The sequence below is a fragment of the Zalophus californianus genome, chromosome 17, assembly GCF_009762305.2.
Source record: "Zalophus californianus isolate mZalCal1 chromosome 17, mZalCal1.pri.v2, whole genome shotgun sequence".
Classification (NCBI taxonomy): Eukaryota; Metazoa; Chordata; class Mammalia; order Carnivora; family Otariidae; genus Zalophus; species Zalophus californianus.
Genome location: NC_045611.1, coordinates 58,002,183 through 58,074,271, shown reverse-complemented (window position 1 = coordinate 58,074,271; position 72,089 = coordinate 58,002,183). Strand labels below are relative to the sequence as shown.

The 72,089-nt window shown below is 42.0% G+C and overlaps 2 protein-coding genes and 1 pseudogene across 8 annotated transcripts in view; 2 read left to right on the top strand and 1 right to left on the bottom strand.

The window, feature by feature from the left end:
- Positions 1 to 37,284: 37,284 nt before the first annotated feature.
- ZNF582 (zinc finger protein 582) lies at positions 37,285 to 53,188 on the bottom strand. Of its 3 annotated transcripts, none has more exons than XM_027617523.2 (5): positions 52,894 to 53,188; positions 51,455 to 51,543; positions 49,909 to 50,035; positions 49,576 to 49,671; positions 37,285 to 39,832 (listed from the first exon to the last, which is right to left on the bottom strand). In XM_027617523.2, the coding sequence occupies exons 2-5, from the start codon at positions 51,461 to 51,463 to the stop codon at positions 38,511 to 38,513; spliced, it is 1,554 nt and encodes a 517-aa protein (XP_027473324.1). In that variant the 5' UTR covers positions 51,464 to 51,543; positions 52,894 to 53,188; the 3' UTR covers positions 37,285 to 38,510. The 3 variants fall into 3 exon arrangements, with proteins under 3 accessions (XP_027473324.1, XP_027473323.1, XP_035580827.1); XM_027617522.2 differs by having other exon boundaries at positions 52,911 to 53,188; XM_035724934.1 differs by having other exon boundaries at positions 53,089 to 53,184.
- On the top strand, positions 40,464 to 42,514 carry LOC118356452 (annotated as a pseudogene).
- A 6,576-nt stretch (positions 53,189 to 59,764) lies between the features above and the next one.
- ZNF583 (zinc finger protein 583) overlaps positions 59,765 to 72,089 on the top strand; it is a 19,713-nt gene continuing 7,388 nt past the window's right edge. The window contains exons 1-4 of one of the 5 annotated variants that reach the window (XM_027617504.2): positions 59,765 to 60,065; positions 61,385 to 61,481; positions 68,033 to 68,159; positions 68,449 to 68,547. In XM_027617504.2, coding sequence (XP_027473305.2) covers positions 61,473 to 61,481; positions 68,033 to 68,159; positions 68,449 to 68,547 — 235 coding nt within the window. In that variant the 5' untranslated portion in view covers positions 59,765 to 60,065; positions 61,385 to 61,472. The other 4 variants (XM_027617506.2, XM_027617508.2, XM_027617507.2 and 1 more) reach the window with 4 other exon arrangements.

The window sequence follows — 72,089 nt, the reverse complement described above, 5'->3', positions numbered from 1 at the left end:
TTTTACAATTTAAGGTAGTACATTCATTCATACTGAAGAGTTCTTAAATATGTGAGATTCAGCCTCATGACCAAGTGTGAGAAATGGGAAATCTCTACTGTTTTTGCCCTGGAAAAGAGAAAGGAGCTTCCATGTCCCAATTTCAATTCTATTTATAAAACGCCATATACTGGTGCGCTCTCTCTCTAATAAATAAAGTCTTTTTTAAAATGTTCACAAGAGGGGCGCCTGGGTGGCTCAGTCTGTTAAGCATCTGCCTTCAGCTCAGGTCATGATCTCAGGGGTCCTGGGATCGAGCTCCGCATCGGGCTCCTTGCTCAGCGGGGAGTGGGCTTCTCCCTCTCCCTCTGCCCCTCCCCCTTCTCATGCTCCCTCTTTCTCAAATCAATAAATAAAATCTTAAAAATAAAATATTCACAAGAACTTTATAATTAAAACATCCAGAAACAATTCAAATGTCTACCAATAGGAGATGGATAAACAAATTATACTATTTTGACAGAATACGACTCAGCGAAGAATAAACACTGAAAGGCACAACATCAATGCCTCTCAAAATGTTGAGTGAGGGAAGCCAGACAAACGAACCAAAAAACTCAAGGTGCTTGATTCCATGTAGAAGAAAAAAACAACAAAGTGGTCTTCCCTGAAGGTGGAGGTACGAGAGTGATGGGATTATATTTGTTACATGGGTGAAATCAATTGCCAACATGCATCAAACCCGTGTAGTGAACTTACCCTCCCCAAGGAGTTCCTGGGATCAGAGATCCCTCAAGAACAGTGCCTTTCTCCACGAAAATGCTTTTAAAGATTCCACTAGTGTTGGCTCATGCAAAGGCCCACAGAAATCTTACTGGATCGTCTGCTCCAGCACTGTAATCCATTGAACCCTTTCAACTCCTGTCAGGATAGTAGATGGAGGTGGATTTGTCACATCATTCAATATCCCATATATTACCTAGTGTATGTCTACACCAGTCACTCCAGAAACTGTAATGACCTCTCTTTTAATCCATGTCAATATATTTTGATAAGCCAAAAGTTTGATCTACTGTCTTTGGATGAGCACCTCCAAATCTATGTCCACAAACATTTCCTTGCTTGCTTAGGATGAGAAATCCTAGTGAATGCTTTTAATGAGTCTTGAGTGTCACTCATATCTTCCCTATTATCCTTCCGCAATTCAAAGTCTGGGCAGTGTTATAACTATATAACTATATTCTGGATACTAGCCAGGCAAACAAAGATGGACTAAGAGAGGTGGGGCTCCTCCATGAGGACCAGATACACATTGTGGCTTAAAGCTCTCTAGGCCCTCTGAATCTTGACAGATGTACTTATTCCGGTAACAATGATCTCAGTCTTTTTCACTGAATGCTCTAAACATGACACAAGCTACCAAGCATAAGTAATCTGAATTATTAGTGCAGACGGGACCACTGTCTGAATTTGGTTGACAGCAATTACAGTCCTAAGGCTTACAGCAATAGGAGATTCTTTCAACAGATCTGCATAAAACCTGGAGATCAAGTCAATGAATCAAGGCCTTCCATTCGTTTATTCATCTACTTGATAAATATCTATTAATGACCTACAACACCTAAAGCACCTTTCTCGTCCTCATGGAGATTACATTCTGGCACTGGTAGATACACAAATATTAAATGGTTTAATGAGTAAAGTAAGGGTTAGAGAGAAAAATCATGTAGGATGGGAAGCAGAGCCCACTGCTTGACAGGTTTGAACATAACACCTAATTTTTACTGGGAGAGTAAAACTCAGGTCTTGACTTTCACAAGCCCAGTGAGTTTGCAGGCCTTTCCCCTCTGACTTGAATGTATTTACTCAACTTGTCTTTGAAAACACTATGTAGCATTTCTCTGAGAACCCTTCAGGATCACAAAACCATTCAATATTGAGCTCATTCCCTTCTTGATGTTAACTCTAAAGTGTTCATTTTCTTGTACCACTTTGCACACTATCCTGTAGAATTGTACATTCAATTTGAACTCTGTAAAATCTAATTCTCTGTCCTTTGTACAAAATTTAGACTACCACTCGATATTTGCATTTTTGGTTTTTTAAAAAAGATTTTATTTGGGGCACCTGGGTGGCTGTCATTGGGCATCTGCCTTCGGCTCGGGTCATGGTCCCAGGGTCCTGGGATCGAGTCCCACGTCGGGCTCCCTGCTCGGCGGGGAGCCTGCTTCTCCCTCTCCCACTCCCCCTGCTTGTGTTCCCTCTCGCTCTCTGTCAAATAAATAAAATCTTAAAAAAAAAATAAAAAAAGATTTTATTTGAGAGAGAGAGAGCATGGAGAGGGGCAGAGGGAGGAGAGAGAAACCCAAGCAGACTCCACACTGAACTCAGAGCCTGATGCAGGACTCCATCTCACGACCCTGATATCAAACCTGAGCCAAAACCAAGAGTCAGATCAACCGACTGCTCCACCCAGGTGCCCCCCGACTTGGTATATTTCAGAGTCCTGTCATTAAGAAAAAGTAAGGGGGTGTCATGATACTGAAATCATGAGGCTGAGGGTGTTATGTAGTAACTCGCTTGTCTATTTTCATGGCACCTGAGGCAACGTCTGAGAAAGATCTGAGGAGGAAAGCTAGCACAAGACCAAAAAATGTGTTGGGTTTCACCTAGGTCTCACTTATAGTCACCTGAGGCCACACGGATTTAGAACGTACCCATCTCTGAGTACTCTTTCCACTGCAGAAATATTGCTATGAACACAGCATATAGTAGCACAAGGACCTGGAAAATTTCTTTTTTAAAGATTTTATTTATTCATTCGACAGACAGAGAGAGAGCACAAGTAGGCAGAGTGGCAGGCAGAGGGAGAGGGAGAAGCAGGCTCTCTGCCGAGCAGGGAGCCGGACGTGGGGCTCGATCCCAGGACTCCAGGATCATGACCTGAGCCGAACAGACATTTAACCGACTGAGCCACCCAGGCGTCCCAGGACCTGGAAAAATTCTTAATGAATGTGTGCATAATCCAGAAGTCCACTTTTAAAACTCCACTCTGGAGACAGTCTTGTAAATGGGCCCAGAAGATATGGAGAAGATTATCAGTGGATTTTTTTGGAACAGGAGAAACTGAGAAACCACCGCCCCAGGTGTCCAGCAACAGAGGGATGGGGACAACTGCTGGTGCATTTGTACAGGGGGTGGCTATGCTGTGGAAAAGGGCAACCTCACCTGATGCCCATGTAAATCGCACAATCCGTTAAAGATGCAAGTCATAGAAGAATGCAGAGTGTGATCCCCTTTCAAGTTCAAAACCAGAAATTTCATTTAGGATTACATCAACATGTAATAAAACAATAATGAAAAGACAGAGAACTGTAACCTACCTTTGTAAATTAGCTACCTGAGGTACTGAGGATAAACAAGAAATGGCTTTCCAAGGACACTCAGTGGATTCTGAGGTACTGGCAATATTCTTGTTAGCTTGGTTGGTGAGTTCATGAGTATTTACTCTTCTCTAAACTGGCACATGTAATTTACAAATGTTTTTATATATGCAGTTAAGAGAAATTCAAGGAAAAAAAAAACCCCATGTGTGTTCAGTTTAGGAATATTTATCCCTAACATCTATCTGTGACACCTCTTACAGCTAGCCCTGGGGATGCTCCTGTGTCAGTCTCCGCCTCTCTCTTTTCTTGTTCATGGGCAATAAAAACAGTGACAAGATCTTTAAAATTCAGCAATTGTAGGAAGTGCGGGAGAAAATTCAGGTGACACCATGGTCAGGTAATCCAAACGTACATTTGGAACCATATTTGGAAGCCATTTTTAGGATGCAAAGCCTCAAGTAGTAGCTGCTTGTTCTTTCATGCTGGGTGATGTCTAATGTTCTCCCATTTGAGGGGACCTCCCCACTTCATCTGAAGGTAATACAGTGTCTTTCTTGTTAGGATAGAAGCAAAAGCCAAGAAATGATCTCCTTGCCTACTCTTTGGGAGTTAGGACACAAGCATTTGTAGAGAACTACTGCTCTTTCCTGATGGCACGGTGCAGGCCTTTGTGGGGGAGCAGGAGGCCAGAGCTGCCCAGGCCATGGGGTAGTGGTTTCACTTTCTGCTCTTCAATCAGATTTCCTTTGTTCCTCTCCATTTTCAGAAGTGGGTTCATTGCTATTCCATCCGTACAATGAGAACTTGAGACACTGAATAAACTGCTTTTTAAGAGAATCAGCATCATTTATGCTACTTGTTACCAAGATCTTGACTGATTGTTAAATAACTAGAATATTCACATTTCCAAGTCCAGTTAGCTTTCGTTAATATTCCTTGATATGAATTTGCTGATGTCGAGTAAGCTGTGATCTGCATCTAAAGGACGGCCCACATTCAGGGCAATCAGAGGGCTTCACTCCACCATGTGTCCTATCGTGCGTGACAAGTGAAGAGTGGCTACTAGTTTTCCCGCACATGTGACATTCGTCAGGTCTTTCCCCTCTATGACTCCTCCTCTGAATGACGAAATGGGATGGACAGGTAAAGGCTCTTCCACGTTCCTTACATTCATAGGGCTTCTCCCCAGGGTGGATTCTCCTGTGGAGGGTAAGTTGCATGATACGGCAAAAGGTCTTTTTGCAGTCCGTACACTGATACAGTTTTTCCCCAGTGTGAACTGTCTGATGCTCAATCAGGGAAGACAGACGTATGAAGGCCTTCTTACACTGACTACATCCGTAGGGTTTTTCTCTGGAGTGAATTTCCTGATGTCTAATGAGCTGCGCACTTTGAGTGAAGGCCCGGCCACAGTCCTTGTATTTGTAGGGTTCTTCCCCACCAGGAATTCTCTGGTGACCCATCAGAGCGGAGGAGCAGTTAAAGGCCTTTCCACATTCGCTGCACTCGTGGGACTTTTCTCGAGTGTATGTACTGTGATGCTGAGATGAGTCATCTGGCTGAAGGTTTTCCTACATTCCTTACATTCATACGGTCTCTCTCCTGTGTGGATTCTCTCATGCCGGTTAAGATGTGCCCTCCGATTGAAAGTTTTACAACATTCATTACATTTATAGGGTCTCGCTCCTGTGCGGATTCTCTGACGTTGAACAAGAGTTGATCGACGGCTAAAGGATTTCCCACACTCATGGCGCCGGCAGCACACTCCTTCGTAAGAATCTTCTGATGGATGAAAAGGTGCGTTATTGCTGCAGGAAGTTTTTGCATATTCTTTACATATGTTGCTTGCTCTTTTCATCACTACTTCATGTTGGAATGTTTCCTCTTTTATACTCTTCCTTAGAGATAATTCCTTGCTCTCCCATATTGCCTCACTCTCTGAAAATGAAATATATAAATATATTAACATGAAAAGGCATACATGCTACTACTGCTGACATTCTCGACTTAAAGACTCTAGTACTTAAAGATATATACGTACAAGGGCATTGTCATACTATTTGGCAAAAAAGCTGGAAACAGCCATCAAAAGTGTCTATTTGAGTTGATGACATTATGTCCAACAGTCTGGCTCATTTACGAAACTATTAAAAATAAATGAGTTTCAGCTCTATGGACTGGAAGAGATAAAGCTGACTGAAAAGACCAAGTTGAAGAGTAACAACTACAGAAAGATATCTATTCTGTAAGAGCAAAAAATAATAAGATGCTCCCTATGTGTGTGTGTTGTGTATTAGCATGGATGAAAGTGTGAATGTACACCTACTATATTATTACCATTGGTCCTCTAGAGTGGTGAGAATGAAAACACGTGCAAGGAGTCCACAATAGCCAAACTGTGGAAAGAGCCAAGATATCCATCGACAGATGAATGGATAAAGAAGATGTGGTACATATACACAATGGAATATTATGCCGCCATCAAAAGGAATGAGATCTTGCCATTTGCAATGACGTGGATGGAACTGCAGGGTGTTATGCTGAGTGAAATAAGTCAATCAGAGACAGACATGTATCACATGACCTCACTGATATGAGGAATCCTTAATCTCAGGAAACAAACTGAGGGTTGCTGGAGTGGTGGGGGGTGGGAGGGATGGGGTGGCTGGGTGATAGACATTGGGGAGGGTATGTGCTATGGTGAGCGCTGTGAATTGTGCAAGACTGTTGAATCACAGATCGGTACTTCTGAAACAAATAATGCAATATATGTTAAAAAAAAAAAAAGAAGAAGATAACAGGAGGGGAAGAATGAAGGGGGGTAAATCGGAGGGGGAGACGAACCAGGAGAGACAATAGACTCTGAAAAACAAACTGAGGGTTCTAGAGGGGAGGGGGGTTGGGGGATGGGTTAGCCTGGTGATGGGTATTAAAGAGGGCACATTCTGCGTCGAGCGCTGGGTGTTATGCCCAAACAATGTTTCATGGAACACTACATCACAAACTAATGATGTAATGTATGGTGATTAACATAACAATAAAAAAATTAAAAGAAACAGCATGAGTGAAGGCTTGGAAGCCTGCTTGAATACTATAAATTCTGTAAGGGGCAGATCCAGACTAAGAGGGACCAGGAGATTACATATTTAGGAAATCCTCCTTAATAAAAATAATAAAACTCATGAACATGAAATAAAATATTAAAATGAAAAAAAAAAAGAAAACACGTGTAAGGAGATAATGAATTTTTTCCCTTCAGAGCATGTCACTGAATACTTAATAAAATAAACCCATCTTATTTTTATAAGTTTAGAAGATTTTTATTACTGCATGTTTTAACTAGCCATCACTCACCCAATCCAATCATTTCAACAATGAAACACTGATGCCACAAGAAAGTACATATCGAATTGGTATGGATAATGAGTGATAGAAAATTTCAGAGATGGGCAGATATTTGGAGATAGGACTTTTTTTTAAGGTTTTTTATTTATTTAATTGAGAGAGTGAGAGAGAGAGAGCAGGAGCAGGGGGAGGGGCAGAGGGAGAGGGAGAAGCAGACTCCCCGCTGAGCAAGGAGCTCGATGCAGGACTTGATCCAGGGACCCTGGGATCATGACCTGAGCCAAAGGCATATGCTTAACCAACTGAGCCATCCAGGCACCTGAGATAGGACCTTTAAAAGAGATAAAATCAAGTCAGTAGGATGGGCCCTAATCCAGTATGACTGGTATTCTTTTAAGAAGAGATTACAACACTGACACACATAGAGGGAAGACCATGGGAAGACACAAGAAGGCGATGGCCATCTACAAACCAAGAGAGGCCTCAGGAGAATCCAACCCTGCTGACACCTTGATCTCAGTACTTATACCGTCTAGTCTAGGGAGCTTTATTATGGCAGCCCAAGAAGACTGATCCAAGGGTCTTGGCCCGGCAATGAAGTCAATTCTCCTGCTCTCTATCACAGCATAATCTGAAGACTCTGGACTATCTGATCATTCTGTAGAACACTGCATTGGTCCACTATGTTGATGACATCATGTTCATGAGAACTGAACAACACAAAGAGGCAAGTAGTCCAGATGACCTGCTAAGACACATGTGCTCCAGAAGGTGGTAGACAAACACTATGAAGACTCAGGGATCTGGCGCACAGGGAAGATTTTAGGGTTCCTGTGCAGATGGACAAGGAAAAGCAGACTCCCCGCTGAGCAGGGAGCCTGACTCAGGCATAGATCCCAGGATCCTGGGATCATGACCTGAGGCAAAGGCAGACACTTAACTGACTCAGCCACCCAGGCGCCCCTCCCTCACAAATTCTTACGTTGAAATCCTCTCAATGGGGGACAGTATTTGGAGGTGGGCCTTTTGGAGGTGATCAGGTCATCAGGGCGGATCCCTCATAAATGAGATTAGTGCCCTTGTAAGAGACCCCAGAGAATCCCCTCTCTTTTTCCTTCACGTGAGGACACAGTCAGAAGATGGATGTCTGAACTAGGAGGTGGGTCCTCACCAGACAATGAATCTACCAGTGCCTTGCACTTCCCAGCCTCCAGAAACATGAGAAGTAAATGCTTGTTGAGGCGCCTGGGTGGCACAGTCAGTTAAGCATCAGAATCTTGGTTTTGGCTCAGGTCGTGATCTCAGGTCATGAAATAGAGCCCCGCATTGGGCTCCGGCTTAGTAGAGAGTCTACTTAAGATTCTCTCCCTCCCAGGGCGCCTGAGTGGCTCATTCGTTAAATGTCTGCCTTCAGCTCAGGTCATGACCCCAGGGTCCTGGGATCGAGCCCCACATCAGGCTCCCTGCTCAGCGGGAAGCCTGCTTCTCCCTCTCCCTGTGCCGCTCCCCCTGCTTGTGCTCTCTCCCTCTCTCTGTCAAATAAATAAACAAAATCTTAAAAAAAAAAAAAAAGATTCTCTCTCCCTCTCCCACTGCCCCTACCCACTGCGCAACTGCACGCACTCTCTCTCAAATAAATAAATCTTTGAAAAAAGAGAGAGAAGTAAATGCTTGCAGTTTAAGCCACCTAATCTGTGGCATTTCTACTATAGCAGCTCAAACAGACTGAGGCAGACATCAAATGCTTATGTGTATGTGGCCAAGGCTGCCAAGATGAACTGGGTAGTGTCCACACCACCAGCTCTCAGGTGGGGAGACCAGCAGCAATCTCTCATGAGGTGTTAGAGGTGCATCCAGGATTGGGCGAGAACAGGTCTAGAGGGTACAGGCAAGCAGCACATGTTAAGTGGCCAGACCTCCAGACCATCTACCACTGATGAGCAAACCCTTGGCCCCTCCAAAGCCTATAGAGTCATCACCCTGTTTAACATTCTGTAACCTTGGCTCCTACTTTGCCAAGGTGTTTAAGAACATCTCGTAATTCCCTTTATTAAACAGTAAATTCCTTGATTGGGCTATCCTCTCTAATAAAACCCCCACTTGTGGCCAGAATTAAAGATCAAATATGTTTGTTCATGGAATAGCTCTTGGATAGATACATTTATTCAGTTACTCAGAGTAGGGGCGCCTGGGTGGCTCAGTCGTTAAGCGTCTACCTTCGGCTCAGGTCATGGTCCCAGGGTCCTGGGATCGAGCCCCGCATTGGGCTCCCTGCTCCGCGGGAAGCCTGCTTCTCCCTCTCCTACTCCCCCTGCTTGTGTTCCCTCTCTCGCTGTGTCTCTGTCGAATCAATCAATCAATCAATCAATCAATCTCAATTACTCAGAGGACAGCATGAGTATTTTTTGGATAATGAAAACAGAAGCATTGAGGAATGTTTTTGAAAGAACAGCTGTAGGAATGAATGAAAGAAAGAAGGAAGGTGAGCTGGTGAAAAACCACCTGGAAAGTAAAGGTAGGAAGTTGATCATAAATTGAGGGAGGGAGGGGAAACACACTTCATCTGGAGGCTGGAAGGAATTATTTTAGAAGATAGAGGAGCACAGGGGGATCAAGGAGGATGAAAGCCAGACCCACTATGGAGCTGAACTCAAGGGCCCTCTGAAGGGCGGTGTCCAAACACCCCAAAGCTGCTGTCAGAGCAGCTGGTCTTGTGTACGTGTCACCTCCCCTCTGCTTGGTTCCTGACGCATCTGCTCATGGAGGTCTTGCCTCCCCGCTTCTCATCCCCCAGAGCTGTCTCCCTTGCTCCAGCAGGAAAGCTACATCAGGCTTAGAGACAGAAATGCCTGAGCAAAGAAAAAGAGACAGCAAGAGGCCATGCCATTATCACCCAAGAATTGAGCCGCGCGACCAGAGCAATCAGGAAGAAAAGCCCTTATGAATATGGCCGAGCAAAGTTTAAAGGTTTTCTGAAGGATGAGAATGAGAGAGTTGCCCACTTCTAACTGCTCTTTATGGGACATGGAACAAAAATAATAAAGCAAAGGCCCAGAGAATTCCACCAGAAGGAGGAAGACACACCAGAGAACAGATGCTGAACTCAGGGCTCGATGCACTTACCTAGCCGGGCCAGGTTCTGATAATTTTCCGACATCACAGCTGTGGACAGTTTCCTCTGAGCAGGGTTCAGGAAACCCCATTCTTCTTGGGAGAAGTCGATGGCCACATCTTGGAATGTTCCTGATCACTGAAATGGCAAACACTTTTTTACCCCCAAGGCCTTGGGGAGATGGGCGAAGTCTTGGTTGAAAGAAAGCATGCGTGGTATGGGTGTTGTGGCCTGTAGTACAGGATCCAGACCTTTTTTGGACAAGTGTATGTACGTACGTCTGGATAGTGAAAACCAGCTCTTTGGATAGAAATAAATATACTATATTTTCCACCAAAATGTTAAAACTGTTGCAGGAGTATGGATTTCTCCTTCTGTAAGTGCATTTCACAAGTTTCTGGAATACTGGGAAACGGACTTCCCTAAACCTGTATGTGTGAAATGGAAGCTGTTCTCCAACTAGTAAGGAAAAAGAGAAAAATCTCACTTCTTTTTAAATTTGCCCTTGGACATGGAATTAAAGTTTGGGGCGCTTAAAAATCTGCACTGTTCATGAGGCTCTCCACTTCACTAGTGACTTTATTCTTCTCATTCCCCAGCATCTTTGCTAACTCTGCCATGGTGCGCAGCTGTGTTTCAGTCCTATCGACAAAGCCTGAGGTCAAGTCAGTTGGACTGTGGGTCACACATACTGGCAATGGTCTCACTGCAGGAAAGAAAAAACGAAACCCTAACTCACCAGTGACGTGCCTTCCAGAAGCCCAGCGGTCATCCTCCCCTTCGCGGAGCCCCTCTCTCGAAGAGCAGAGGCCTGTGGATGCAGAGCTGAGGACAAAAGAAGGGAACAAAACCAACCAACCAGCCAACAACAAAAAAGAAGCCTAAACTTATCCATTCCCTCCGTAAAACATCAAAACAGAGCAGTGTGTCCAGCCACACCTTTATATGAGCATTACTGGTTCTTAAAGGCGTGAGAGATTCTGTTGCAATGCCTCCAACATCCACTCCTCCAAATGCTCCCTGGTAATGATGATCGTAACAACACTCACTGTTCTGGGTGCTTTACATGTATTACCTTGATGCTCGGTCAGGGCTCAAGCAGCCATTCCTCTTTGTCTAAATGTTTCTCCCTGAAAAGGGCAGAATCCTGAGATGCCAGCTGGGGAGAGAGCCCAGGTCTACTTTGCAGCTTCTCGCATCACTAGTTTATAAGTTCCTCATTCCACAAAAACTTCGTGTTCAAAAGACTTCTCAGCATAATTAATAAGCACGGGAAGGGCCACCTGACATCACCTCTCACCAGGGAAATGGAATTGAATAGGACAATGAGAACTAATGAAAACAAAACAAAACTAAGCAAAACAAAAAAAGATCCCAGTGAAGTGGCAACATGAACAATTAATATAGAAAAATAAATATCCAAGGTAAACTCAAACAATAAAAAAAGGACATAATAGTAGGGAAAACCCCTAGTTCCTGGGTCAACAAAGATAAAATACTTAGAAGTTTAACAGAAACTGTATGACAAAACCTATATGACAATCTTTCAAATATGCCTGAAATACACAAAGTAGATTTAAACAAATAGAAAGATACCCCTTTTTCTTGGGCAGGAAGACCAATCCATCACAATGATAGTCAGCTATCTAAGATGATGTGAACTCTGTATTTGGCCTGTATATCCTCAGCTAAACACAAAGAGAAGGCTCCCGTACTCCCCAGATAAGCTGTGTGTTAGCAAACCTGATACTCCATGCAAATAAGCAATGCTGTGGCTAAGCAAATAAGTAATATATTGTGGTTACTGGGAGTCAGGTTTCCTCCCATCACAGAACAGAATTTTAAATATAGAAAAGTAGAAATATGGAAGGAACTCTGTGGTGATGTACTGCAATTGGAGTTACCTGTGAATGCACTGGTCTCAATCAATGTAATCAAGATATAAAAACAGATGTATGGGTGGCTGGCTGCTTCAGGATGAAGCTGAACACCTCTTTCCCAGCTACTGGCTGCCAGAATCTCATTGAGGTGGATGATGAACGCAAACTTCATACCTTTTATGAAAAGTATATAGTCACAGAAGTGGCTGCTAAGGCTCTGGGTAAAGAATAGAAGGGTTATGTGGTCCAAATCTGTGTTGGGAATGACAAACAAGCCTTGTTCATGAAGCAGGGTGTCTTGACCCATGGCCGTATCCACTGGCTATTTCAGTAAGGGGCATTCCTGTTAAAGACCAAGGAGGACTGGAGAAAGTACAAATCTGTTCAGTGTTGTGCTGTGGATGTCAATCTGGGTGTTCTCAACTTAGTCACTAGAAAAAAGAGATACTCCTGGACTCACTGACATTACCATGCCTCATTGCCTGAGGCCTCAAAGAGCTGGCAGAATCTGCAAACTTTCCACTCTCTCGAAAGAGGATGTTCACCAGTATGTTGAGAAAGCCCCTAAACAAGGAAGGTAAGAAACCTAGAATCAAAGCACCCAAGATTCATTGTCTTGTTACTCCATGTGTCCTGCAACACAAACATTGATGTGTGGCTCTGAAGATACAGCATACTAAGAAAAAAAGAAAGAGGCTGCAGAATATGCAAAACTTTTGGCCAAGAGAATGAAAGAGGCCAAAGAAAAACACCAGGAACAGATTGCCAAGAGACAGAGGCTTTCCTCTTGAGAGCTTCTACCTCTAAGTCCTATCAAAAATGAGATTTTCTAAGAGTAACAAATAAGATCAGACATCAAGGGGCACCTCAGTGGCTCAGATGATTAAGCATCTGACTTCAGCTCAGGTCATGATCCCAGGGCCCTGGGATCAAGTCCTACATCAGGCTCCCTGCTCAGCATGGAGTCTGCTTCTCCCTCTCCTTCTGCCTGCCACTCTCTCTCTCTCTCTGACAAATAAATAAATAAAATCTTTTAAAAAAAATCAGACATCAAATCTCAAAAAAAGAGATGTGCATATGAATGTATACATTAGGATATAATTTAGGATAGGATATCCCATCTGTTCCCTAATAGTGCCTAGAAACAAAAACATCCAAGCAGTAATCAGCACACTCAGCCCCACCCCTTGGTTTCTAAGTACCAGTCCCGAGGAATGAAGGAACGAAGGAATGAAGGAATGGAACAGAACGGAACAGAAGGGAAGGGAAGGGAGGGCAGGGAGGGAACGGAAGGAAGGAAGGGAGGAGGGATGGAGGGAGGGAGGGAGGGAAGGAGGGAAACAAAACAAACCCCAGGATGCCATGGAGCAATAGAGACTCCAGGGCTAGCTCAGGGAAAGTACAAAGTGTGCCTGTATCATCTCATGGTGCTTAGAAAGTAAGGAAGTACTCATAAAATAATGGGGTATGTCTAAAACACACAGAAACCAAATAGAGGGTGCTCCCAGTAGCAAAACCAGGGACAGTGTGAGCAAAACAAGCAATTAAGAGTAATTCCTCTCAAGATACTTGTTAATTACAGGGACTGAAATAATAACTTCACAATGGAGAAACCTGTCAGACATCCCCTCAGCCACGGTATCAAAGTAATCATTCCCAGTTGACATCACGTACTACCTGACAGATATGGTGTATTGGGAGGGCACAAGACTTCTGTGGTATTCATTTCCAAAATGAATACCCTCAATCTAATCATGAGAAAACATCAGACCTACCAATGTTGAAGGTCCTCCTATAAAATAACTGGCCTAGACTCCAAAAAGGGTCAAGGTCCTGAAAGACAAAGATCTAAGGCACTGTCATCAATTGGAATAGACTTGGGAGACATGCCAATTAAATGCAATGTGGACTGGATCCTGGAACAAAAATATAGGAGTGGGGAAACTGGCCAAATTAGAATAAGGTCAATAGATAAATTAATAGTATTTTATCAATGTTAATTTCATGGTTTTGTGATGATTATGTAAGACGTTAACCTCAGGTGCAGCTGAAAGAAGGGAATGTGGGAGTTTTGTACCATTTCTGCAACCTTTCTCTAAGTTCAAAATTATTTCATAATAACGTTTTATTTATTTGAGAGAGAAAGAAAGAGAATATGAGCAAGCAGGAGGAGGAGCAGAGGGAAAGGAAGAAGCAGACTCCACGCTGAGTACAGAGTCCTATGCGGGGCTTGATTCCACAACCCCAAGATCATGACTTGAGCCAAAATTAAGAGTTGGATGCCCAACCGAATGAGCCACCCAGGTGCCCCGTCATAATAACATTTCTGAAAGAGGGATGTCATGAAATACAAAACCTGAGGTAATGTCAGATTAAGGAGACTAAAGAGACATGACACTTCAATGCAATGTATGACACTCAATTTTTTCTTATTAAAGACATCACGAGGATAACCTACCCAGGATTAGATGACAGAATTACATCAGGGTGAATTTTTTTTAAAGATCTTATTTATTTGAGAGAGAGAGAGAGAGAGAGAGAGACCATGAGTGGGGGGGCAGGGGCGGGGAGAGGGAGAAGCAGACTCCCCGCGGAGCAGGGAGCCCGATGTGGGGCTCGATCCCAGGACCCTGGGATCATGACCTGAGCCGAAGGCAGACGCTTAACGACTGAGCCACCCAGGCGCCCCTACATCAATTTGAATTAACTGATTTTGATAACTTCACTGTAGTTATGTAAGAAATTCACACTGAAATACTTAGGTTAGGTAAAGGAGCATCAAGTCAGCAACTTACTTTCAAATGGTTAAGAAAATAACATATATAGGGAGATCCATATGGATAGAGTAAAGATAGTAAGAGGTTAGCGTTGGGGGAATTGGAATAAAAGGACAGGGGAATTCTTTCTACTTTTCTTTTTTACCATTTTTTAAAATTTGAAGATATGGCAAAACGCAAAGTAATCATCATAATAAACCATGTAATAACCTCATTGGGAAGCTTATTCAATTTTGTGATTGCCATCTGTAAAAGTACTTTAGTCAGCTATGAAAAGTACAGCACAGGCAATATAGTTAATAATAGTGTAAGACCTTTCCATGATGAACAGATGGTAACTATACTTACTGCAGTGAATGTCACAGATACAGAATTGTTTAATCACTGTGTTGTACACCTAAAACTAATATAACATTGTAAGTCAACGATACTTTGATTTAAAAATTTTAATTGCTTTTGCGGAGATAGAAAAGATGGCAGAGGAGTAGGGGACCCTATTCCAAACGGTCCCTGGGATTGAACTGGGTATCTACCAGACCACCCTAAACACCCATGAAATCAGCCTGAGATGTAGGAAGATAAATCCAGATCTCTACAAACAGAATATCGCAGGCGGTTGGCTTCAAGGTACGAAGCAGGAAGCCGTGATTCCACAGGCAGATATTGGAGGATAAACGGCAGCGGGAGGGAGCATGGCCGTGGGGATCCCACACCGGTGGTGAGCGACAGCCTCGCGCACTGGGGACGGGACACAGACTCGCAGACCGGTAGCGGTGGGAAAGGACTTTAGGGCAGCCCCCTGGAAGAAAAGTGGAGCGGCGGGGCCACACGTGCGAACTGGGGGCAGCTGGTGGTTTTAGAAGCACAAAGGACAGAAACATGCCCCAACCTGGAGGTGAGGACTGGGAGCACTGCGGAGGGGGGCACAACCCAAGACGCTGCAGTTTATAGCAGCACAGACAGAAACAGAGACACTGCAGCCTGGAGAGCTCACTGAAGAACAGACTGCGATCTCTCTGCTCTGGGGGAGAGGGTTGGAAACAGTCTCTTCTGCTCTCTCGGAAGAGACAGAGAAAGCCATCAGGGAAAGCCACCAGAGAACAAAAGCCCCCCAAAAAAACAGTTCCCACTGAGCCCATCCCCCACCACAGGGGGCAGGGCAACTCCGCCCAAACAGGGTTGCCTGAGTAACAGTGCTGCAGGCCCCTCCCTCAGAAGACAGGCTGAGAAAACAAGAGGCCAGCAACCCTAAGGTTCCTAGAAAACAGGTGCATCTTGCTTGGGTTACGGTCAATAATTTGGACTCTATACATTCCCTCAACCACCCATCAACAGAATGACTAGGAGGAGGAACCCCCAAAATAGGAAAGACTCAGATTATGACTTACGCCGCAGATTTACAAATGGATGCAGATATAACCAAGATGTCAGAGATGGAATTCAGGCTAGGAATTGTAAAGACAATAGGTAGAATGGAGAAATCAATTAATGGCAACATAGAGTCTCTAAGGGCAGAAATGAAAGCTGAATTGGCAGAATTTAAAAATGCTATCAATGAGATCCTCTAATCTAGATAATCTAACAGCTAGGATAAGTGAGGCAGAAGAACGAATTAGTGACCTGGAAGACCATTTAATAGATAAAAAGGGAAAAGAGGAGGCCAGGGAAAAACTCAGAATCCATGAAAATAGAATCAGAGAAATAAGTGACAGCATGAAGCGTTCCAAGGTCAGAATTATTAGAATCCTGGAGGGGGTGGAGAGAGAGAGAGGACTAGAAGATATATATGAGCAAATCGTAGCTGAGAACTTCCCTAATCTGGGGAATGAAACAAACAATCGTGTCCTAGAGGCAGAGAGGACCCCTCCCGAGATCAAGGAAAACACTCCGGCATGTAATAGTAAAACTTGCAAATCGTAGAACCAAGGAAACAATCTTAAGGGCAGTTAGCGGGAAGAGATTCCTTACGTACAGAGGGAGGAACATCAGAATAATGTCAGACCTATCCACAGAGACCTGGCAAGCCAGAAAGGCCAGGCAAGACATATTCAGGGTACTAAACGAGAAGAACATGCAGCCAAGAATACTTTATCCGGCAAGGCTGTCATTTAGAATGGATGGAGAGATGCAGAGCTTCCAAGACTGGCAGAAACTGAAAGAATATGTGACCACTAAGCCGGCCCTGCAAGAACTATCAAAGGGGGTTCTATAAAAGGAGAAAGACCCCAAGAGCGATATACAACAGAAATTTACAGGGACAATCTATAAAAACAACGTCTTCACAGGCAACATGATGACAATAAATTCATATCTTTCAATAATCACTCTCAATGTGAAGGGCATAAATGCTCCCATAAAATGGCGCGGGGTTGCAGATTGGATAAAAAGACAGGACCCATCCATATGCTGTCTAAAAGAGACTCATTTTGAAACTAAAGATACATCCACACTGAAAGTGAAGGGATGGGGATCCAACTTCCATGCCAGCGGACCTCAAAGGAAAGCTGAGGGAGCAAATCTTATATCAGACAAATTAGATTTTAAACTAAAGACCGTAGTTAGAGACACAATAGGACACTATATCATTCTTAAAGGGTCTATCCAACAAGAAGATCTAACAGTTGTAAATATCTATGCCCCCAACATGGGAGCAGCCATCTACATAAGCCAATTGTTAACCAAAATAAGGTGTCATATTGATAACAATATGTTAATTGTAGGAGACCTCAATACTCCACTCTCAGCAATAGACAGATCATCTAAGCAGAAAATCAACAAAGAAACAAGAGCTTCGAATGACACACTGGACCAGATGTACCTCATAGATATATACAGAACATTCCACCCTAAAACAACAGAATACTCATTCTTCTCAAACACACATGGAACTGTCTCCAGAATAGACCACATACTGGGTCACAAATTAGGTCTCAACCAATACCACAAGATGGAGATTATTCCCTGCATATTCTCAGACCATAATGCTTTAAAACTGGAACTCAATCACAAGAAGAAATTTGGCAGAAATTCAAACACTTGAAAGCTAAAGACCACTCTGCTCAAGAATGTTTGGGTCAACCAGGAAATCAAAGAAGAACTTAAACAATTCATGGAAACCAATGAGAACGAAAACACATCAGTCCGAAACCTATGGGATACTTCAAAGGAGGTCCTAAGGGGGAAATACATAACCATCCAAGCCTCACTCAAAAAAACAGAAAAATCCTGAATTCACCAACTAACTCTACACCTTAAAGAACTAGAGAAAAAGCAACAAATGATGCTTAAGCCACACATTAGAAGAGAAATAATTAAGATTAGAGCAGAGATCAATGAATTAGAAACCAGAAACACAGTAGATCAAATCAACGAAACTAGAGGCTGGTTCTTTGAAAGAATTAGTAAGATCGATAAACCACCGGCCAGACTTATCCAAAAGAAAAGAGAAAGGACCCAAATTAATAAAATTGTGAATGAAAGGGGAGAGATCACAACTAAAACCAAGGAAATAGAAACAATTATTAGAAATTATTATCACTGGGCGCCTGGGTGGCTCAGTTGGTTAAGTGACTGCCTTCGGCTCAGGTCATGATCCTGGAGCCCTGGGATCGAGTCCCACATTGGGCTCCCGGCTCAGCGGGGAGCCTGCCTCTCCCTCTGACCCTCTCCTCTCTCATGCTGTTTCTCTCTCTCAAATAAATAAATAAAATCTTAAAAAAAAAAGAAATTATTATCACCAACTATATGCTAATAAACTGAGCAATCTGGATGAAATGGATGCCTTCCTGGAAACTATTAAGCTGCCAAGACTGAAACAGGAAGAAACTGACAACCTGAACAGGCCAATAACGAGTAACGAGATTGAAGCAGTGATCAAAAGCCTTCCAAAAAACAAGAGCCCAGGGCCTGATGGATTCCCTGGGGAATTCTACCAAACATTCAAAGAAGAAATAAGACCTATTCTCCTGAAGCTGTTTCAAAAAATAGAAACGGAAAGGTTCCAGACTCATTCTATGAGGCCAGCATTACCTTAATCCCCAAACCAGGCAAACACCCCATCAAAAAGGAGAATTTCAGACTGATATCCCTGATGAATATGGATTCCAAAATCCTCAACAAAATCCTAGTTAATAAGATCCAACAATACATTAAAAGGGTCATCCACCACAACCAAGTGGGATTTATCCCCGGGATGCAAGGGTGGTTCAACATTCGCAAATCAATCAATGTGATAGAACACATTAATAAGAGGAGAGAGAAGAACCATATGGTCCTCTCAATTGATGCAGAAAAAGCATTTGACAAAATACAACATCCTTTCCTGATTAAAACTCTTCAGAGTATAGGGATAGAGGGTACATTCCTCAAGTTCATAAAATCAATCTATGAAAATGCCACAGCAAATATCGTCCTCAACGGGGAAAAGCTGAGAGCCTTTCCCTTAAGATTAGGAACATGTCAAGGATGCTCACTCTCGCCACTATTGTTCAACATAGTAACAGAAGTCCTAGCAACAGCAATCAGACAACAAAAAGAAATAAAAGGTATTCAAATTGGCAAAGAAGTCAAACTCTCTTTTTGCAGATGGCATGATACTTTATGTGGAAAACCCAAAAGACTCTACTCCCAAATTACTAGAACTCATACAGCAATTCAGTAATGTGGCAGGATACATAATCAATGCACAGAAATCCGTTGCTTTCTTATACACTAACAATGCAACTGTAGAAAGAGAAATTAGAAAAACAATTCCATTTACAATAGCACCAAAAACCGTAAGACACCTTGGAATAAACCTAACCAAAGAGGTAAAGGACCTATACTCTAAGAACTACAGAACACTCATGAAAGAAATTGAAGAAGACACAAAAAGATGGAAAAACATTCCATGCTCAGGGATAAGAATAAACATTGTTAAAATGTCTATGCTATCCAGAGCAATCAATACCTTCAACGCCATCCAGATCAAAATTCCAATGACATTTTTCAAAGTGCTGGAACAATCCTAAAATTTGTATGGAATCAGAAAAGACCCTGAATCACCAAGGAAATGTTGAAAAAGAAAAACAAAGCTGGGGGCATCATGTTGCCCAATTTCAAGCTATATTACAAAGCAGTGATTACCAAGACAGCATGGTACTAGCACAAAAACAGACACATAGATCAATGGAACAGAACAGAGAGCCCAGATATGGACCCTCATCTCTATGGTCAAATAATCTTCGACAAAGCAGGAAAATATATGCAATGGAAAAAAGACAGTCTCTTCAATAAATGGTGCTGGAAAAATTGGAGAGCCACATGCAGAAGAATGAAACTCGACCATTCTCTAACACCACACACAAAGCTAAACTCAAAAAGACCTCAATGTGAGACAGGAATCCATCAAAATCCTAGAGGAGAACATAGGCAATAACCTCTTTGACATCGGCCACAACAACTTCTTTCAAGATACATCTCCAAAAGCTAGTGAAACAAAAGCAAAAATGAACTTTTGGGACTTCATCAAGATAAAAAGCTTCTGCACAGCAAAGGAAACAGTCAACAAAACAAGGAGGCAACCCACAGAATGGGAGAAGATATTTGCAAATGACCTACAGATAAAGGGCTGGTATCCAAGATCTATAAAGAACTTCTCAAACTCAACACCCAAAAAACAAATAATCAAGTCAAAAAATGGTCAGAAGACATAAAGAGACACTTCTCTGAAGAAGACATACAAATGGCTAACAGACACATGAAAAAATGTTCATCATCATTAGACGTCAGGGAAATTCAAATGAAAACCACATTGAGATACCACCTTACACCAGTTAGAATGGCAAAAATTGGCCAGGCAAGAAATAACAAATGTTGGAGAGGTTGGGGAGAAAGGGAAACCCTCTTACACTATTGGTGGGAATGCAAGTTGGTACGGCCACTTTGGAAAACAGTGTGGAGGTGCCTCAAAGAATTAAAAGTAGAGCTACCCTATGACCCAGCAATTGCACTCCTGGGTATTTACCCCAAAGACACAGATGTAGTGAAAAGAAGGGCCATATGCACCCCAATGTTCATAGCAGCAATGTCCGCAATAGCCAAACTGTGGAAAGAGCCATTCAACAGATGAATGGATAAAGAAGATGTGGTCCATATATACAATGGAATATTACTCAGCCATCAGAAAGGATGAATACCCAACTTTTGCATCAACATGGATGGGACTGGAGGAGATGATGCTAAGTGAAATAAGTCAAGCGGAGAAAGTCAATTAGCATATGTTTTCACTTATTTGTGGAACATAAGGAATAGCGTGGAGGACATTAGGAGAAGGAAGGGAAAAATGAAGGGGGGGATATCGGAGGGAGAGATGAACCATGAGAGACTATGGACTCTAACAAACTGAGGGTTTTAGAGGGGAGGGGAGTGGGGGGATTGGTTAGCCCGGTGATGGGTATTAAGGAGGGCACGTACTGCATGGAGCACTGCATGGAGCACTGGCTGTTATACGAAAACAATGAATCATGGATCACCACATCAAAAACTAATGATGTATTGTATGGTGACTAACATAACATAATAATATAAAATTAAAAAAATTAAAAATTTTAATTACTTTTAAAAAGTATTTTATTTTTTTAAGATTTTATTTATTTATTTGAGAGAGTAAGCACGCAAGAGCACAAGCATGAGCAGCGGGAGGGGCAGAGGGAGAAGCTAACTTCCCGCTGAGCAGGGAGCCTGACTTGGGCCTTGATCCCAGGACCGAGATCATGACCTGAGGTGAAGGCAGACGATTAACCGACTGAGCCACCCAGGTGCCCCTAAAAAAGGTATTTTAGTCAGAATTTGTTACTCTATCATTTCTACCTCGTTCTAGTTCTAGAGTCCATAGAAGAAAACAGCAATTTAAATTCCTTTTTACCAGAGACATACTTCCACATAGCTCTGCAACTATCTCCTCTCCAGACAAACATACACAGATTTTTCCAACCCTTCTCATGAGACCATAATTTCCAGGCTCTCCATCATCCGGATCTCCCACCTTAGTATAGTTCCAGTTTATCAAAGTCCTTCATAAAATGCTGCTTCCAGTATCAAATTCATTCCTGTTGTGGTCTAGTCATTACAGGACACTGGAGGACTATGAACTTTCAACTAAACACCATGAGGTAATGGAAAAGGTAGAATCCCTAGAGTCTGCCAGATGTGGTGGGAACCCCAGCTGTGGTACCACTCCCACGTGGCCTCACTAGCTTACACTGCAAGGAAATGACTTCAAGTTCACTGGGATAAAGTCATTTTCATCTTGTCTTTCTTTTGACCATTTCAATTCTTTCCTACTTCTTGTCTTCACATCTTTTGCCATTTGCTTCTATCCTCTATTTTTAAGAGAAATGGACCCATCAAAGTAAAAAAAAGGTATGGATGAGAAAGTGATTCAGCCAGGTATAAAAAAATTTCTCACAGCAATTTTCCTTACAGAAATTAGGTACAAAGAGTATTTCCAATTAATAAGTAAGGTATCAACTTGATTTGCTGAACAAAGTTTTCTAAGAGTATAATGAATGCTCAAGAAGAAGGGCACTGGACACTTTAGGCATGAATGGAAACAGGCCTGCCTACCCAGAGTCTACCAGTAAAGCTACACATGACGTAAGAGTATGAACTGTTGGAGAGTTTCCGCGCTGGAAAAAAATCCCCAGGTAGGACAAGTAATATATTGAGGAGCGATAGGACCTGCAGGGTAATGGCACTTTTCTCAAGGTCGTTGTCTGTAGGAGGTTTTTTTACGATTTTTATTTATTTGACAGAGAGAGATACAGCAAGAGAGGGAACACAAGCAGGGGGAGTGAGAGAGGGAGAAGCAGGGGGAGTTTGAGAGGGAGAAGTAGGCTCCCCACTGAGCAGCAATCCCAATGCAGGGCTTGATCCCAGGACCCTGGGATCATGACCTGAGCTGAAGGCAGACGCTTAACTGACTAAGCCACCCAGGTGCCCCTTCTGCACGGTTTTTTGAACCAAGTGTAAGGAAGAGACAACTTAGCACGTGAACTTGTGATATTGCTAATGAAAGAATTTGAGAACTAAGTAAAATAGTTTTCAGCTATTTTAGTGTGAAAATTAATAAAAGGAAACCTCACTAACATGGAGGGAAGCCAGCAGGAGGAGCTCTCATGTCCCACCACCCCTGGTCAATTGCAGACCAAACAGGAAAAAAGGGACCCTGCACTTGGAGACTACTTTACTGTCCCAGCATGTGGAGGGAAGGTTTTCCTCCTCCCCCAGCAATAGCCCAGCCAATGGGAAGCCACTATACTCCTAACTTCAAGTTTATTCCCATGGCCTTTCTGTTAGTCCTCCCAACTCTCCCCTTTCCTGTATACAAGAGTGTTCCTCTCTTTTCCCTTCCTCACCTTTATTCTCTGGACTTGCCTGTGGTTTTGCCCGAGCTTGCATATCCCTAATTGCGAGTATTTGGTACTCCTGAAAAAAACAAACAAAAAACAAACAAAAAACCCGTTTTTGCCCGTAAAATAACTGAGTTTTATTTTGTTTTTTTTTTAAAGATTTTATTTATTTATTTGAGAGACAGAGGCAATGAGATATAGAAAGCACGAGAGGGAAGAGGGTCAGAGGGAGAAGCAGACTCCCTGCTGAGCAGGGAGCCCGATGCGGGACTCGATCCCGGGACTCCAGGATCATGACCTGAGCCGAAGGCAGTCGCCTAACCAACTGAGCCAGCCAGGCGCCCCTGAGTTTTATTTTGAAGGTTAACATCGGGCAAGTAATAAATCAAAATATTAAAATTAAATTTGCTTCATTAAAAAATGATATATTACAATATACACTTATGATTTGTACGTATTTTAATAAAGCATTTTTAAAAGATAAAAACATCTATCCTTGGGGACAGAACAGGCACAGCCACACATAATTACCCGCACACTAATGACTGAGGGGCTTTGGTACAGTCGGCCCATGAAAGAAAAAGAACCAGGATCAACCTAATTTGGGTCTAGGCCTGATATGAAATTCGGAAGAGCGCTCTGGGGCAGAATCTGAAGGAGCGGTGAACGCCAGCGGCTGCAAGTACAACTCCCTGCATGTTCCACAGCTGTTCAGGTGCACGCTTCATTCACTTCCCCACGCCTATGTCTATCCCACATTGAGCAACAGTAACAGCGGTACTATCATAACCGAAGTGAGCCCTCATCTTTCTTTAACCAGCACAACTGCTATAAAACAGAGATTGGGTTTTCCTCGTCTGACAGATTTAAGCGCCAGGGTTGATTCTGAAAACCCGGATCTGGCTGGAAAAAAAAAAAAAAAAAGAAAGAAAAATCATTCCACTCCAACCAGACCCCTGCTTCTTTGGGGCCAGGCACCACTTCGGGCATTTCCTCCTCACGACACTATTAGCTGTTCAAAGAAGCAGCGTCCCATTTTACACAGGAGCAGCGAGAAGTCACAGAGCCTCTCCGGAGCTCCAAGAGTGGTCCACGCAACACCCACACTGGCGCCTCCAGGGCCACACGAGAGACACCCACACCCCAACGCACACCCCGGTCCCACACCCGCAGCAACCACCAGTACCCGCCACCACGGACGCTCCCCCAGAGTCTCCGCCACACCGCGCGGAAGCCCCTATACCTGCGACTTCAGAACGCCTCTAGCACTCCAGAGCGCGGCGGCGGGGTACTCTGCGCCCGCGCAACAACCCCTCCACACACACCCCCTCCAGCCCCCACGAACGCACGCATGCGTGTTCCAACCCTCGCGACCGCGTTCCACACCGGAGACACAGTGAGCTGAGGCCCCGCCTCCGCTGTCGCCACTACGCATGCGCGTTCTCATCCACGACAACGTTCCCCCCACAACCCATGCCAGTCCCGAGACACGGGGAGAAGAGACCACCCTTTTTTGGATGAGCGCTTCTGGCTCGTTTACCAATTCAGGCACTCCCGGTTCTACATCCGCCCTTCGCTACTGAAGGTCGGCCTCTGGCTGGCCAGGACCCCGGGGTGTTCAGGACTCCGGGAACCACGGCGGTGGAGGCACGCATGCGCACAACACAGCTTAGCGGACTCCCAGAAGCCACCGCGGCAAGCTCAAGGTGACGGGCTGTGAAGCAGCGCTTCCGGTCGGCCCGGAAGCTGGGAGACCTTGGTCGGGTGCTTGGTCTCCTCTCGTTCTTTTGGTGGTGTTTTCACCACTCCGCGTGTTGCCAGGTCAGGTATGAGGCTTGGGCGGGGCGGCCGGGGCTCAGATCCGCTCATTCCATGTTCAATACCGTAAAATTTCCTAAGTGTTGGCTTTCTGTGATACTGGTACAAGCAGATGGTGCAGTGGAGGTGTATCTGGAGAGGACCGTGCAGGGCAGTTAGAGGTGACTGCAACCGTTGTGAATCAGCATCGTGTGAGGATTTAATGAAGCCTTGGACTATTGGAAAGGAAGACTAGCTATAAGCTAGGCATCCTCCGTCCTTCCCTGACTCGTTCTCCATAAGCAGCTGGAGATGTACCGAACTCCTTGCTCCTGTTGCAGGCTCGGATGGAGGCAGATGAGGGGACAAATCTGCTCCGGTTTCGGAGGCACTGTTAAAAAACAAAATCCAACTGAGTAAATTGAAGAGCTAATTGACTTTATTAAACGATTCATGAATCTGGCAGCAAACTAGCGAGTACAGGGAGTACTGAGGAGTGCTACAATATGGGAAGTTTATATTGGAAGGGGGGTGGGTTGAGAAAGTTATTAGCAAAAGAAAAGAAAGGGTTGTTCCAGACAAGGTCATCTTCCCTTGGGGGAATGGCAGGAGGTCTTAGGTGGATTATCTCTTCTTCCTTTGGGGGAGAGAGTACCCATGTGACAGATTACTGTTGTGGTGACCAGAAAGTTCCTGCCTGACAGGTTAAGACTACATTTCTGGGAGAGGATGAAAGTGCATTTAGGTTAGTTATTAAGCACCGATTTGGTGACACCATTTTGGTGACACCATTTTGGGCCAGAGGTTTTCTTTTTAAATGTCTTTAACGTTTGTTGCTACATAACAAACTCTACCTAAAATGTAGTAGCAGCTAGAGCAAGGACCATTTTATTATTTCCTATGTTTCTGGGGGTGAGGAATTCAAACTGGGCAGGATAGGAATGATTTACCTGTTTTGGGTAACTGCTGGCTTGGAATACCCAAGATGGCCTCTTCATTCAAAGTGTGATACCTAACTGGAAGTTCTATAGGTAGGTCCTGTGTCTAGGCCTCTATTTTTGCTGCCAGTTGGGTTCCTCAGCTTTATTCTTGTAGTCTCAGAACCTGTCCCTCTTCATTTGGCTTCTTAATGGCCTTTCCAGTGGGATGGCTGTACTCCTTCCCTGGCTTCCGTGAGGGTAAAACAGCCTTCTTAGTTTCTGACCTGGAACTGACACAGAGTCACTTCTGTCACATTCTGTCGATTAAAGCAAGTTGTAGGCCCAACCCAGTTTTAAGGAAAGGGGGACTGCATTTCATTTTGGCAAAAAGAGTGAATTAGCCTGATAGTCTTCCTAGAGATCCACTATACGTAATCTACTTTAGGTTGACTAAAGTAGAATTGATTACAAGTGGCTTTCAGCAGAGTCTGGGTGTGTTCCTGTTATGCATATGTAGGATTCTAGAAACAACTGTGATAGGTATTCAGTTCTTTTTAATCACTCTGTTTATCTTGAACTTTTCCCTTATCACTAAATATTTTTCTGCACCCAAATTTTAGTGAACAAATAGTATGTCACAGTATTGCCCTTTAGTGATTTAGCTAAGCTGCTCTTAAGAGACACAGATTTCTGATCAGCTCCTTTCCATGCCTCCCAACTTCCTATCATTTAATTAGGCTCTTTTAAGGCTCTGTTTTGTCATTTCAGGGATCAGTGACATTCAAAGATGTGGTCATTGGCTTCTCCAAGGAAGAATGGGGATTACTGAGCCCTCTCAAAGAGATTTGTACATTACAGTGATGTTGGAGAATTATCAGAATTTGGTTTGGGTGGGTAAGTGCATCCAACCCTTAATTTAGCATCTGATCTTGGATGTGTCTTCTTGTTCTACTGGGACTCTTTGGTAAGGCTCTGATTTTCCATGAAATGTGAGCAGCTTTCTTTATCCCATCTGCCAGATATTCACCAAGACTTTTCTTGTTTTTTTATGGCCTCTATCCTTATTACAATATGGCTGTGTCAGAACACTTAAGTAACAACAGCATGGCCAATTCTTTCTCCCTATTTTCACAGGTCTTTCATTTACAAGTCTGATGTAGTTTCACTATTAGAGCATGGGAAACTGCCCTGAATGATAGGGAAATAAGAGATGAGAGTCCCAGTGCCAAGTGGGTAAGAGGAACCAGGTAGGGGTAAGCCATGCATATCACAGACCAGCTGATTCTAGAGGGCAGCACCTTTAGGATATGAAAGATGCTCTCTTCAGATGTTTCAGGCATGTGCAGAAATTGAGGCTTCTTGAATTTGAGTTCCTACAGGAATACTAGTCATCTTCTGCAATCACCCAACATTTACATTGACCTTTATAAATGCCTACAGCCTCAGAAACTATAGGTGTGTCTTTCTTCATTATCTTTGGTAAGGTTCTTTTTAACTCCTGATCCTGTTCCTCACTAGCTCGTCCTTATTTCTTCGGTCTTGCGTAAGGCTCTATATTTTTATGAAACATATTCTTTGCTACTGCTGTTTCTTTATTTTAAAATGACCTGTATAGTTATCTGATTGTCCAGATGGATGTATTAATTGATCATTTACTCACTAACAAACACTTATTCTTTTTTAAAAACTGGCCCAAGTGTTACAGGTCCCCAAGATCACCTCCAGGTTTGATGACTCACTAGGAGTAGTCACAGGACTCAACCATAAAGTTGTACTCATGTCTGCAAAGTTAGAGAGTAGTCCCCAAGAGCACCCTCATTTCTGATACAAATTGCACATTCAGGGGTCCCCAAGATCACCCTTAGGTTTGATAATTCACTAGAAGGAGTCAAAACTTAATAAAAACTTCTACTCATGGTTTATGAAAGGATACATATTAAAATCAGCCAAGCGAAGAGATTGATGGGGCAGAGTACAGGAGGATTCTAGATGCAAAGCTTCCATTTGTCCTACAACAGTAGGTTACCTGACCTTAGGTGTCCACTCTTTATTGGGGCTCTGTCAAAAATCTGGTGGGTTGCTTATGTGGCTCACCTCAGTCTCTAGGCCCTGCGGAGGTCACACTGATAACCCCACCATAAATCACATTGTTTGACTGTCTGGTATGGTTCAAGTTTCTTACGTAAACAGAAATACTTTACTTTTATTAGGCATGACCTTTCAAAGAGTCAGATCACCTCCCAGGAGCCAAGAGCAAAGACTAGATCTCTTTGGGAAAGGTTAAACTCTTTACTGCACAATAGCTAAGATTCAGCAAAGAGAAAAGTCTCATGGGGCAAAGTCTGGAGGAAACTAGATACAAGAGTCACGTAGGATGTGCTTAATTCTAATAGCTGAAAGTTGTGACATATGTATGAGATGTTGGCTGGACAACAATAGAGATTCGCTACCTAACGGTTTTATTGGAAGCTGGTCACAAAGGTTCCCTCTGCCTATTTTAGCATATGCTAAAATTCCAGAGTCTTAGAAGATAGGTATTTTGCATAAGCTACATTCACACAAATAATTTAGGCACAGGGAGCCACTTTTATTCTAGGAATGGCAGGAATTCTCCCCAAAACCAAGTTGCTAGAGAACATCGAGGGCCAACTTTGTAAGCAACACTTTCTAAGGAGAGCATTCTCAGGCTTGCTATATTAATTCTTTCCTGAGTTTAAAAGTATAGAAACTTTTGGCCTGCCTGGGTGGCTGAATCATTAAGCATCTGCGTTTGGCTCAGGTCATGATCCCAGGGTCCTGGAATCTAGCCCCACGTCGGGGGCTGCTCATTATGGAGCCTGCGTCTCCCTCTCCCTCTGCCTCTCCCTGCTCATTATGGAGCCTGCATCTCCCTCTGCCTCTGCCTCTCCCCCTGCTTATGCTCTCTCGCATGCTCTATATCAAATAAATAAATCTTTTTGAAAAATAAAAGTGTAGAAACTTTTAGTTTTACTTTTGAGTGGAGGAACTAAGACTTGCTTCCATGGACCTGTGCAAACCAGAAACTTTCATTAGAAGGACCTAAATTGGTTGTTTTGATGTATAGGAGTGAATATAGTTTTAGTTTTGAATCTTGGTGATACTTAAGTTGATATAAAGTGAGGAAATGAAGCACATTTGTGATGCATTTATTAAGGAATCATTTAGAGTTGAGCTATAGCTTGAACCATAAGCTGAAAATGTGTAACAGGTTTTAGTAGATGAAACTCAGGACCCGAGATGAATGTGTATTTCATACACATATACACATATATACCACATACTTTGGTGATAGAGCCCTAGGAACAGAAGAAATGGATTGCCTATGGATAGCACAGAATCGAGAATTGACTAGTTGATAGCAGGAGAAACAAGAAAGTCCCATGTTACAGTTCCAAGGCCTACTCCAAGAAGAGATGGATTTAGACAGCAAAAGAGCTGTAGGACCTGGCTCGCCAGACACCACAACTGCCGGCACCTTGATCTTGGACTTACCGACTCCACAACTGTGAGAAATGTTTGTTGTTTAAGCCCCACTCAGGTGTTTTGTTATAGTCAGCTCAAGCTGACTAAGACAACCTATAACCAACATCATATTTATGAATGCTTATCTCCTAAGAATAAGAAAAAGACAAGGAAGTCTGTTCCCACTGCTTGTATTAAACATTGTCCCAGAGGTTTTAGCCAGTGATAAGGCAAGAAAAAAATAGAAGGAAGATTGGAAAGCAGTAAAACTATTTGCAGATGGCATGATTATGTAGAAAGTCCTATGTATTACACAGAAAGTTACTTTAGAGTTGAATGAGTTTAGCAAGGTTGCACATTATAAGATGAAAAAATAAAAACCAATCGCATTTCTATATATTAGCATCGAAAAATTAGGAACTGAAATTAAAACAATAATTTATAATAACTTTATTATATATCATATATATATAATGATTTATATGTCTTTATGGATATGTAACATATCCATAAATTATAATAATTTTCACTTATAGTAGCACCAAAAATATGAAATACTTAAATAATCTGTACACTAAGAGTTACAAAACACAGTTGAGAGAAATATTGAGGAAATACATATGTTACCTTCATGCATTGGAAATCTCAATATTATTAAGACATCACTTCTCACCAAAATTCATTTATATGTTCAGCACCATCTCAATCAAAATCCCTGTAGGCTTTTAAATAGAATTCAACATGCTGATTCCACAATTCACAGGGAAATGCAAAAGCTACAGTAATCAAGACAAGTATTGGCATAAAGACAGAAAAAGAGGTTAATGAGACAGATTAGAGTCCAGAAATAAACCAGTACATACATGGTCAGTTGATTTGGGGAAAAAAAGCAAAGGCAATTCAGTAGAGAATGAAAAATGTTTTTTCAATTGGTGCTGGAACAACTGGATATTTATATGAAAACAACAACTTTGATCCATCTCTTGCACCATATACAAAAATTAACTCCAAAATAGAGCTAAATGTAAAACCTAAAACTACAAAACTTTCAGGAGAAAGTATTTGTGACCTTAAGTTAAACAAAGATTTCTTTGCTATTTCACCATAAAATATAAAAATGATAAATATAACCTCATCAAAATTAAGAATGGCTGGGGTGCCTGAATGGTTCAGTTGGTTGAATGTCTGACTGTTGATCTCAGCTCTGGTCTTGATCTCAAGGTCATAGCTTCAGGCCCCATGTTGGGCTCCACACTGGATGTGGAGCGTACTTAAAAAAATTAAGAATTTCTACCCCTCAAAAAACACAACTAAGATAATGAAAAGACAACAGCCTAGAGAAAGTTATTTACATATCACATATGCAAATAGGTACTTGTATCTGGAATATATACAGAACACTCAAAATTCAAAAAAAGGCAAACAAACCAATTTATAAATGGGTAACAGATTTGAGCAGATACTTCACTAAAGATTAAGTAATGGCAAATAGGTGCATAAAAATGCTCAATATCATTAGTCATTAAGGAAATGCAGATTAAAACCACAATGAGATACCATGATACCCATTAGCATCTATAAAATTATGAGGAAGGACTATATACCAACATTATAATATTGAGTAAATGCTAAAGAATACTAAATTAGTATACTGTTTGTAAGCATGTCAAAGTGTATATTAATATAAAAATATGACACTGGGAAGGAATAATGTTAATGTATTAGAAATTTCTTTCCCACAAAATTATTCACAATTAGGGGCACCTGGGTGGCTCAGTTGGTTAAGCGTCTGCCTTTGGCCTGGGTCATGGTCCCAGGATCCTGGGATTGAGCCCTGCATTGGGCTCCCTGCTCGGCAGCAGGGGTCTGCTTCTCCCTTACCCCCTGGAACTTCCCCTGTTTGTGCTCTCTCTCTCTCTCTCTCTCTGTCAAATAAATAAAATCTCAGGGCACCTGGGTGGCTCAGTTGTTAAGCATCTGCCTTCAGCTCAGGTCATGATCCCAGGGTCCTGGGATCGAGCCCCGCATCGGGCTCCCTGCTCAGCCAGGAGCCTGCTTCTCCCTCTCCCACTCCCCAGCTTGTGTTCCCTCTCTCGCTGTCTCTCTCTCTCTGTCAAATAGATAAATAAAATATTTTAAATAAACAAATAAATAAATAAATAAAATCTCTAAAAATAAATTAAAGAGCCTTATGCCTAAAGAAATTCCCACATATATGGCATTTAAAGGGTTACTTTCTCATATGATCCTTTTATGTAGATTAGGGTTGGCTTAAGGTAATGGGTTTCCAAAATTTCTCCACTTACATGGTTGCTTGCCAGCATGAATTTTGCAATGAATAACAATTGATAGGTGGTATTGGGGGACTTTTACATTACCATTTTAGTATGGCCTTTAGCGGTGAATGTGATGATGTGAATCCGCTGATAAATGTAACATGAGTTGAACCAAAAAGCATTTCCATATTGGACAAGGTTATACATAATCATGAATTATTTGATGTTCCGTGAGGAACAAAACCAGTGAAGTCTTCCCTTCACTTATTTATAGGAATTTTCTGTAGCATGAATTCCTTCAGGTTAAGGAAGATGACAGTATCTGAAAGCCTTCCCACATTACTACATACATAAAGAATGACGTTGAATAAGTTGTGAACACTGACTAAAGGCTTTCCCACATTCCTTACATACATAGGGCTTTTCACCAGTATGAATTTTCTGACATTGAATAACTAGTGTTAAGTGACTAAAAGCTTTTCCACATTCAGTACATTGATACGGGTTCTCATCAGTATAGTTGCTAATATATTCATTAAATTGTGAAATCCAACTAAAAGTTTTCATTACATTTATATGGTTTCCCACTAGTCTGAATTCTCTGGTGATGATAAAGTTGTGAGCCCTGCATACAGGCCTTCCTACAAACCTTATATTTATAAGCTGTCTCACTAGATGGATCCTCTGATTTGAGGTAGATATGAATGATAACTAAAGGTCTTTCCACATTCATTACATTTATATGACTTCTCACTGGTATGGATATTTTGATGTTCATTAAGTTGTGTGATACCACTAAAGGCCTTTCTGTATTCCTTACAGCCAGGGTTTTTCTCCAGTATGAATTCTCTCATGTTGAATAATTAGTGAGAAGTGACTAAAAGCTTATGCACATTCAGTATATTGATAGAATTTCCCCCAGTATGAGCTCCATGATGTACATTAAGTTTTGAGAGCCAGATACAGCTTTTTTTTTTTTTTTTAAACAATCCTTACATGTGTAGGTTTTCTCACCAGTATGAATTCTCTGATGTTGGGTAAAGAGTGAAACTGGACTAAAGGCCCTTCCACATTCTTTACATTCACAGGGTCTTTCCCAGTGGGAATTCTATGATGTTGAGGAAGATCAGAACAGTGGTGGAAAGCCTTCCCATATTGCTTGCATTCATAAGGTTTGTCAGAATTATTTAACTCCTTAATAAGGAACCAGCATGATGGCAAAGCTGCTTCAAAGAAGTCAATAAATGAATACACAAACACAAACAAATGCTGAAATGAGCTTGCTAATACATCAAAAACTGGTTAATTTCACACAGAGTGTGAAAATCATAGCATTTGGGGTTATTTTTTCTGCTGGCCAGCAATGTCCACGTTAACAAGCTAATTGCATGAGTCTAGGTCCTAATCAATAGTAAACAGTAAGTCAGACAAAGGTACAAATCCTCTAGAAAATGAAACAGCAATTGGGCATACTTGTTAGGCAATTTCCTAGTATGATATTTAAAAAGCATGAGTCTTGCCTACCAAAATCCCACATTTAGGAATCTACCCTGATGATATACTTCCAACAACATGAAAATATATATGCATAAGACTATTCATTACAGCATGATCATAATTTTAAAATACTGAAAACAGTCTAAACACCCACATATAGGAGAGTGGTTCAATAAACTATGGTACATCTACACAAAGTGTTTTGCAGCCTGCATACAAGAATGAAAAAAATCATGATCAAAATTGTGATAATAATCATAAAAAAATTGACTATATAGAATTTTTAAAAATGCTTAAGAAATGTTTGACAGCAGAAATTATAGGCTGGTGTAATCCTACATCTGAGGATGCATCAGAAGCAAATTTAGGGCCCAGGTTAATACAGAGTCTTACTCAAACTGGAAAATGAGAAAATGTTTATTAAAAAAGAAAAGAGTGGGGCAGCTGGGTGGCTCAGTTGGTTAAGCATCCAACTCTTGATTTTGGCTCACGTCATGATCTCAGGGTTGGGAGATCAAGCCCTGTGTCAGGCTCCACCCTGGGTGTGGAGCCTGCTTAAGATTCTCTCTCCCTCTGCCTCTTCCCTTCCCTCTCCAAAAAGGGAAAGGGTGAAAGAAAGAATGTAAAAATCTGAATCTGGAAAAACATGTCAAAGGAAAAAATCATCGGGCTGTAAGCAAAATAAACTTTTTGGAAACATACTTTTGGATGGAAGTAATGACCCAACTATTAAAAAAAGAATGGGGGAGAAACTGGGAAGAAATAATGTTCCCTGGAAAGGTAAAGTTGTACTTCAAAGAAAGTACCTTCCTCTTTGAATGGAGACAGGCACAGGGAGCGGTGTGTGTGAGTACAAGAGAGTCCCCTCCAGAGCTCACACTGATAGGAGTAATGCTCTGTTCTGAACACTAGGGACTCGGACGGGACCCTTCTAGTCATTGTCTCAAAGGTGCTCCATCCTGCTGACCTGGGCCATTACCTACAGTGCCACTGCCCTCTTTAATCATCCTTCACTCACCTGGCACAGGCTTCCTGTCACATCTCTTTCTGCCAACCAGGGTTCCTTCCCTTGTTCCAGTAAGGAGATGACATTTGGCTTGGATATAGAAAAACCTGTGTACCCAAGAAGAAATGGCAGCAGAGTCACAAAGGGGGTGTCTCAGAATTCATATCCAGTTCCTGGTTATCAATGAAGAGAAGAAATTAGAAAAGGCCAGAGAAGAGGAGGAAGTCATTTTGGGAATGGGGTAGAAGCTTTTTTAGGTGTTATCCTACAGAATTATCCATCCCCACTCTGTACAATCTCATGGAGAGCAGAGCAGAAACTCAACCAGGGTCTTGAAAGTCTCCTCAGAAATCCACATCAAAGGCAGATGTTCCAGTGGACAAATTTCAGCCTTCCAGGGGTATTAACATCTTACCTAGAGATGAAGTTGCTTAAGTTCTCCAGCATTCCATCTCTGCACAAATCTTAGCAAGTTCCGGCCTGCCCCACTCAACCTGATATGACTATCGCCACACCCCTAAACATCACTGACCCTTGAAACAACAAAATGATAATGTGTGCCATTGAAATAAGTATTTACGACTAGAAAAATAGAAGGATGAGAAGGACATTGCAGAGCTGAAGCCAGCGAGCACATTAAGGAAATTGTGGCAATTCAAGGGAAGGGTCTGTACTTCTCTTGAGAGCCGCATAACTTCCTTCATAAAAGGAGATAGGTCCATCGAAAGATACTTCAAAGAACGAAAAGAATTCAAGTTCAAAGGTTTTCCAATAAATTAAACTGTAAAGAAGTTCAATGCACAACTTCTTAATATGTCTGAATTGTCTTTATTCCTTCTGTTCAGAAATTAGGCAGTGATTATGGAAACATTGATACATTTTTTAAGTGTTTGAATGCTTTCATAACGTTCCAAGAAAATTCAAATGAGAGAAATGGTTCTCCAGGGCAATTCTGCACCCCCAGAAGACAGCTGGCAGCACCTGCAGACATTTTGGTTAGCACCACTGGGATAGGGAATGCTACTAGCACCTAGTGGGTAGAGACCAGAGATGCTGCTGACCATTCACCAATGTATAAGACAGCACAACTAAGGATTATAAGCCTTAAATATCATTAGTACTGAACTTGAGAAATCCTGAGCTAGAGAAACTTTTTTTTTCACGGAATCATTGCAAAATGGTTAACAGAGTCTCTGTTAGGAATTATGAGAGTTGTGTATTATTTTAAAATATATTGAAGAGTCAGGTTCATCATTGTCTTAATGTTACTGTTCCTTACTAGGTCAGCTTCTTCAATCAGATTTATTTTTATGAGCTGCACACTTTCCCATGACATTGCACTAAGTGACTCAGCCTTTCATTTTGGGGCACTTGAGGTTGAAAAAGGTATCTTTAGGGACATTCCTAGCTCTGCTGATTTATGATTTTCAATACCTCATGCACTCTGGCTAGTCTCACCTAGCCCATCCCTAAGTGTGCTCTTTCCTTGTTCCCGAGCAATAGAATGCTAATGGGGGATGAAGGGTAATCCAGGCTCACACAGATGTGGCCCACTACCCACACTTGTGGCTGAACATCAGATATGACCTTGGGTCAGGCATCCATCTGGAGGGACTGCTGGGCAATGTCTCTGATTCTATAACCAAATTCCCAATGCCACCCCCAATTCAAAAGGTGTGAAACAGCACTGTTATTACATTCTGAGGCTGAGACCTTCTGTCTTAGTGCATTCTGGCTGCTGTAGCAAAGTACCACAGTCTGGGTGGCTTATTTACAATCAAAGTTTGTTTTTCACGGTTCTGGAGGCTGGAAGTCCAAGATCAGGGTCAGGATGACTGGGCTCCAGTGAGGGCCCGCTCACAGGTTGCAGATGGCCAGCTTGACATTACATCCTCACATAGTGGAAGAGTTAGGTAAGGGATCTCTCTAGAGACTCTTTTATGGGGACGCTAATCCCATTCATCCTGACCTAATCCCTTAGTAAAGGTCCCACCTCCAAATACCATCACATATGAATTGGAAGAACATATTCAGACCACAGCAGAGACCAACCACCACCACTGCCTATCTTACTCAACTGGGAAACCCTGGTCTGTAGATTACCATTAAAGCATTATTATGTGTGGTTCCTTTAAACACTAATTAGTCCCTTAAATCATATTTCATATAGGAGTCTTTCATGTTTCACTGAAACAATGCATTTCTGGTCCATCGAGGCTCCTGCAAAACAGTCCATAGGAGATATGAACACCTGAACCCAGGTCAGAGTGAGGGGGATTCTTAGCGAGAGCTTAGGGCTATTTGATCCTTTTGTGCATGGGTGAAACTTAGGCAGGAAATCCCCCCAAAATTTTCCTACATTTTATATAAAATGAGCACGGTTTGAGGAAGGAGAAAGAAAGCATGACTTACCTAGGCCATGGCTTTCAGAATAGCAAGGACCAATGAGTCCTCCAGGTTCCTCTCCTGGGGAAGGGTGAGTCCTGAGAAGGCAGAGAACCAAGGAGGGAAGAGAAAACATGAGAGGTCAGGCTTGCCTCCCAGAAAGACAGGTTGCAATTCTCTTCCTCCCTTATCTCGTGCCAGCCTTCGGGTGTTCATGAAAATACTGAGCATCTTGGACAGATTTCTAAAATGTCCCTCACCCCCAAATTCTGCTCCTCCCATGTTACATGCCCTGCATGATTATAATTTTCATTCTTGGGATGCCTGGGTGGCTCAGTCGATTAAGTATCTGCTTCAGCTCAGGTCATGATCTCAGGGTCGTGAGATTGAGCCCCGTGTCTTTCCCCTCCCTCTCCCTCTCCCTCTGCTCCTCCCCCTGCTCTTGCTCTGTGTGGGGGCTCGCTCTCTCAAATACATACATACATAAAATCTTTTTTTTTTTTTAAGTTTTAAAATAGGAATAAAATAGAACAATTGATAAGTCCTAATTAATATTTGGAAGAAAATTTCCTTGGGCTAAAAAAAGGACATGAGACTATCTAAGCATATCCTACTTAACTTCCTGAAATCTAAGGATAGAAACTCTTGCCAAATGCCAGGACAGAAGCAGTTACTGTGGTAGGCAGAATTACAGGCCTCCAGAGATGTCTCTGTCCTAACCCCAGAAACCTGTTTTGTTAGTAGCAAGGGGGAGTTAAGTTGCGGGTAAATTTAAGATTGTTAATCAGCTGAATTTAAGACAAGATTATCCTGGATTGTCCACAGGAGCCATCATAATCACAAGGATCCTTAAAGGTGGGAGAGGCCAAAGAATCAGTGTCAGAACGGTACAATGTGAGAAAGACTCAACAAGCTATTGCTGCCATTGAGGATGGAAAGGGGCCACACCAAGGAATGCAGGCAGCCTCTAGAAGCCAAAATTTGAAGTTACATAATTTAGGATGGTTTTGGCTACAAGTTTACAAAATATGCAACTAAAAGTAATTTCAGCAATAAAGGTTTATTTTTTTTTTACATAACAAGGCTTCACAGAGACGGTTCCAGAATTGGCCTGGTAATTCTGGGTCAGCTTCTCTGAGGTCCTCGGTTTTCTCCTTTTGGTTCCAACAAGGCTACAACAGCTCCAGGCATTATGTTCTCATAGGAGAATGTTTAAAAGCAGATGAGAGGAGATGGAGTCTTCCTGATAGATCTGTCTCTTCTGAATGAGAAAAATCTGTCCCAGAAGCCCCTACAGATCCCTGGAACATACTGGCCTTACCCTGGAACATAGGAGCCATCCTGAGCTGCAGAAGATGCTGAAAAGTTAGCATCTGATATCTTCAGAGTCTAAGGCAAGACACAGATGCTGCCAGTAGGAAGGGGAATTGGGTATGGCTGCCATGTAGGCAACCGGCCCCTTCTGTTTGTGACAAAAGTGATGAAAGATAATCTAAAACAACATAGAAATTGAGAAGTATTATCTTAAATTTTGTTTATTCTTGGGTCAGGAAAAAATAAAAACAGATTATTTTAAGATAATCACTTTCTAATTTCATTATTTTCTCTTTTTATTTTGTACCTTTGTTCTTTCATCACCTCAGTGTTTGGTATTGTCTTTTCTGGCTTCTTGAATAGTACATTTAATATATTTGAGAATAATCTTTCAGGTTTTCATGCTTTGCATGCACTTAAAAGCCATAAAAATTCTTCTGAGTAACTTTAGCCACATCCTGCAACTCCTGGAATGTAAATCTCTCAATTGTCATTCTTTTCATTACCATGCATGATAATTTGCATAATTTATTATTAACCCAAGAGTAATGGGGTACTGGCTGGCTTAGTCAGTAGAGCATATGACTCTTGATCTTAGGGTCAAGAGTTTGAGGCCCACACTGGGTGTGGTGCCTATTTAAAAAAAAAAAAAAGTTGAACCGAAGAGTAATTTGGCTGGTTTTTTGTTTTTTGTTTTCAATTGCCAAGAAAATTAAAACTTCTGGCTGTTGTTAAAATTATTACAGTGTGGTTAGAAAATGTGATCCTGTAATATGTTAGAGACAATTTTTTTTCCCAAACTTTCCTTGCTTCTTCAGTAATTATGGTCTAAACAATTTATATCTGTAAAATTTTCCATTATTAATCTTATGACCCGGGATAAAGGATAGCTTGAATGAAGGCATTCCCATTTGCATTACATTCTTCAAGTTTTTCTGCAAAATATAAGAAGTTGGGACTAGCCTAAGCTAATGGGCTCTCCCCATTATTTCCATTGATATGGTTGCTTGCTAACATAAATTCTCTGATGATTAATAAAGGGTAAGTGCTAATGGAAGGCTTTTCTACATTTATTATGTTCACTTGTGTTTCTTTATTATGCATTCTCTGGTGTTGAACAGTAGCTGAATCATGATGTAAAGTCCTCCCACATTCCTTGTATTTACAAGACTTTTCCTCAGTATGAATTACCTGATGCTGAATCAGTTGTGAGCAATGACTGAAGGCCTTTCGACATTCCTTACATTCATATGGTTTCTCACCTGTATGAATTCTATAATGTACAGTAAGATGTGAGACCCGTTTGAAAGCCCTACCGCAAACCCTACATTGGTAGGGTTTCTCTCCAGTGTGAATTCTCTGATGTTGCTTAAGTTGTGAGCTCACCCTAAAGGCCTTCCCACATGCCTTGCATTCATAGGGTTTCTCACCAGTATGGATTCTCTGATGTCTAATAAGAGTTGAGCCTTGATTAAAGGCCTTCCCACATTCCTTACATTCATAGAGTTTCTTGCCCGTATGAATAGTCTGATGTTGAATCAACTGAGACCGATGACTAAAGGTCTTCCCACATTCCTTGCATGCATAGGGTTTTTCACCAGTATGTATTCTATAATGTACTTTAAGATGTGAGATCCTATTGAAGGCCTTGCCACATTCCTTACATTGATAGGGTTTCTCACCAGTATGAATTCGTTGATGTTCAATCAGCTGTGAACTTCGACTAAAGGCCTTGGCACAATCCTTACATTCATAAGGTTTCTCACCAGTATGAACCCTCTGATGTTGTATGAAATTTGAACCAGAATTGAAGGCCTTTCCACATTCGTTACATTCATAGGGTTTCTTGCCAGAATGAATATTCTCATGTTGAATTAGTCGTGAGCCATACTTAAAGGCCTTGCCACATTCCTTACATTTATAGGGTTTCTCATTAGCATGAATTCCTTGATGATTAATAAGGAAGTCCTCCTGCCAGAAGTCTTTTCTACATTCGTTATATTCATAGGGTTTTTCTCCACGATGAGTTTTCTGATAAAAAGGAAATGATCCTTGTTGGTTTAAAGTGGCTTTTTCTTCATGATTGATTATCATTTGACTCAAATGTCCATCTGGATTTCCCTGTTGTTTGTCAAACTGGCTTCTATATTCCCAATCATCTTGGAACCTTGAGCACTCAAGACCGTAACTTGTGAGGCTTTCCATTATCTCCCACTGTGGCGACTGTATTTCATAAATATGCTGCTCTGGAGAGGATACCTTGGTATCATACCTGGACTCCAGCACTGGAAAAAAAAAAACAAACATGTTTTTTTCCTTTTCCAGAAAAAGGAACTTTTTTTTTTTAAGAGTTTTTTTTTTTATTTAATTGTCTGACAGAGAAAGACACAGCGAGAGAGGGAACACAAGCAAGGGAAGTGGGAGAGGGAGAAGCAGGCCTCCCGCCAAGCAGGGAGCCTGATGCAGGGCTCAATCCCAGGACCCTGGGACCATGACCTGAGCCGAAGGCAGACGCTTAACAACTGAGCCACCCAGGCGCCCCCAGGAAAAGGAACTTCTATAGTGAAAACCAGGAAACTTAAACTCATGAGTATACCTATAAGCTCTTGAATGTGGCTAGGCAATTTGAAAATGGGTAAGTAGAAGAGAGGCAGAGGAAATACCATAAATTGAGATGAAGTAGTCAGAGGGAGGTTGTAAGAGTAGTTCTAAAATGTTAGTGTGGATCAGAATCACCTCTGAACCACGTTTTTAAACAGATGAATGTTTCTATGAACCCCGAGAAAACACATACAATCTAGAGTGACAGAAGAAATCACTGGTTGCCTGGGGCTGGATAAATGAGCAATTGTGTAGAAGGTGCACAAGGGAACTTTTCAGGGCGATGAAAATGCTCTCTAGCCTGTAGTTACGGTTATGCCAGTATATATGTTTGTCCATACTCATCAAGATACTGTACTTAAAATGCATGCACTTTATTGAATACAAATTATACCTCAATGAAGCAGATTTTAAAAAATGACGGGGAAGGGTAGCTGGATCTTCATCCGGCCAGAGGCACGCCACAGTGTATCTGCCAGGTGAGGTGGTAGGACAGGAAGGCTGGTCTCGCCTGTCCACTGGAGGTTACAGTAACACAGCTGTGGCATTCTACTGTGATGCCTTCTACCTCTGAAGTTCAGCTGAGTACCATGGCTTAGACCTAGTGTCTACTAAACCAGTCTCTGCTGGACTTTTCCACTGCCTAAATGTGACGGTGGAAAAAGAAGGGCCCTGTTCCTTGTTTAGAGAATTAGGCCCCAACCTAATGGAGGTGGCTTCTTCAGAGCAACATTCTCTGCTGCCTATTCAAACTGCAGGGAAAAGTCAAATGGTGTATTTGATCCTGGTTTTACCTATTACATGATTTCAATTGCAGTAGCCTGTTTTATGTAATCACAGCAACCAAATCCATTTGGCTAATAAAGAACTGGTTACAGCTTAATGCAAGGAACTATGGGGAAAGCAAGTGGGTGCTTTTGAATGTGCTTATGAAGTGTAGTAGACAGGGGCGCCTGGGTGGCTCAGTCGTTAAGCGTCTGCCTTCTCCCATTGGGCTCCCTGCTCAGCGGGAGGCCTGCTTCTCCCTCTCCCACTCCCCGAGTTTGTGTTCCCTCTGTGTCAAAAAATAAATAAAAATTGGGCGCCTGGGTGGCTCAGTTGGTTAAGCGACTGCCTTTGGCTCAGGTCATGACCCTGGAGTCTCGGGATCGAGTCCCGCATCGGGCTCCCTGCTCGGCAGGGAGTCTGCTTCTCCCTCTGACCCTCTTCCCTCTCATGCTCTATCTCATTCTCTCTCTCAAATAAAAATCTTTAAAAAAATAAAAATAAATAAATAAATAAAAATCTTTTTTAAAAAATAAAGTGTAGTAGACAGGGATGCCTTGGCGGCTCAGATGGTTAAGTATCTGCCTTCGGCTCAGGTTATGATCTCGGGGTCCTGGGATTGAGCCCCATGTGGGGCTCCCTGCTCACCAGGGAGCCTACTTCTTCCTCTGCCTGCCGCCCTCCCTGCATGTGCATGTGCTCTCTCTCTCTGATAAATAATAAATAAACAAACAAGTAAAATCTTTAAAAAAAAAAAAAAGTGTAGTAGACAGATGACCAAAGAGGATTTTATAGGAGCAGGTCTGCTTCATATGGTGGCATATCACAGAACATTATTCATTTGGTTACTTGTGAAAGTATTAAGCAAAAACTACTAGAATAAAAAGTTAGTTTGACAATGAAACATGATGACAGGTCTATGAAAGAAATATCAGATTTTGTGGGAATGATGCCACTGTCCTGTCAAAAACTTGTACTGTAACCACAGTGCGTCCACATGAAGTTGTAAGAACAAGACTACATGACGAGGACACAAAGTACAGATATTTTTTCAGACACCATGTCTGGTTGTTTTTTTTAATTTTTTTAAAAGGTTTTATTTATGGGCGCCTGGGTGGCTCAGATGGTTAAGCGTCTGCCTTCGGCTCAGGTCATGATCCCAGGGTCCTGGGATCGAGTCCCACATCAGGCTCCCTGGTCCTTGGGAGCCTGCTTCTCCCTCTGCCTCTCTGTCTCTCTCTCTCTCTCTGTCTCTCATGAATAAATAAATAAAATCTTTAAAAAAAAAAATAAAAGGTTTTATTTATTTGAGACAGAGAGCATACAAGCAGGGGGAGCAGCAGACAGAGGGACAGGGAGAGGCAGGCTTCCTGCCGAGCAGGGAGCCCGATGCAGGGCTCGATCCCAGGACCCTGGGATCATGACCTGAGCCAAAAGAAGATGCTTAACCGACTGAGCCACCCAGGTGCCCCTGTCTGGTTGTTCAGAAGGATGGTTTTGGGTCTCTTCACTGTGGTCTGACAATTCTAGTGAGACAGATTCCAAATATGGCTATTATGATGGCAACCTGTGAATTGGTGGTTGAGCTACTCAACTGTTAGCAACATCTGCCTGCCGTCCTATGAAGGACAACCAAAAGACTACATGGAAACTGGAACATGGAAAATGAAAGCCAACCTGGTAGAAAGAGAAGACAAGTTTGGGAACATTTAACTATGCCCAAATGGAAATCTGGTTTTAGGAATTAATGTAAGGTACCTTGCTTTTTGGGCAATGTGGAAAAAGGACGTGCCACTGAAAACAACCCTCTCCCCAGACTTCCACTTTTTCCATTTTTCTATCACAGATTGTATTGATTTATGGCAGCATATGGTGTGGTTTACTATATGAGCCCTTTTACATTCATCTAAATTAAGCCATCCCTAATTATATACTGTGTTGTAAGCATCCAAAGATAGTACTGACAGCCGTAATTTTCTGACTTCTGGCTTCTGTTCAACTCCCTGTAAAGTTGCAAAATAGCAACAAGAATAGTGAGGTCTTTTGTATTAACTTAATGTTTCCCTGACAGGGACTGGCAGAGTATTTTAAATTTAATTATTTAGCATTAGTAGTCACTGTTTTGGATAACCAAAGAAATAGGTCTAAAAAATCTTACAGATAGTCTTAGCATCAAGATATTTTAGTTCCCTCATATGAACCTCAAGGGATCCCAGTAGCCAAAATAACCTTGAAAAAGACAAAGTTGGAGGTCTCACACTTCCTGATTTCAAAACATACTGCAAAGCCACAGTAATCAAAACAGTGTGGTACCAGCAAAAAGGCAGACATAGACAAATGGAACAGAATTAGAGAGCCCAGAAATAAACCCCCATGCATATGGGCAAATGATCTTTGATAGGGTGCCAAGACAACACAATGAGGAAAGGACAGTCTCTTTAACAAATGGTTCTGAAGAAATTGGGTAGCCACATGCAAAAGAATGAGGCAGGACCCTTACCTTACACCATATACAAAAATTAACTCAAAATGGATTAAAGACCTAAATGTAAGACCTAAAAATGTTAAGTTCCTAGAAGAAAGCACAGGGGGAAAACTTCATGACATTGCATTTGGCAATGATTTCTCGGATATGGCACTAAAGGCCCAGGTAGCAAAAGCAAAAACAGACACGAGACTACATCAAGCTTAAAAAACTTTCGTGCATCAAAGGAAACAATCAAAAAAGTAAAAAGGCAACCTTCAGAATAGAAAATATTTCTAAATCGTGTATCTGATAAAAGGTTACTATCCAGGATATATAAAGGACTCCTACAATTCAACAACAACAAAAAAACTACCCTATTAAAAAATTGGCAAAGGACCTGAATAAACATTTCTCGCATGCATTCTTTCTCTCTCTCCCTAAAAATAAATAAATACATCTTTTAAAAAAAGAAAGAGGGCGCCTGGGTGGCTCAGTTGGTTAAGCGACTGCCTTTGGCTCAGGTCATAATCCTGGAGTCCCGGGATTGAGTCCCGCATCGGGCTCCCTGCTCAGCGGGGAGTCTGCTTCTCCCTCTGACCCTCTTCCCTCTCGTGCTCTCTTATCTCTCATTCTCTCTCTCAAATAAATAAATAAAATCTTTAAAAGAAAGAACAGTAAGGCGGGGCGCCTGGCTGGCTCAGTTGGAAGAGCATAAAACTCTTGATCTCAGGGTCATGAGTTCGAGCCCCATGTTGGGTACAGATTACTAAAACAACAACAACAACAGTAGGGAGAGTTCTAAAAAAATTAAAAATAGAATTACCATATAATACAGCAATTCTGTATTATAGTCTGAGTATATATCCCAAAGAACTGAAAGAATCTGAAAGAGACACCTGCACACCCATGTTTACTGCAACATTACTGACAATAGCCAAGAGGTGGAAGCCACCCAAATGTCCATTGACAGATGAATGGATAAAAAAGTTGTGCTACATACACATAGCCTTAAAATTGAAGGAAATCCTGTCACATGTTACAACATGGATTAACCTTAAGGACATCAAGCAAAGTGAAAGAAGCCAGACTCTAAAGGCCACACATTATATGACTCCATTTATGTGAAATATCCATAATGAGCAATTCCACAGAGACAGAAAGCAGGTTACTGGTTGCCGGGGCTGGGGGGAGAGGGCAGTGAGGAGACTACTTAAGTATGGGGTTTCCTCTGGAGTGTGTTTAGGAAAAACACACCTCTCAACACGACTCTACTATACATACTTCCCTTCTGACGCTTCTGGTGACAAAATGTGTGCCAAGCGCTTCTCCAACTCTGGTGGATACCAATTGTGTGTCCTACAGATTTAAGTCAATTTTTATACTGTCTTTCTGCAAAAAGCATCAGATCCCACAGATTAAGAGCTCAGGCCCACAGACTACCTCTGCTCCCTTCACCCCCCACCCCAATAAACTGGAGGTTCCCACAACCCCTCCTGGGGTTCAATCATTTGATAGACTGGCTTACAGAATTCAGGAAAATGGTTTACTTACTAGATTACCAGTTTACTACAAAGAATATAACTCATCAGTCAGATGAACAAAATGCACAGGACAAGGTACAGGGGGACAGATGCGGAGATTTTACACCCTCTCCAGGAACACTACCCTCCCAGTACCTCCACATGTTCGCCAACCTGGAAGCTCTCCAAACACTGTACTTTAGGGATTTTTTTATGGAAGCTTCATTACATAGGCAGGATTGATTAAATCATTGCCCTTTGGTGATTCAGTCAACCTCCAGTCCCTCCAGAGTTTGGGGGATAGGGTTGAGAGTTCCAAGCCTCTAATTACAAAATAGGTTTTTCTCTCAACCAGGCCCCATCCTAAAGCTATCCAGGTGACCCCAACCACAGTCATCTCATTAGCATACAAGAAGACTTATTACTTCAGAGACTCCAAGGGTTTCAAGAGCAGTGTGCCAGAAAACCAGGGTGAAAACCACAGGGTGATAAAAAAATTCTGAAACTAGATAATGGTGATATTGCACAACACTGTAAATGTACTAAATGCCAATGTACTATACACCTTAAAATGGTTAAAAAGATGAATTTTGTTATGTATATTTTACAGTGATTTTTTTAAAAAATTAAAAAGAGCAGAAAAAATATAAATTACCACACTGACTCAAGAAATGCAACATTTGAACGTTTAGATTCAGTATTCAGTATTAGGAGTTCAAGTATTAGGGAATCTATTCATATAATCCAGACTTCATAGATTAAAATAAGAAAACTCAACATGAAAAGGTGGATACTTCTTTAACCAAATAAAATATCTCTATTTCATTCCTAAATGTGATATTATGCTTACTGAAAAGACACAAAAAACATTTCTATTAAGGTCAAGAACAAACTTAGGATGTAAACTACCCCCATTAACACTGTTCTGGGGGTACTACATAATCTTCCTACTCAGGCAAAAGGGAAAAAAAACCCAAGAGCTATAAAAATGCAAAAAGATTATCATTTGCAGATGATATGACTGACTACTTGGAAAGCTCAAGAGTATTACATGAAAAACTGTTGTAAATAATGAGAAAATTCAGTAAGTTGGATTAACTACAAAATTAATCTGAAGCTATGAATGGCTTTTGCCAGGTATAAAAAACAACTGGTTGGCATATAATAGGGATGAAAAGGGCCCCATTTCCAATAACAGGAATAAATATATACTACCTAGCAATAAATATCATAAGAAATATACAAGAGCCATATAAATAAAATTTTAAAACCACCAGGGGGTGGACATAAATGAAGGGAAAGCCTATCATTTTCTTAAATAGATAAAAATCAATTAAAAAAAATAAGCTTTCTCCTCAATCTGAAAATTTACTATGATCTCCAGTAAGAGTAATTACATGATTTTTTTTAAACCAGATATTCTAATTTTAAAGTTCAGATGGAAAAATAAATGAGTATAGCCAGGAAAATTCTGAAAAATAAGAATGAGGAGGAACTAGGCTACCAGATACTTAAAACCTTCAATAATTAAAACAGTATGGTATTGGACAGATAGTTAGACAAAGAGATTAATGAAACAGACCCAAAAGTCGAAAAATATATTCAGAGGCAACAGAGTAGATGATAAAGGTGGCTATGTAGATTAGTGATGAAAAGGTAAAATGAGCTAATAAATGCTGTTTGAATAAACTGATAACAACCCGGAAAATAGTGTGAAATCACATCTTGCACTCAGGATAAACTCCACAGGGATCATAAATAGCACCATAAATATGCCAGGAAAAAAATCACAAGAGACTCATTTATAATGTCAAAGGGGAAAGTCCTCTTTGACTATGATGTAAACCCACAGATCTAAGAAATAAATAAAACTCAGCACCCCAAACAATCAAACATAAACTGTCAAACTAAAATGACAAAAACAAAAGCAAAAATGGTATTACGGGTGTGGCTGGCAGAATACTGGCCTCCCAAAGATGCCAGTGAAGACACACACTGGGTTATGCAGCAGCACGTATCTTCTCTCCTTTTTCTTTTTTTTTTAAAGATTTTATTTATTTATTTGTCAGAGAGAGAGAGTGAGTGAGCACACAAACAGGGGGAGTGGCAGGCAGAGGGAGAAGCAGGCTCCCCACTGAGCAAGGAGCCCCCAATGCAGGACTCAGTCCCAGGACCCTGGGATCACAACCTGAGCAGAAGGCAGATGCCCAACCGACTGAGCCACCCAGGCGCCCCTGTATCTTCTCTCCTGATGTTCACTCACACTTGACCTCATTCATTCCCAGGGGCCAACTACCACTTCAATGTGGATGAATCTACACGTCTGTAATGTTTAATTCTTGGTTGCCCATCTGAAATTCTCTTATAGTACATTGTATGTGGTGGAGACTGTTTCTTGTGGAAACTGCTTATCAACCAACACATTCTTGGTCTTGCATTGTCACACTTGACTTTGAACTTTGGTTCTCAATCAGGGAAGATTTTGCCCCCTGGGGGACATATGGTAATATCTGGAACATTTTTGATTGTCACAACCGAAGGGAGGGGGGTTATACTCGCAACTAATGAGTAGAAGCCAGGGAGGCTGCTAAACATCCTACAGTCCACTGGACAGCCCCTCTGTGTCAACAATGCTGAGGCTGAGCAACCCTCCATCCAGAGCAAGAACACCCCAGGCAGAGGGAACAGAAAGGGAAGAAGCCCTGAGGCAGGAACGTGCTTTCTGTATCAAAGTTGGGGAGGGTAAATTTGTACTGTCTGCTCTTATGCTACCACAGCATAGCTGAGTAGTTGTGACAGAGACCATATATGGCCCACAAAGCCCACAAATATTTCCTCTGGCCCTTTAAAGAAAACACTTGCCAACCCCTACATTAAAGGTATAGCAAAGAGGCTTGTGTGGCTGCAGCCGAATGAGCAACAAGGAGAGGAGCAGGAGAGGAAATCAGAGAGGAAGTGGGACGCTGATCACAGAGCAACACAGTCCAACAGAACTTTCTATGATGCCGAAAATATTCGATTCCACCCTAATATAGGAGCTACTAGCTACCCAAAGCTACTGAGCATTTGAAATGTGGCTATCGGCTACCATGGAATGGAATGTTACATTTTATTTAATTTTAGTTAAAGTTAAAATTTAAACAGCACATTTGGCTGGTGGCTATTATATGAGACAGCACACAGAGGCTTCTAGGGCATGGTATCAATTTTGGATTTTCTCTTGAGTGAGATGGGAATTTACTAGTAGGTCTTGAGCAGCGATGCAATACACCCTCACTTTGGCTGCTGTGTAGACAATACACTGTAGTGGACAAGAATAGAAGCAGAGGGATGGGGGGGCTATTGCAATAGTCCAAGCCAAAGATGATGGTGGCGTGGATGGAATGGTAGCAGTGGTATTGGTGAGAAGTGGTTAAATTCAGGACATATTTCAAGGTAGAGAAAACAGGCCTTGCTGACAAACTGAGTAAGTACATGAGAGAGAAAAGTCAAGAATGCTTTAAGAGTTTTTGACTTGAGGGGCGCCTGGGTGGCTCCGTCGTTAAGCGTCTGCCTTCGGCTCAGGTCATGATCCCAGGGTCCTGGGATCAAGCCCCGCATTGTGCTCCCTGCTTGGCAGGAAGCCTGCTTCTCCCTCTCCCACTCCCCCTGCTTGTGTTCCTTCTCTTGCTGTGTCTCTGTCAAATAAATAAATAAAATCTCAAAAAAAAAATTTTTTTTTGACTTAAGCAAGTATAAGAATCAAGTACCCTATTACTAAAGTGTGGAAGAAAGAGGGAAGAGTTGGGGGCGCCTGGGTGGCTCAGGCGGTTAAGCACCTGCCTTCGGCTCAGGTCATGATCCCAGGGTCCTGGGATTGAGCCCGTCAGGCTCCCTGCTCAGCGGAGAGCATGCTTCTTCCTCTCCCTCTCCCTGCTGTTCTGCCTACTTGTGCTCTCTCTGTGTCAAATAAATAAATAAAATAAAATCTTAAAAAAAAAAAAGAAAGAGGGAAGAGCAAATTGATCAAGAATCCCTTTCTGGACTTGTTAAGTTCAAAGTCCCCAATGAACACTGAAGTGGATATGATGAGAAGGCAGCTGGGCATAAGTATCTGGAGTTTAAAGGAAAAGCTAAGGATGATGGAAATGTTCTGTATCTGCACTGTCCAATACAGTAGGCACAAGCCACAGAGTGGCTACTGAACTTCTGAAATGTGGCAAGTGCAACTGAGGTACTGATCTTCTTAATGTATTTAATTGTAATTAATTTAAATTACAACAGCCACATGGGGCCAGTGGCTCCATACTATACAACCCAGGTATAAAAAGTATTTAAAGCACGGTAATGGAGAGGGTCTTAGGAAATGAAAATAAACAGGAAAGAAGAAACCCAAGTTTGAGCCCTGGGGGCCTCCAACATTTAAAGAAAGTGAGACAATCCCATCAGAGGAGGCTGAAGATGGTTTAATGAGGAGGTAGTGATGTCCCAAATACACAGAAATGTTTCAGGAAGAAAGGAACAGCCACTTTTGTGAAATGCTGCTGACACACTACTAGAGATGATAACCGGGGCCTGACCTCTGAGTTGGGCATCTTGGAGGGAAAATTTTCTACCTCAAAGGTCTTCTTTTCTCTTCCACCCACTGGATGGTTATCTGTGGTAGTTTCTCTCTTCCTACCCAGGCCTCACTCACCTGGACACAGGCCTCCTCTGGACATTTTCTCTACCACCCAGGGCTCTTTGCCTTGCTCCAGGAAGGAGATCACATCAGGTTTGGCGATGGCAAGACCTGGATGTGAGAAAAAACATGCCACCCGGTTATGGTGTGGGGCCCCAGAATTCAGATCCAGGATGTGGTCAGCGAGCAGAAGAGACCAGAGGAAGATGTGACAGTCACCTGAGGGTTGGGGAAGATGCAGTATCAACCCAGGGAGCTGCTCTTTGACCACTCAAAAGGTACCCGGAAATGGATAAGGAACAGATACACCGAGGGTAACATGCAAACTAACATGCCAGGTCATCTTACCCAGTGAGACCAGGTTGCTATAGGTCTCCAACATCACGTCTCTGTACAAATCCCTCTGAGCGGGTGCAAGCTGTTCCCATTCTTCTTGGGAGAAGACTATGGCCACATCCCTGAACAAGTCTGACTCCTGAAACAACAGGCAGGTATGTTATTGGCATATTTCAAGGAAATGTTTCTTGGTGGGATGAGAGGAGACGGAGGAAGGAGGTCTTTGCAGGAATGGGGTGTTCTGGTGAAAAAGAAGGCTGGGGCTGGAGGCCTCCGACGTGAGCAGTTACAAGAGAGGGTCGGCATGAGTAAAACAGTGCTGAGATGTTCTTGAGCATTACTTTTCACTACAAACCCAAACTCTGTACATAGATCTGGGAGGAAAATTAAAACTCAGCCAAGTGGAGTTTCCCCAGTTGTGACAAGCAGTATACTAAAGCCTACTCTGTCCTTGGCATATAATAAATTCTCAATGAGGAGCACCTGGGTGGCTCAGTCGTTAAGCATCTGCCTTTGGCTCAGGTCATGATCCCAGGGTCCTGGGATCGAGCCCCGCGTTGGGCTCCCTGCTCTGTGGGAAGCCTGTGTCTCCCTCTCCCACTCCCCCTGCTTGTGTTCCCTCTCTCGCTGTGTCTCTGTCAAATAAATAAATAAAATCTTAAAAAAAAATAAATGTGCTCTTCCTCAATGAGAGGCCTATAATTTCTACTTTTGTACAACAACAAAACAAACCAACAATTTTTGACAGACTTACCCTCAAATGTTTTATTAATGTTTTCTATCTTAGAAAATATGATTTTCATATACATTGAGAATTATTTGAAGACAGAGGTTCATCATTATGTCAGAACATATCAAAGCATTCTTCCTTATGAGAAAAATCTTAAATTAAGATTACTTTTATTAGCTGTACAATTTTCTATCAAGTGAAAAAATGACTCAACCATTCTCTTATTTTGGATGCAGAGGCTGGATCAGATCTCTGAAGGCTCTTCCAAGCTCTGCCTACCTGGATTCTGAAAAATTCATCCATCTGGTTGGTTGCCTCACAACCCGCTCACCTCTGTACTTCTCTTGTTCTCAAGCTGAAGAAGCTGCTATAGAATGACCCAATTCAAATGCTCTGTTTGACCTCAAATTGGACCTTAATTCTGGCATCTAATCTCCCACAGATACCCAGCTAAGAGATCGTGCCTCACACTGACATTGAGACCAACCAAGACCTGTTCCCATGCTTTTTCATGTCATATATGTCATATACCTCATAAGTATTCATCTCCATTTCATCAAACCTTGGTTTTCAGTTTATACAAGGAAATGGATTTCTGCTCTATCTAGCCTCCTGGCAGAATACCACACCATCAGAAGATATGGAATGCTATACAGAATGAACCCATGGGCATTGGTCAGAGTGGAGGGGGCAGTGGGAGAGGGTACCAGCGGCCTGGCCTTTATAGTCCCTAAAATGGGAACCTCTGAGAACTGGATTCTTGGATGAAACCCAGATGGGAGGCTTCAAGATAAACAAAGCAAATATTTACATGATTTTAAAACTCACAAGGGACATGACTTTTAGAATTTCATGGGCTGATGGGTCCTCCTCCAGGTTCCTCTCTTGGGGAAGGGCAGAGTCCTGAGATGGCCGAGCTGGGGGAGGAAAGAGCAAATATGAGAGGCCAAGCTTGCCTTCTAGCTCCCAGAATGCCATGGTTACAAGCCCCCAGCTTTTTATCCCCTGCTTCCTATAAAAACTAGAGTTGGAACACTGTAGCCCTTACCCAACTCTAGGAAACATAGCTTTAGCTGTCACAATGAGACAGGGAACCAGTGGCCCTTTCTCTCCCACTTCCCCTAAATATCCAGAGAATTCCACCTTGTTACTGATGCAGATCTGTGATGGGGATGCTCAGTCCTGGTTCAGTGACTAAGACCACATGGTGTCCCAAGGACAAGAAAGGCTGTCCTCAGGCCAGGGAGCACAGCCTGCCTGATCAGCATCAGCCCAGCCCACAGCGAAGCCTTCCCAGAAATAGACCATTTAACTCTTTCGTACCCACAATGTAACACCTCCCTGGCTCTTACTCGACTTCCAAATTCACAAAGAACCTTACAGCCCTTCCTAAGGCCTGGTGGACACCACTTTGTGGACCCTGCCTTGAGTCAACAAATGGGGTGTGGCTGCAATGGGCAAATTAGATGGCTCCATTACCATCACATAAATGTACCCTTGCACAGAGACTAACGGTGAGCAAAGCTGTGTGCACAAAATTTACTGAAAAAGAGAACAAAAATTAGTACATAACAGTCCACAAAAGTAGGCAAGTGGTTGAATCACTGTCGGCGCAGCCATACGATGGAACACCAAACAACTATCAAAAATTATGTGGGGCAACATTAACTGACAAAAAAAGATATTCACAAGTGGTCTCTTTATACAACATGAGAACATTCTGCAAAAGAGGTCAAACCACTCACCTACTGATTGGCACATGGGCTTAAAAAAAGAACTGGAAAAAAAAATAATCCAACTATTAAGAATGATGTCATTTAACCACTTTGTGAGTTCATTAAACGAGTAGTATTCTATAAAGGAACTCAGAACAATGCCTGGCATGTTACAAATATTTAATTCTAAGAAATATGTAAATGAAGTAATTGATCATTCCTTAACATGTAATAGAAATTTTTTTCTTATGACCACTGCCTTAACATTATCTGTAATAGCTTTATGATATTTTATTACATAAGTGGCCCATGATTTACTCAACCATTTCCCCATTGTTGGACACAGATCTTTTACAAGATCATCTAAAATGTTCTCAAATTTAAGTCTCTGCTTCTGAACTGGTAGCGCTAAATATTTTGAGGTCTTTGCAACTGTTTGAGAATCTTATGAAACAAGACTTTGTCCCAAATTAAAAAAAAAAAGGCACGCGTAGGAAAGACTGTAAAACATCGACCAGCACTTTTGGGAGTCGGGGACCCCTTTACACCCACCTAAGGGGTCCACATACCCGGGGGCTACGAGCCTGGACGCGGAGGCCGACGGGAAATGTAGTCCAGAGCCCGGAAAGCCGCAGACCGACGCTGGGGGGAAACGTTCCGGTTCTTCCCAGGCCCGAGATACGCCCGGCCGTGGAGCCCGCTCCCGCAGGGACCCCGGCGCGCCTGGCAAGCTCCAGAGGCCCTCACCTGCCGCGTCCTCGGGTTCAGGTGCCCCCGTGGCCGCGCTCCCCGCAGCCCCGGGTGCGTTTCCTCCCCGGTATCGGCGGACCCGCCGCCAGGAGCCGGAAGATGGCGCAGGCGCACAAAGCACCGCCGATGCTGCCTGGCGAGCGGGTCATCGCCGCAGTCCCTTCTGGGAAACGTAGTCTCTAGACGCAAAGGCCTAGCTAATCCGCAGGGCCGGATCTCGCGATGTTCCGGGGCGGGTGGGCGGGGCCCGGGGTGCTCCCGTGGTGGCGGGCGGTGCTCGAGGGAGCGAGTTGGAGTCCGGGGGTCCCCCGAGAGGGTCTGCACCTCGGGTGCGCTGTGTGGGCGCCGTCGCGTCTCTGGTGGCGGGGACGATGTGCGTCGTGTGCAGTGTGGACCCCGTGGGCACAAGAGAGAGAGAGAAATAAAGGGTGACGGAAGGTAAAGAAGAACCTGTGATGTTGGATTGATATAAACTCATGATTAAAAATTTGGGTGTCTATCTCATGCAGGTGATCAAGGTTAACATCAGCAGTGATGTCATTTTGATAGTTCATAGTCTTGATGAGATGTGATGAAAATGGCATTTAACCTCTGTGGTCTTGCTCTCCAAAACACATAACCCTAGTATAATAAGAAAACGTCGGACAAATGCCAATTCAGGAGACGTTCTACATAACACCTGACCAGAACTCCTCAAAACTGTAAAGGTCATTAAAAACAGAGAAAGTCTGAGAAACCATGACAACCGAGAGGAGCCTAATGGGACATGACTGCTAAAGATAATGTATCCTGAATGAGATCCTGGAACAGAAAAAGGATATTAGATAAAAACTATGAAAACTACATATGAATAAAGTATGGACATTAGTTAATAATGTTTCAATGTTGGCTCATTAATTGTAACAAAAGCACCATAATAACATGCTAATAGTAGGGGAAATTAGGTATAGGGTATTTGGGGATTCTGTACTATCTTTGCAGTTATTCTGTAAATCAAAAAACTTCTAAAATAAAAAAGCTTGAACTTCCTCATTAAAGTCTTATCATTTCCTTTCAAAAATGTGTTTTTATATTTTCTGTTTCTATTTGGTGAATGGGCCTGGAAGCAATGATGGCCCTGTAGTAATGAGCATAAACCTAGTGCCCAGAGCTTGGTTTCTAAATACCATTCACTAATAAGAGAAACCAAAGCTTCTTGGAGAAGTGTTTGATTCTAGGACTAGAACAGGGAGAGTCCACGATCAGTATGAGATATCTTTTTGTGCCAAAAAATTAGGGAAATGCTCCCCTGCTAAGCAGGGGGCCCGAGGTGGGGCTCAATCCCAGGACTCTTGAGCCGAAGGCAGACGCTTAACTGAACGAGCCACCCAGGCACCCTTGGATTTTATATATATTTTAAAGCTGGAGTAACAGGATTGGCTGATGTATTGGGTGAAATAACAAGAGAAAGAGGAGTAGTGAAAGATACCACCAGGGAATTCTGAGCTGAATAACTGGAAGAACAAATGTCATTAACTAAGATAGAAACACCTGAGAGGGGTACATCTTTGGAGGTAAGAATGGGTGGTTAGGAATGTGATAGATTGAAATGTCTGTGAGACAAACAAGTGGAAATACTGAGTATCAGTTTAGGGGCAGTGTCTGGGAAATACTTTTATCATGTAGCAAGTTTATATTGTTAGGTACTGAGGCAAATCAATGTTTTTCATTTATTCTCTCTACCTTTTATTTTGCTCAGAAGTTGTCTTCCTACCCTAAATTATAAATACTCATCTTTATTTTTCTGTAGAACTTTATGTGGATATTTAAAAATGCAAGTACTTCAATCTGTTTGCAATTTGTTACGCTGTCAAGTGTGATGAATCAATGTTACCTGTAGTATTTGTACTTTGAAGATTTATTAAAGTTTTCCTCACAATCTATAAATTATTAATTGTAGATACTACATGGCTATTTTAAAAGAATGAGTGGGGACACCTGGGTGGCTCAGTTGGTTGAGCTGGGCATGGAGCCTGCTTAAAATTCTCTCTCTCCCTCTCCCCCTTTCACTCTATGATTGCATAACCTTATTTCAGAGAATTGTGTGTATTTTTTTAAAGTTTTATTTATTTATTAAAGAGAGAGAGAGGAGCAGGGGAAGGGGCAGAGGGAAAGAAGCTCATGCAGACTCCCTGCTGAACGCAGAGCCTAAGGCAAAGCTCAGTTTCAAGATCCTGGGATCATGACCTGAGCCGAAATCAAGAGTCAAGACACTCAACCAACAGAGCCACCCAGCTGCCCTGAACTGTGTGTATGTTTTAACCAGACTTACAGAGTTGTGCAACTAAACCATCTGCCACCACTGCCTACTCATACTAGAAACGTGAGTGGCGTCCTTAACTCCTCTCTGCCTCATATGCGAAAACCATCTGAGGCTACCTTCCATATAGAGTTTTTCTTTCCTGGTGAACAGAATGTATTTGCTCAGTGCTATAGACTGAATGTTTATGTCCCTTAAAATTCATGTGTTGAAAGCTAATCCCCAATGTGATTGTATTAGGAGGAGGGGCCTTTGGGAGATGATAAAGTCATGAAGGTGGAGCCCTCATGAATGGTATTAATGCCCTTGTAACAAGGGCCCCGGACCTTATACTTTCTACCACGTGAGAGCAGACTAAGATGGCTGTCTATGTACAGGAAAAGGGCCTTTTCTGTATACTGTACCCTAGGCATCTCTTCATCTGGAAGTTTATCTGTATCCTTTATCATATCTTTTTATAATAAACTGATACATAGTAAACTTCTGAGTTCTGTAAGCCATTCTAAAGAATTAATCAAACTCGAGGAGGGGGTCATGGGAACCTGCAATTTATAGCTGATTAGTCAGAAGCACAGGTAATTACTGGGACTTGAGCCCTTAATCTGTGCGATCTGCTGCCATCTTCAGGTAGATAGCGTCAGAACTGAGTTAAATTGTAGGGCATTCAGCTGGTGTTGCAGAATTGCAGAATTGGGGGGAAAAAAGCCCTCACATTTCTGGTATCAGTATACTGAGACGAGTAGTAAAGGAGAAACACAAGAGGAAGAGTGTAGGTTGTCTTTACAATAACTTCAAGTATGTTTGATGCATTTAAAGCAGTGCTAAGAGGGAATTTTATAGCACTAAATGCTTACATTAGAAATAAGGAAAGGTTCCTACATCAAGAAACTGGAAGAGCAAAAACGAACCCAAACCAAATAGAAGGAGATAAAAGCAAAGTCTTTTGTAGACAGATAAGCTTTTTCTAAAATTTACATGGAAAAGCATGCTCTAAAATAGCTAAAATAATTTTGACAAAGAAGAACAAAGTGGGAGAAATTACCCAATATCAATACTTACTCCAACGGTACAAGACAATGTATATAATCAAGACCATGTAGCATAGGGGCGCCTGGGTGGCTCAGTCGTTAAGTGTCTGCCTTCGGCTCAGGTCATGATCCCAGGGTCCTGGGATCGAGCCCCGCACTGGGGTCCCTGCTCAGCGGGAAGCCTGCTTCTCCCTCTCCCACTCCTCCTGCTTGTGTTCCCTCTCTCCCTGTGTCTCTCTCTGTCAAATAAATAAAATCTTAAAAAAAAAAAAGACCATGTAGCATAGACAAAGGGATATAAACATAGGTCAATGGAACAAAAGAGAATCCAGAAGTAAGCCCACACAAATATGCTCAACTAATTTTTATTTTTAGTTATTATTTTTCGTTAGAGAGAGAGTGCGCACAAGTGCAAGCAGGGCAGGGGCAGAAGGAGAGGGAGAGAGAATCCTAAACAAGCTCCATGTCCAGTGCAGAGCCCCATGTGGGGCTTGCTCCCACAACTGAGATCATGACCTGAGCTGAAATCAAGAATGCGATGTTTAACTGACTGAGCCACCCAGGCGCCCCTCAACTAATTTTTAACAATTTCAACAATGTTTAACAATTTTTAACAATTGTATTGAGATATAATTCACACACCATGCAATTTGCCTATTCAAAGTGTACAATTTAGGGTTGTGTAACTCACCACAGTCTAACTATAAAGTATTTTTGTTACCACAAAAAGAAATCTTGTATCCATTAGTGGTCATTCTTTATCTCCTCCCATCAGCCCTAAGCAACCACTAAAATGCTTTCTGTCTCTATGAATTTGTATATTCTGGTTATTTCATATAAATAGACTCATACAATATATGGTCCTTTGTGACTGGTTTCTCTCACATAATGTAATGTTTTCAAGGTTCATTCATGTAGCATGTATATTGGCACTTTATTACTTTTATCATTTTTTATGGCTGAATAATATGGGCACTTGGGTTGTTTCCACTCTTTGGCTACTATGAATAATGTTGCCATGAACATTTGTGTACTAACTTTTGCATGTATGTAAGTTTTCCTTTTTCTTAGGTATATACATAGGACTGAAATTGCTGGGATCATATGGTAACTCTATGCTTAGCTTTTTAGGGAACTTCTAGAATGTTTTCCAAAGTAGCTGCATCATTTTAAATTCTCACCAGCAACATTATGAGAGTTAAATTTCTCCACATCCTTACCAACACTTGTTATCTAACTTTGATTTTAGCCATCCTAGTGGGTGTTAAGTGGTATGCCACTGTGGCTTTGATTTGTATTTCTCAAGGGCTATGAATGTAGAGCACCTTTTCATGTGCTTATGGAGCACTTGTGTATCTTCTTTGGAGAAATGTCTATTCAAATCCTTTGTCCATTTTTAAATTGTTATTTGTATTTGTGTTAGTCACTTGTAAGTGTTCTTTACGTATTCTGGATACAAGTCCTTGTCAGATATCTGAACTTATTTTTTTCTTTTTCCTTTTTTTTTTAGAGGGAGAGAAACCAGGGGAAGAGGAGCAAAGGGAGAGGGAGAGAAAATCTTAAGCAGGCTCCACAACTAGTGTGGAGCCCCACCCGGGGCTCCATCTCACAACTCTGAGATCATGACCTAAGCTGAAATCAAGAATGGGACATTTAACTGACTGAGCCATCCAGGCGCCCCTGAACTGATTTTTGACAAAGGTACAAAAGCAATTTAATGGAGGAAGGATAGCCTTTCAAACAAATAGTGCTGGAACCATCATTAGACATCCATAGCCAAAAAAAGAAAAACAAAATAAGAGAGAGAACTTTAACCTCCTGCTTCTTAAAAAATTAAAATAGACTACAGATTTAAATTTGCTCCAGTACTAACCAATGAAAAAATAAATGTATTGCATCTTCATTGTGACAATTGAAGGCAAAATAAATGGGTCCTTCTGTCTCTGAGGATTCTATATTTCTACTTCTGAAGATTATGTAATTAGATTATGACATTAAACTTAGATGCTGGGCAGACATCTGTTGATTACCGATTTGAAATTGAAAAATGTATTTCTTATACATATCAAAGTAAATTTGACTCACTTAGTGACTACTGCCAAGCTTCATAGAGGGTTCTGCCAACAAAAGAAACTTAAGAGATAATGAAATGAAAAATGTTACCACAAATTTTCAGGCTAAAGATACCCAATCTCTATACCTTTGTGAAATGTGCAAAAGGCTGCAAAACACTGGAAGTTTACTGATATATCTTAACTTACATAAGGTTTGTCTGTATGGTCTGAAAAAGCAAGGGGGAAGATAATCAGAATTTCAATACTCAAACACAAAACCAACCACAATTTTCGTTGACTGTGTTGCTTTTACTTTTTGCACGGGACCGGTTTTCCAATATAGCCGTCTTAGTGCAATTGTAACAGCCTTGTTCCTCCTTTAAAATAAAACATAACCCAAAAGTATTTTGAGATATTGCTTCATCATCACACAATTTTTATTAAGTTGTATAGTTTTCAAGCCGATAGATGTACCGTTAATCATACTACTTGTAGCCATATTGTTTGTATTCAACGTTTTATTACTATTAACGTTTCAGTTAATCTTTTGAGAATGTATTTGTATTTTTAAAATTTCCTTAATATAAAAATTCCCATCTCATATGCTTTTTGTCATCGGTGACTCTGCTGAGACGAGCTGCAGCGGAAGCAGAGAAGGGCATAACCCGATGGCGGAATGGTTGAGACATGAATAGGAGTTAATGAAATACTTTCAAAGACATAGGTTTAAGTATAGGAACAAGAGGGTAGGTAGAACGGAAAGAATGATCTATGAACGGCTGTGGTTTTTTGGTTTTTTTTTTTTAATAACACATACCATTTCCCGGTATGTATCTTTTCTACCGAGTTTTTTTCCTTTTCTATTGAATTTCTCCCTCATTAGAATGTCAGCCACAGGAGGGTGGGGATTCTTCGCTGCAGGCTCAGGTGTGTCCCCAGCGCCTAAAACAGTGCCTGGCACACAGTCGGCGCTCAATAAGTGGCTAACGAGACAGAAGAAAGAACGAAAGAAGAAAAGGAACGAAAGGAACGAAGCCCGGGCAGGCGGGGCTCTGGGCCCCGCACACCCCCTCCGGAGCCCCTGCCGCGCGCCGGGCCCGCACGCCCCGCACCGCCTGCTCCCTTCCCGCAGCGCCCCCCGCGACGCCGGCGCGCGGCCCCGCCCACGACGCGTGCGCACCTCGGCCCCGCCCGACACAGTGCTTTCGAGTACCGGGCTCGCTGCGCCTGCGCACTCCGAACCGGCCCGTCCAGGCCTGGGCGGGAACGGTCGGCCTGACGGGGCTGATCCGGTCGTGGTTCTGGGTTGGGAGGTCCGGGGCCTGGAGAGCGCGTCACGCGACTGGGGGCAGGGGCGGGAATCACTGGGCCGGCGCCCGCGGAGGGCAGTCCCAGGATGCCCCGCGCCGCGCCCAGCCCGGACTCCATTTCCCAGCGGCCCGTGCGGCCGGCCCCGCTGCCCGCCCGAGCGCCGCGGCCCCTTTGTGAGCCCGCCGGTCCGGCCGAGAGCGAGGCCCCGCCCCGGCCCGCGGGGCGCTCGGCTCCCGGCGGCCGACGGCGCGGAGGGAGGTGCCGACCCGCGGGGAGGAGGCGGTGAGGACGCCGGGGGCGGGCGCGCGCCTCGGCAGGCTTGCGGGGCTGGAGCGGGCGTGCGAGGGGGCCTGTGGCAGTGGGAGACCGTGTCACCGCGTGACACCGTGTCACCGCGTGCGTGCCCCAGTGTGTGACTGTGCGAACGTCTGTGACCATGACAGTGACGGTGAGTGTGCGGCTGTGTGGCTGGTCATGTGAGACAGCGTGAGGTTGTGTGACCCTGTGTTGGCGTGACCGTGCGACCCACTGCGAGCGCACGGGTGCCAGGCTGCCGGGAGAGCTGCCCGCGCGAGGGCTGTGTGGCTTCTGCGGTGGGCGGGTGGCGGGGTGGGTGCTTGGGGAGGCCAGTGTGCTCCGGGTCGTGGGAGACCGCGTCGGGCAGGGGAGCCTGAGAGGGACCGAGATGAAGGGGAACGCTTGAGGAAGGAGAGAGGGAAGGAGAGAGGAGCCCCCGCTCCAGGTCTGGAGGCCAGCAGAGGCGGCTCTCTGGCACGGAAGGACGTCTTTCCCTTCCTCTCCTAGGCTCTGCTAATAGCGCACAGTAGGGGAGACCTACTGTGTGCTATTTATGAACACCCATGACTGACAGTTACTGAGCACGAAGGACGTGCCAAGCACTGTGCTGAATGCTTCATGTGGGTCATCTCAGGATGCTCCCAACAATTGATGCGAAGTAGGTACCATTTCACTGATGAGGAAACTGAGGTTTGGAGTGGTTACCTAAGTCATGGAAGTTGCAGAGCTAGTGAGTGGTAGACTGGGTGTCTGAGGGCAGGTGTTCTGATCCCCAGACCTGGTGGTTCTTACTGTTAATGCTGCTTCGGAGATAATTCCTTTACTCTCCAAGGTAGAGAGGTTTAGTGGAAAATAACTCATGAATAGGGGTTTTGGTGACTGTTAATGCATCGTCCCCTCCTTCATCTCTTTTTGGGGAAATTGCACAGAAAAGTTAAGGGATTGGTTTCCAGGTGCAGTTTGCCGTAAGTCAGGACTACAAGCACAGTGTTCTGACCCTTTGGTCCAGTGTGCTCCAGACCACATGACCCCTCCGATGCCTACTCTGTGTAAAGATGCTTTCTCTGGGGCATTTGTAGCTTTATCTCATTTTGTAGTAAGGGCGGTAACATACTCTCTTTCACCATCGTTATCTATCTGGTGGGAAGACTAAAAAGTCAGACCTGGATTCCAGTTGGGCTCACTTATTACCATGAAGCCTTGGATAATTTCAATAATTTCACTGATGGACAGCTTTCATGTGTTAAGGGGGGAAACAACCCTTACTTGATAGTGCCACTTATGGTTTCTTTCTCCCTCTCCAGCTCTATTATTCCAGACACTGCCCTTCCAGTGAGGAGCGTGAAGTAGGAGGACAGAGGAGCTGCCATAAATTCTTAAATTCTTAAAGCCATGTCCAAGGTAAGGAAAGACTGCTTCTCCCTGAGGTGCTTTTTCAGGTTTCATAGGAACATCTTGCTTTTCTTCTGAAATTTCCCAGCTAACAAAGCCCCATTCGTTCAGTAACCTTGTTCTCATGTTCTCCCAATCCAGTAAAAGGTCCCAGTGAGCTTCCTTTTTTTTCTCAGCCAGCATTTTCATCTTCATTCAAGAAATAGCTTAGCACTCCTACAGGTTAGGTGTTCTGTTAGGAGCTCTCAGGAGGCAAAAACGCACTCCTTGGTGGCATATGAAAGCCTTAACGTAAGGAGTTTGATTCACTGAGGTCAAGGTGTATTCTGATGTGACCACTAGCTGAGAGCTGCTTCACAGACCTAGGTTTGAGGGGAAGGCAAGACGGGCCACTGGGCAACCTTAGTCATAGTGCACGACACGATATCGTGCTCAAGGTGATTTTGAAGAGTAGCATGTGTTGGGTTTTGAGTGTTATCAGCTAGGGCAGTCAGTGGGCTCTGAGGAATAAGGTTCCCTGGGAGTAATAAGGTCCTGTTACAGGGACATTCTGAGTTAATAGTGTGCTACAGCTAGGATATTCTAGGTCATCCAGTTAAGATTAGTGGAATTACTTATGGAAAAATAGGACATTTTTTGAAAAAATGAGAATAGTACTTGAATCTACATTTTAAAATGGCTGCATACATCTGTAATGAAACAGTAAATAGTATGGAATGAGAGCCAGAAGAAACAAATGAAAAGATCAATATATAATGTCCAAAAACAATTGCGAGTATAAATAAGAATGGAAGACATTTATTCATTCACTGAACATAGAGTTATTAAAGACTTACTATATACTAAATGCTGGAAATACTGTAGTAAATGAAAATAGACACCGTCTTTGTTTTCATGGAATGGAATGTCTACTAGTTTGTTTATTAGGTGATAAGGTAAGTGATGTTCTTTTAAATCGGTGGAGACAGAACGGATTATTCATTTAGAAAAAAGATTTCTCGGGGCGCCTGGGTGGCTCAGTCGTTAAGCGTCTGCCTTTGGCTCAGGTCATGATCCCAGGGTCCTGGGATCGAGTCCTGCATCGGGCTCCCTGCTCAGTGGGAAGCCTGCTTCTCCCTCTTCCACTCCTCCTGCTTATGTTCCCTCTCTCACTGTCTCTCTCTGTCAAATAAATAAAATCTTAAAAAAAAAAAAGATTTCTTCCTCACACTTTAAGGGTAAATATATTCTATAGGTTAAATGTAAAAAATAAAGCCATATGAATGGTTGAAATGCTGGATGAAAATATAGAGAATGGCTGTAAGAGCAAGATGAACCAGAAGCAGAAATCAACTAGAGCAGCACTGTCCAGTAGAACTTCCTGTGATGACTGATTATAGAAATGTTTTTTTTTTTTTTTTTAAAGATTTTATTTATTTATTTGACAGAGAGATAGCAAGAGCAGGAGCACAAGCAGGGGAAGTGGCAGGCAGAGGGAGAAGCAGGCTTCCCGCTGAGCAGGGAGCCCGATGAGGGGCTCGATCCCAGGACCCTGGGACCATGACGCGAGCCGAAGGCAGACGCTTAACCACCTGAGCCACCCAGGCGCCCGATTATAGAAATGTTCTGTATCTGCACTGTCCAATATAGTAGCCATTAGCTGCCTGTGGCTCTGGAACACTTGGATATACTAGTGTGACAGAGGAACTGAATCTTTAATGTTAATTGATTTAAATTTAAATAGCCACATGTGACTAGTAGCTGTGTATTGGGCAGCACAGATCAGGCTAAAAAAATAATAAAGCCAGGTAGAAAGTTGTGGGTGATCTTGTCCAAGTCACTCCTTTTACAGATGAGGAAAAACAGGCCAAGTGAGGAAAATGACATACCTATGTCACTAGTTAGTGATTGTATCAGATATAGGAAGTTGTAATATATGTTGAGGGTCAGCATAAATAGATGATGGTGAGTGATGATTTGAAGAGGGTGGTAGAAAATAATGAAGGACTATGGACCAGTGAAGGAAACAGTTCCCTTTGCCTGGAACCCTCATTGGCTTCCCATTTTACTTGGAATGAAATCCAGTGTCCTCTCCACAGTCTATAAGGCCCTGCATGATCCAGCTCTTGGCTACTCCAGACCTCATTTTCTCCAAGTTTTTACCTTTCTGTGCTCCAATCACACTGGTCAACTTGCTGTTCCTCAAACTTAACCAAGCTCTTCCCTGTCTCTGAACCTTTGCATTTGCTCCTCCCTCTTCTGTAATTCTCTTCCCTTAGATACCAGCATGGTTTACTCTCACTTTTAGATTGTTGTTTAAACATTACTGCTTCATTGAGGTTTACTTTGACCATCTTATCTAAAACAAACACTCTTGTCACTCTAAATCACCTTGTTTTTTTGTCATACTGTTTAACACCACCCGACATTGTATGACCTGATGTTTACTGTCTTTCTCCTCTGTTAGAATATTAACTCCACAAGCAGAGAAACTATATTTTGTTTACCTTTGTTTTCCCTACGCTTGGAACATTGTAGGTAGTAGGCATTCAGTAAATATTTGTCAAACTAATATATAAATGAACAAGATTGTGAGTTGTTCATCTATGAGTAAGACCAGAGGTAAGAGCCAGCTACCTCTTTTCTCCTGCTGCCAAACTGGTAATGGAAAAAGCAGAAAGCGGAGGGTATGATGTGTAGAACAGACAGAGCCCATCAGCCCAAATGCTATTTCTGGGACCCCACCCCAGACCTTATGAATCAGACTCTGGTGGTGCGGCCCGGGAAACTGCATTTTTATTAAGTCCAAGGATGCGTCCGATACACATTTTTTGAAAGCCTCTTGTTTCTAAAGATTATATTTAAAGGGTGCCTCTTATAAACACCACTTTGTTGGTTGTCACCTGTGTGCCTCTCACAATCCCTATGCCTGCTGTCGATTCTCTGTACTCAACAGCGAGGCACCTGAGTGGCCCTGTGTGCCTTCCAGGATTCCTGGTGCCTCCCAAAATCCCATGTCTCTCTTAAAACATTGATTTTTTAAGAAATCCAGTCCGAGAATCTGTCTTTTAGTTAGTGTTTAGTACATTTTCATTTAATGTAATTACTGATATATTTAAGCCTATCATAATGCAGTTTGTTTTCTTATTCCATCTATTCTTTGTTCCTTTATTTCTCCTTGTTTGCCTTCTTTTGGATAAATCAAGTACTTTTTCCTTATTATCTTGTTAATTATACATTATTATTATTTTAGTGGCCACTATAGGATATTTACCCATTTCTCATTATGTAATTATCTTCTTTCTTCCTTCTGTAATTTTCCTTCTATAATAATTCCTTCTATAATTTCCTTCTATAAGTGGTATCCTTACCACTTTCTGAACAAGATAAGACACCTGTAGTGGTTAACTCCAACTCAGTAGTAGTAGATATTATAGTTATTCCTTTGAGGCTTTTGATTTCTTTTTGATTTTCATTTCCATTTCCTTCCATTTTCCTTCTACCTGAAGAACAATTAGCATTTCTTTGAGTACAGGTCAACACTTTATTCCCAGCCTGAATTATCTTTTCATTAGCTCATATTCTTTTTTTTTTTTAAAGATTTTATTTATTTGAGAGAGAGAGAATGAGAGACAGAGAGCACGAGAGGGAGGAGGGTCAGAGGGAGAAGCAGACTCCCCGCTGAACAGGGAGCCCGATGCGGGACTCGATCCCGGGACCCCAGGATCATGACCTGAGCCGAAGGCAGTCGCTTAACCAACTGAGCCACCCAGGTGCCCCAGCTCATATTCTTGCTAGATGAAAACAGTGTAATTTAAAATTTTTTCTGAGGTCAAGTAAGTTTGGGAAATCCTAGTCTCAGTAGAGAGAATATCTTCTAGGATTTATTCTAAGGAAATAATTGGAGATGTCTGTTAAATCCTTAATTCAACATACAGTAGTATTATATGAGAACTGTAACATTTAAAAATAGTGCGCATCACTATTCTTACATCATAATGAAAAATTCAGATTCACGTAAATGAAAGTAAACAAGGGGTTAGTAAAGATACAGCATATTTATACCACATAATGTTGTCCATTTAACAAAAGTGATGTTATAATGAATGTGGATAATCATCAACATGTCTGTATAAGGAAACATTTGAACAGATATATACTAGCTGTAAATTTTGATTGTTTCTAGGAAGTAGGGTGACATGGTGGGTAGATGTGGGGATGGAGGACTTGCAGTTCTTTTCACTTTTATAAAAAGGAAAAAAAAATCACTGAGGGTAGAAATACTGGACATCATTTGCTAAGTTTCCTTCATCATTACAAACTGTATGAAAATTCCTGTTTTATCAAATCAAAATAAATACTAAACTATTTTAAAGATATTCAAGTCCCATTGAATGGCTAATGGGAAAAGTCAGTCAGTTGAAACCTGGAATCCATTAGTTTGTGTGTGAAGCTAAAAAAGATCTAAGAACTTTACCTAGCAAAAGCTGCGTCACCTCTGTTTACAGAGGAAATGTGTATAGAACACTTTTGTTTGCACAAAATATTATAGTTTGTATTGAATTGAGGTTTTTTTTTTTAAGATTTTATTTATTTGACAGAGAGTGAGCGAGAGAGGGAACACCAGCAGGGGGAGTGGGAGAGGGAGAAGCAGGCTTCCCGCCGAGCAGGGAGCCCGACACGGGGCTCCATCCCAGGACCCTGGGATAATGACCTGAGCCGAAGGCAAGATGCCCAACGACTGAGCCATCCAGGCGCCCCTGAAGTGTTTTTTTAATAGAATTGATGATTGACAGTACCCAGCCTTGTCTAGGACAAGTTTCATCTTTTAAGACTCAGTTCATGTTCCCTTCCTTCCTTGAAGCCTTTACTCACTTCCCATATTTCCCTGTGTTAAGTGTTTTAGAGATGGAGGCATGTAAGATCAAGCTGCTGCACATAACTGATGTTTCTTGGAGGCATACTTCTTCCCTTATAGCCTCCTTAAACCTAAACTTGGGCACCAGCAGTTCACATATTGATTCATTATTTCCATTAAAACTGTTTCTGCATAAAATCATTGATGTGCTTAAATACATCCTCAATAGGACCATTACTCTGCAGAGTCACATTAAATAGGAGTGATGTTCATATTTGATAACCACTAGGGCAAGGGCACACACCAGAACTTACCCCAGCTGGGATACTGGAGGCTGCTGCTGTGCTGGGCATTGCCCTTAAGTTGCTGGGTTGTGGGGAGATCTGGGATAGTCACTAGCAGGGCTCAGTGCAGTAGCTGTTTACAACCAGGTGGCATTATTTCAGTATTTAACAAGTCAGTTCAGCTCTTCAGATGTGTATCACCAAGTGCGTCTGTATATCAGCCCAGGTAAAGAGTAGGCTTTGCTCTGTGACATGCCAAACCAAAGAAGCATATAGCAAACCACAGGTAAGCCCTGGTAAGTCTGGAGCAGATTTACCTCATTAGGAAGAACACCCGTTTTGAATTTTTAGGAAGCAGACTAGGTCTTATTCCATGTTATAAAGATCCTTAATTCAATGGAGTATTATTGAGAACTGTACTTTAACATTTTAAAAACTCTCACTCAGGGCGCCTGGGTGGCTCAGTTGTTAAGCGTCTGCCTTCTGCTCAGGTCATCCCAGGGTCCTGGGATCGAGCCCTGCATTGGGCTCCCTGCTTGCTCCACGGGAAGCCTGCTTCTCCCTCTCCCACTCCCGCTGCTTGTGTTCCCTCCCTCACTGTCTCTTTCTCTGTCAAAAAATAAATAAAATCTTAAAAAAAAAAAAACTCTCACTCATTAGACATGCACAACTGGGTATGTTCCTCTAGTGAGAACTGTAAGGATTTTTTTGTTGCACTTCGTTATCACATCGGAAATGTTCACTATCTAATAGTGCTTAAAATTACTATTATTTTGTCTCTTTACATGAGAAGTTACCAACTGTCTTTGAAACTCAGTGGGGTTATCAAGAGCTGTTAGATAATCTTTTATTGCCCCAGTCATTCTGCTATGGCATACCTTCGTTTAGGTTATATTTTTACAAAATCACTATAGAACTTGTTTAATATTTTTACTACCTACATGTTTAGTTTTAGGAAATCAATATTATAAGCATCAAATATATTTATATAGGTACCCTATTGATACAGCTGGAACATTAGCCATTCCACGAAAGAGTTTGGAAAATGTAGATTTAGGCCACGTTCAACTTGGTCTGTACAACATATTCCTGCCTCCTCCTTAAAGCCTTTCTTCACTGCTCTCGTCTCTCCTGATTTTCGATATTGAGAAATGCATTAGCATTTAGTATGAATAACAATTATTTTGCTCGTTTGCTCTTTTCCCCATCAGTAGAGACTATGTCAGAAATTGTATACTTTCCATGACAAAATATTAAACCAAGCACAGAGAAATTTTAGAAATTACTTGACATATGTTGCAGAGAACCAAAGATACTGCCAGAAAGTTTCGCTATATGCAGTATTTCTCTCCAAAAGTACAAATTAACTCTTCAAACTATGCCAATCTGAGCTGAAGAATACTAGTTGAGAATAAAGGAGTATGTTTATGTCATTTCAGGATTTGGTGACATTTGGGGATGTGGCTGTAGATTTCTCTCAAGAGGAGTGGGAATGGCTGAACCCTGCTCAGAGGAATTTGTACAGAAAGGTGATGTTGGAGAACTATAGGAGCCTGGTATCACTAGGTAAGGAGGTTCCCTAGAATTCAGAATCTGCACATAGGGCTGCTTTCCAATGTTTGGGAAGCCTCCAAAGTACTTCACTAAATTTCCCTTTCTTGTGCTCCCCAGAATAGGCTGAGTTTGTAGAACTGGTAGCTTCATTGGACTATTCCTACAACTTCATTTTCCCCATTCTTCAGAATACTTCACCTCTTCCTCTACTCCCTTCTGCCTAGTGCCCTTGACTTCCTGATGACCAAGCTCCTTGATCTGATTTATGGGCCCGGCTAATTCTCCCTTTATTCCTTGTAAGCAGGAGTTTCAGTTTCTAAGCCAGATGTGATCTCATTATTGGAACAAGGAAAAGAACCCTGGATGGTGAAGAAGGAGGGGACAAGAGGCACGTGCCCTGGTGAGTGAGAAAGAACTAGGAAGGTAGAAGAGGCCATTGCAAGGAAAAGCTCAGCTACTCTGAGAGGTTCCAGCTTATAATTGATGTTTCACGGGTAATTTTTCTTAAAGGCTCAAGGCCTGGGAAGAAGCACTGAGGTGCCATTGGCATGAGCTCCCTTATTCTTCTTGTATATAATCTCTCACAAGTTACTGTCTTCTCTGATAACCTTTTCCTGTTCTCTGGGTCCAAAATGTCAGTGTCTGCTTGTTCTTGCTTTTTAGTTTTGCAAAAGTTGCTCCATCATACTTTTAAAAATCTAGACATAGCAATGTCTATTTTTTTCATTTTCAGTCACTCATTCCTTTTAGAATGAAGGTTTGATTCATTTATTCATTCATTTATTCTTTTACCAAGATTCACTGAGTTTTTACTTTAAGAAAATCATTCTGCTAAATTAAGGTTCTTCAGAGGCTAATTAACCATCACAGAAAGAAGAATTTCCAGTTATATTTTCAAGTCTGGGTAACTGGAAAGTGAGACGGTTTAATAGAAACGAGTCAAAAGAATATCCTGGTAGAGGAAAAAGATGATAATGTGACTTGGGACATAAGAGATTTATTTTTACAAGATGGAGAGACTTCTGAGTGAAGAAATACAACATGCCACTAGATCGGGAGAGGCTCAGAAAAAAGTGATTTAGAGATGCTAGTACGAATGGATGAGATCACTTAGTTTTAAGTTTGAGAAAAACCCTGGTATCAGGGCTTTTGTGGGAAAGTGGATCTTTGACAACTTTCTCAATGTTCTCTCTGGTAAGTGGTCTCTTTACGGTTTCTGTCTTGGGTGAAATTTTACAAATTTTTACTTTCCCAAACAATTATCTTTTGATTTAGGTTATCAAATTTATTTCTATGAATCTGAAGAAAATAATCTTGTAATTCTTTTTTAATAGTTTCCAATTTTATTTTGTATAGCTATTCTTTTTTAAAAATTACTAGGTAAGCTAGTCATTAATTTTATTTTTAAAATCCATCTTATGGATTTATTAGTGTTACCATTATTCTCTTTACAATTCTTTATTTTCTGCTTTCCCTAATTCCATCATTCTAATTTTCTTAGGTTTATTTTTTTGTTCCCCGTTTTGCTGAAATAAATGCTTAAATCTATTAGTTTCATTCTCTTATTCACTAAATTATTAGGGGCTATGAATTTTCCTCTGAATATAGCTTCAGCTGTCCTCCAGAGAGTCTAATATTTACTGTTTTTGTTATTGCTATTTCCTAGATAACCTACTTTTAAAAAAATTTCTCTTTTACGGGAGAGTTGTTTAAAAGAAAGTTTTCTGGGGGCACCTGGATGGCTCAGTCAGTTAAGTATCCAACTTTTGATTTTGGCTCAGGTCATGATCTCAGAGTCGCGGGATTGAGCCCTGGGTCAGGCTCCCCGCCCAGCGGGAAGTCTGAGTATCTCCCTCTCTCCCTCTCTCCTTCCCCCCTTCCCCCCACTCATACTCACACGCTCTTTTTCTCTTTCTCTGGAATAAATAAATCTTTTAAAAAAAGAAACTTTTCTGGTTTTAATATATTTTGATCAAGTTACTTTATCATATTTGATCATAAAGGACTTAGTATTCTTTGAGACTTTAGGATTTTGTATGGCATAATATACAGTTGGTGTTTGTAAAATGTTCCGTAGGTTCCAAGGTTAAGTCTCTATTTTCAGTGTTAAGAGCTTATTACATGAGTTTTACTTTTTTATATTATTAAAGTCTGTCTTTACTTACCTTTCTTGTTTCCATCTGTTTTTTCTTAACTTTATTAAGGAATTTTACATACAGTAAATCGCACTCATATACATCATACAATGTGATGAATTCTGACTATTGTACACACCCATGAAACCATCACCACAATGAAGACATACAGCATTTCCATCACCCCAAAAGATTGCCTGTGCCTTTTTGCAGTCCATTTTTATCCTCCTGGCTCCAAACACCAATCTGATCTTTGTCATTTTATTATTATTATTTTTAAGATATTTATTTATTTATTTATTTATTTGAGAGTGAGAAATAGCATAAGAGGGGAGAGGGTCAGAGGGAGAAGCAGTCTCCCCGATGAGCCGGGACCCCGATGTGGGGCTCAATTCCAGGACTCCAGGATCATGACCTGAGCCAAAGGCAGTCACTCAACCAACTGAGCCACCCAGGCACCCTGATCTTTGTCATTTTAGACTAGTTTCCATCTAAACTAAATGGATTCATATATATTGTTGTGTCTGGCTTATTTAACTCATAATTTCAAAAATCATATTTTTGCATGTATGAATACTTTATGCATTTTATTGCTGAGTAGTAGTCTATTGTGCAGACATCCAACATTTTGTTTTTCCTTTCATCTGTTTATGGATATTTGGGTTGTTTCCAGGTTTTGGCTATTATAAATAAAGCTGCTGTGAAGCTGTCATTTACAGGACTTTGTGTGCATATATGTTTTCATTTCTCTTGGGTAAATGTCTAAAAGTGCAAAGAGTCATACAGTAGGAATAGGTTTAACTTTTTAAGAAACTGCCAGTCTTCCAAAGTGACTGTACCATTTTCATTCCCAACAGCAATATATGAGACTTCCATTTCCTCCCTATCTTCACGTCTTTGTATTGTCAGTTTTTTTTTATTCATTCTAATGGTTGTGTTGTGGTATCTCATTGTGGTTTTAATATGCAATTCTCTGATGACATAATGTTGAATGTCTTTTCATATGCTATTTGGCCATTCATATCTTTTGTTAAGTGTTCAAATCTTTTGCCCATGTTTTATTACTGTTTTTCTTATCAAATTGTAAGAGTTCTTTATATAGTCTTAATACAAGTCTTTTGCCATTTATATGTATTAGGATACATGTGTGCCAACTGTGGCTTGTGGTTTTGTTTTTCTGCTGTCTTTTCAACGTCCAGTTTAATTTTCATAAAGTCCAATTTATTAATTTGTTTGGTGTTTTCTGTGTCATATCTAAGAAATTCTTGCTACCCCTTAAGTCACCAAAATTTTCTTCTGTGTTTTCTCCTAAGAATTTTGTAGTTTTAGCTTTTACATTTTGGTATATGACCCATTGAGCTAAATTTTGTGTCTTGTGTGAAGTAAAGATTGAGGTTTTGGGTTTTTTTTTTTCCTCACTGGATATATATGCAGTTGCTCCAGTATCTTTTAAAAAGACTTGACTTTACCCATTATACTGCCTTGTTGGTACCTCTGTACCAAAAGCAGTTGACCATATCTACATGGGTCCAGTTCTGAACTCTATTCTGTCCCATCGAGATCTCTATGCCTTTCCTTTCATCAGTACCAGTCTTGATTACTTTAATTTATACTTTTTTTTTTTAAAGATTTTATTCATTTATTTGACAGAGACAGGGAGAGAGGGAACACAAGCAGGGAGAGTGTGAGAGGGGGAAGTCGGCTTCCCGCTGAGCAGGGAGCCCAATGCGGGGCTTGATCCCAGGACCCTGGGATCACGACCCCAGCCAAAGGCAGACGCTTAACCAAATGAGCCACCCAGGCGCCC

Excerpts from the sequence above, each read along its gene's own strand:
- ZNF582 (XM_027617523.2), bottom strand. Across the intron at positions 49,672-49,908 it reads TAGCAACCTGGTCTCACTGG|GTCTTGCCATCGCCAAACCT; the intron begins GTAAGATGACCT and ends TCTCACATCCAG. Across the intron at positions 39,833-49,575 it reads CAGAGGAGGCCTGTGTCCAG|TGCTGGAGTCCAGGTATGAT; the intron begins GTGAGTGAGGCC and ends TTTTTTTTCCAG.